Here is a 72,089-nt window from a genome sequence, read left to right on the forward strand (position 1 = left end):
TTCTCATGATATCACAGTATTGGTGGTTTATTCAATAAACCTTTGTCAATATCAAACTAAACAAAATTCTGTGAGAGATGGGGTAAAAATAATGTAGGTGACCACATAAACTGATGTCATATAAATGTAATTCAGGTGAATTAAAATGTTGACTATAAGATAATTAAATAGGCATATTCTATGCTCTGGACCCCCTGCCACACCCAGAAACAGCTTGACCTCCAGAAGGTCCATCACAACCAGAGTCACAGATGAGAGACCCACCCACCCTAATACCTGGTCTGAGTCTCCATCGAGCACAGTGGACCTAAGCCCTAACCACCTTGCTGGAGACCCATCATTCTTACAGTCCACAACTGTACCCGGGGGCAGATTAAGTGCTATAGCCACCTCCAAACCTCAAAAACCCACACCAAGAGACAGTTTTCCCCCCAGGAAGTCCCTCATAACCAGTCTCACAGACACAGTACTCCAAACTTCTTCCCACACTCAGAGATGACCTGGGTTGAAGATGTTCATCATAACCAGAGTCACAGGAGGGATAGGCTTCAATCAGATACCAAGGTCAGTTAACACCAGAGATACCCAGATGGTGAGAGGCAAGCACAAAAACTTACACAGCAGAAACCAATGCCACTTAGCACCATATGAAGATTCTAACCTAACATCCAATCTAATGAAGATGATAGAGAACCTTAATGAGGAAATAAATAACTCCCTTAAAGAGATACGGGGGAGACTCCACAGTCTAAAGGCCTCCCAGGAGGTCTTCTGCACATAAGACAACTGGTAAGGGAACCTCCAAAATAGCCACAGCTTCTGGATATCACAAGGAGCCAAGTGGTCTCAGGAGGCATCATCCCCCAAAACCTCCCACCCCTAAATTCCACGACTCTCCAAGTTTGTGCCTTTGTCTGATCCTCTGAAGGCACTACAGTCTAAAGGACTCCCAGGAGTTACTCAAAACACATGGCAATTGAAAAACTGACCCAACAGTCTAAAAGCCTCCCTGGGGTTCTGTTGTACACAGGGCAAGAGAACCCACAGTCCAAAGACCTCTCAGGAGAACAACTATATGCAGGGTAACAGCTTAACTGCTCCCTTGAAGACCCAACAGCCTTCTAAGAGATTTTCTGCAGCCAAGGAAACAGATTAGCCACTTATCTGTTCCTCTAAGCACCCCATAGTCTGAAGGCCTCCTAGAAGAACCACTGAAGCCAGGGCGACAGGTCACCAGTGTATATGACCTTCTGAAGACCCCACAGTCAGAAGGCTTCATGGGAGGTCTGCTACAGCCAGGGTCACAGGTCTACCAGGAGACCGGATACAACCTAGGAACACAAGAGGCAGGCATCAGACAAAAACACTATTACCAGTTAAGTCCACAGATAACCAGATGGAAAGAGGTAAGCACAAGACCATAACCAACAGAAGCTAATATACTTTGGCATCATCAGAATCCAGTTCTCACGCCAAAGCAAGACCTGGAAACATCAATACGCCTGAAAATCAGGATGCTGACCTAAAATGCATCATATGAAGATAATAGAGTCTATTAAGGTGGATACAAAAAGACTCACTGAAAGAAATACAGGAAAACACAGGTAAACATTCAGAAACTCTTAAAGAGAAAACAAAGAAATCCTTTGAAGAAATACAGCAAAATTCAATGAAACAGGTAAAAGAATTGAACAAAGCAGTTCAAGGCCTTAAAGTTGGAGTAAAACAATAAAGAAGACACAAAAGAAGAAAACCATTAAAATGAAAAACATAGGGAAAAAGTCAGTCAGTAAATACATATGTAATTATCACCAACAGAATATAAGAAATAGAAGAGAAAAATGCAAGTGTAGAAGATACCTTTGAAAAATATTTACACAACTGTCAAAAAATTAAAACATAAAACAAAATTCCCAACCCAAAACATTCAGGAAATCCAGAACACATGAAATAACCAAATCTAAAAATAATAGGAATATAGCTGATCAAAGATTTCCAACTAAAAGTACCCAAAGAATATCTTCAACAAAATTATAGAACAAAACTTCCTCAAACTAAAGAAAAAGATGGCTATAAATTTACAAGTAGCTTATAAAACACCAAATAGATTGGACCAGAAAAAAAAATCCTCTCTTCAAGTAATAATCAAAACAATAAATGCACAGAGCAAATAAAGAATATTAAAAGCTGATAGAGAAAAAGGCAAAATAACATATAAAGGCAAACCTATCAAAATTATACCAGATTTCTCAAAAGAAACAATAAAAGCCAGAAGGTCATGCAGACACTAAGAGAATATGAATGCTGGCCAGGCTACTATACCAAGCAAAACTTTTAATCAACATAGATGGAGAAACCAAAACATTCAAGAAAAAAATTCAAACATTATCTATCTACCAAACTAGCCCAAAAGAGGATTCTAGAAGGAAAACTAACACTAAAATGGTACCAACATCAAAGAAAAAAACAAGAAATTAATCCAAAGCCAAAAGGAGAAAATCATGTGCACATAATGCCACCTACAAAAACAAACATAACAGGAACTAGCAACCATCTGTCTTGAATGTCTCTCAATACCAATGGACTCACTTCCTTATTTTTTAAAAAAAAAGATAAAAGATAAAAGACTGGGTATGCAAACAGGATCCAGAATTTTGTTGCATACAAGAAACATACTTCAATAACAAAGACAGACACAGACACTATCTCAGAATAAAAGGCTGAGAAAATGTCGTCCAAGCAAGTGTTCCCAAGAAATAACTTGGAGTTTCCATCCTAATATCTAATAAAATAGACATACAACCAAAAGCATTCAAAAGAGATGACAAAGAACACTTCATACTCATGAATAAAAGAAAAGGAACCCACTAAGATGGTCTTTAATTCTGATTATCTGTGTACTAAATAAAATGGCACCCACATTCATAAAAGAAACTTTACTTAAGCTAAAACACACACAATCATAGTAAGCAGTCTCACTAATGGACAGGAACTAAACAAAGACACAGGGAAACAAATAGTGACTATGAACCAAATAGACTTAACAAATACCTATAGAATATTTCACCCTAAAACAAAAGAATATACCTTCTTCAAACATCATGTATTTGACCATGTAATTAGTCACATAACAAGCCTCAATCTATATAAGAAAATTAAAATAATTTGATGCATAGTATTAGATAACCATGGTCTACGGCTTGTCTTCAATAACAACAAAAACTATGCAACCCCACATATCCATGAAAACTGAGCAGCTCTCCACTGAATGATAACTTTGTCAGAGATGAAATAAAGAAAGAAATGATAGACTTCCTGGAATTCAGATAAAATAAAGACCCAGAATACCCAAACTTAAGGAAAAGCAATACTAAGAGGAAAATTCATAGCACTACATGCCCTGGTGAAGAAACTGGAAAGATCCTACACTAGGGACTTAACAGCATACCTAGAGCTCTAGAAAAAATAAACAAACACACCTAGAAGAAGTAGAGGGCAGGGAATAGTCAAACTCAGAGTCAAAATCAACCAGGTAGAAACAAAGAGTATGATAAAGAATCAGCACAACCAAAAACTGTTTTTTTTTTGTTTTGTTTTGATTTTGAGAAAATCAGAAAGATAGATAAACCTCTAGCCAAACTGAAGAGCCCAGAGACAGTATTCAAATTAACAAAATCAGAAATGAAAAGGGAGACATAACAACAGAAACTGGGGAAATCAAAAAATAAAAAGTCATCAGATCTTAATACAAAAAATTATACTAAAAATTTAAAAATATAAATAAACTTGATGGTTTTCTAGATAGATACCATATACCAAATTAAGTCAAGAGATCAAGAGCAGGCTAACTATCTAAACACACCTATATCCCCTATGGAAATAGAATATTTCATTAAAAACCTTCCAACAATAAAAACAACAACAAAAATCCAAGGGACAGATGATTTTAGTGCAGAATTAGAATTCTACCAGACCTTCCAAGAAGAGCTAATACCAATATTCTTCAAACTTTTCCATAAATCGAAAGAAAAAGAGCACTAACTCGTTCTATGAAGCCACAGTGACTCTGATACCTAAGCCATACAAGGGCCCAACAGAAAAGAGAACTTTTGACTAATTTCATTTATGAATATAAATGCAAAACTGCGCACTAAAATTCTTGCAAACCAGTTTTAAGAATAAATCCATCATTCACCATGATCAAGTCGACTTTGTCCAGGGATGTAATGTTGGTTCAATATATGAAACTCCATTAATGTAATCAACTATTTAAACAAGCTCAAAAAATCACATGATCTTCTCATTAGATGATGAAGAAGCATTTGGTAAAATATGATATTCCTTTCTGTTAAAGGTTTTAGAGAGATCAGGAATCAATGCTTATACCTAAACATAATTAAAATAATAAACACTTTACGGCAAACCTTTATCAGCTAATATCTAAAAAGCTAATATCAAATTAAATGTATAAATACTTAAGCAATCTCACTAAAATCAGGGACAAGACAAGGATGTCTACTCTCTTCATATCTATTCAGTACAGTGCTCAAAGTTCTAGCTGGAGAAATAAGACAACAAAAGGTGATAAAGGGGTTACAAATTGGCAAAGAAGAAATCAATCCATTACTATTTACAGATGATATAATAGTATATATAACCAAGCCCAAAAGTTCTACTAAAGAACTCTTCAGCAGATAAACAACTTCATCAAAGTATCTGGATATAAGATTAACTCAAATAATCAGTAGCCTCCTTTTATACAAATGATAAACAGGCTGAGAAAAAAAATCAGAGAAACAACATCCTTCTCAACAGTCACAATAATATTAAATATCATGGGGTAATTCTAATGAAATGAGTAAATGATCTGTATGACAACTACTTCAAGTCTCTTAAGAAAGAAATTAAAAAAAAAAAAAAAAAAACACAGAAAATAGAGAACTCTCCCATGCTCATGGATTAGTAGAGTTAACATACTAAAAATGCCTTTTATGAAAAGTAATTAATGGATTCAACCCAATCCCCATCAAAATTTTAACACAATTCTTGAAAGACATGACAAGATAAATTCTCAAATTCATTTGGAAGAGCAAAAAAAAAAAAATGGAATAGCAAAATTAATTCTTAACAATATTAAGAACAAAAGAACAGCTGGGGGAATCACCATCCCTGACCTTGAGTTGTACTATAAAGCAGTAGTGATTAAAATCTGCATGGTATTGGTACAGGGCAGACACATCAATCACTGAAATAGAATTGAAGACCTAGAAATAAAACCATACATTTACAGACACTTGATCTTTTACTAAGAAGCCAAAACTATACAATGGAAAAAAGAAAGCATCTTCAATTAATGATGCTGCTCTAACTGGCAGTCTGTATGTAGAAAGGTGAAAATCGACCCATATTTGATACCCTGCACAAAGCTCAAGTACACGTGGGTCAAGGACCTCAACCTAAAACCAGATACACTGAATCTAATAGAAGAAAAAGTGGGAGAGAGCCTCAAACTCATTGGCACAGGGGGAAATTTCAAAAGAAGAACATCACTTACTCAGGCTCTAACACCAGGAATTGATAAATGGGACCTCATGCACCTGGCTAGCTTCTGTAAGGCAAATGGAATAGTCAATAGGACAAATTGGCAGCCAACAGATGGGCAAAAAGTAACTTCACTAAGCCACATCTGCTAGAGGGCTAATATCCAAACTAAAGAATTCAAGAAGCTAACCACCAAAGCACAAAACAACCGAATCCAAAGAAATATATAAGGAAAAGGACAATATTTTTCTATATTTTCAATATTTCTCATAATATGACTAATATTTCTATCAATTTTCTTGCAAAAGACATAATTCAGATATTTTTCGAACTCCTGGTTTAAACCATGTGTATGTACATTGTATTCTTTAGCTATTCGTATATTTATTGACTTCTATTCTGATCAATTATTTTGAATTTGTGAAAACTTTGACGTAAAATCGGGTATACAGTTAGCATTATACTATGACAGATATGATTCCATGTCTGGTACTCCCCAGATAATATTGCTGTTCTTTCTCTAGCTTGTTGCAAAATCTCCACACTAGTTGTCAAGGGGAGGGTACTAGTTTCTATTTCCCACAGCCCTGCCATTATGAGTTGTTAATGTTTCGCTATGATAGCATCCATACGGCACAGTGTGCAATATTCATCTAGATTTGGTTTGCATTTCCCTCATGGCTGAGTTTTTTTTTTTTTTTTTTTTTGAACATTTGCACTCTTATTTTGATAACTTAGTGTGACGTTCATACCAGATTTAGAATGCAGCAAAAATCAAAATGATTGCTTTAATCCTCGAATTTATATGTAAGAGTTATCCTTCAGCTAAATACAAAACAAGCATGAGAAGCATTAAAATTATAGATGAAAAAGAGTACGTGGAATTATAAATATGGCTTTATTCTTAAGAAACCATGTCGATAGCAAAATTCGAAAGCAAACAGCTAGTTATCATGGAACGTGGTAATTATAAACTGGTCAGATATATTAAGAGCAAGTATAAAAAAATAGATAGCTTCTTATAAAATTTCTATTCACCAGCCAGTATGCATGAACACTGTCTTAACTAATATAGTCAGTGCTTTTTTCTGGAATACACAAAATTACAGGGGTCCTGGTAAGGGTGGTGTTCAGTGAGGTGGGAGAATCTGTTGCTACATAATCCGCTGGAAAGAAATTTAAAAGTTTAAATCGGAGCATTACAGAAAAGCAAACTGGACTTTTCTTCTTCATAGAGCCTCTTTAAAATATATCAAACATGGTATAGAACAGCCTGGGATGAATATTGCTAGTATCAAAAAAAGGCATCTCTACGAGAATACCTGTTCTGGATCTTGGACAAGTCACAAAGCCCAGACACAAAGCAGACTTTACTCTGTTCTCCCAAATGTATTTAAATTTAATACAACCTACATTTTCACTTATCCACCTAAAGCAATTCTGGGGATTATCAAGCAAACAGAGACTGCTTTGGATGGCTGCTTTTGTTTTGCTTTTATGACTGTTTGAGGCAGGAGAGTCTCTTTATCAGCCAATGTTAAAGCAAAAGGCTTTCTTTCTTGCCAGGAGAGTAACTTCAATAATTACCAAAGGAGCTGGAGACAGGAGTGCCTTCCAATTAACTTCTGTTACAGAGTGCTTTTGACTACTTGCCTGACAGCCACGCACAGATGGAGGGAGACAGAACACACGAGCTTTCTTTGCATTTCATAGTTCACAGATTAAAGGCAGTGTCAAGAGCAAGTCAGAATGGAGGAATTGATTTCTTTTGGCACTGAGTATGTGGCAAAGGACTGCTTCTGAGTCATTACAAACAAGGCTAAGGGACCTTAACATTGTGTTCTGAGGTACACAATTCAAACATTTTTTCGTTTCAGATTATTTCAATCTTTGAGTCTCCCTGTAGGAAATAAGGCTCAGCCCAGCATTCTTTACAAAGTCTACATTTTGTAATATCAGTGGTGGTTGTTAGAATCTCAATAACTCTGGCTTAGATGCTTGCCTTAAGATTAACATAGAGTTGAGTGCAATAAAACGCTGGAGAAGTGAGAGAACAAAGAGAAAATGGTGCAGAATGAAAAGAAAGAATTAGAGTGCTAGGTCCAAAGACATCTTGCCATAGTGTAGGAAATAATCATAGCAGCTACTAAAGTAGCATCTGTCCATCCTACATAGAGGCTTTTGGCTCCCCTTTCTCTGTGATTTTACTATATGTGTATTAAGAGGTGGAAACTGTTATTATAATCACTTAAGAAATGAAGAACTTAAAGGATAGGAAGTTATTAACTTGGTCAAATATGATGACCTTGTTCATTGGGATTGGAGAGTAAAATTAATTCCAGGTTGTGCTTATTTAAAAATCCATATGTAGCAAGAATAAGAGTATAGTTTAACTATCCACCCTTTACATTTGAAACATACTGTATATGCATATAAATAGATAGGCATGTTGATGCACATTAATATATAGTCACAAACATGCATATATACATATGTATATATGTTTATGTGCATGTACATATATATGGGGAAATGTTAACCAGCTATCCCAATATCCTGCACCTCATAAAAATTTCCCTTTGATTATCACACAGTGACACTTTCATAAAAAACCTTAACTATGGTGATCAGAAAACTTACTTTGCCAATTATTATATCTCTTCTACATTATCCAGGTGAATCTTGGAATTTTAAAATCATTAAAAGTCCTCCTATTTTCATCCCCCAAAACTGGAGTGTTAGCTTGATTTATTTGTAACTTAAAGTAGTCAAAATTACGATTCCAATTGTTCAGTGGTTGATAACTTATTGTTGTACTTAATTTTTCCAATATTCTATTGTACTAGATTTGAGCAGTGGAAATCCAATCAACTTACTTCTTGGTTTTTTGGGATAAGTCTTCTGCTTTTCAATAGCATTCTCCTAATTTCTAGCATTTCTAAACACTCCAGGTTCACCTCATACTCATCCTGTGAGACCACTGGAATCAGTTTGATCCCTGTAGCTCCCTATTTCAGGAAAGTGAGAAAGTATAGTAGGTACAGAGGAGACAGTTTGAATTCAAGTGGAAGGTCTTGTGCTATAAAAAGAAAGTAGATTATCCTGTGAAACAGTGAACAACACATTGAAAGAGTTTTACAAAAAATGAAAGTAAAACAAAGCAATTCACTAAGTAAGAAGCAGTACGTTACAAAATTTTAACTCATTCTGTTTTGGTTGGCAGTCTGTGTTTCCAATTAGCTAGTGTACTTAACAGCTTTAATGGGGATGCCCCTGAATAACATGACTGATAAGATGAAATGGGAGATTCCAACTCTCTAAGTATTATGCCATTCTTCCCTCATGATGCTCTGTATGAGACGCCAGTGCCTGGAATGGTAGAACAAATTTTCAATTTCCAAGCTAATGGTTACAGAAGAGTCTGTTTATCATAGCAGAGCAGTTGAGGATAGGCATCTTACATTAAACAGGAGGAAAAGAAGAGGGATTTGTCAACTTTCTTTCTTTTATCCTCACACTTTGTATGCAACCTTAGCTCGTGGAATGGTGACACCCCCACTGATCATATTTCTTACCCTTTGAAAATTTCAAACTGTCCACAAAGATACACTTTGTGGTATACATCAGTCTCCAACAGCATTCTAAATCCAAACAGGTTGACAATGAAGATTAGCCATCCAGAAGAATCTTTTCAAGGCATGTTAGAGCAAGAGCAAAGTAAAAAAGGACTTCCAGGCAGTGGTGGAAGACAGGTAATCACAGACCTGACACATTCCTAGACACCAAACACCCCAGTTAAGTTTCTACTTAACTGTTAAGCTAAAAGCTAAGATAAAATTTCATAGTACATTTTCTAAATATGAGAATATTTGCTTAGAAAATGTTTGTTATACTGGGGCCTGGGTGTATAACTGTAGTGGTGTGAGGATCTCAGAAGAAGGATGAGGATGAAGAATTACTTCTTAGTTGTGAGAATCATGATACTTCTGATGAAGCTGCAGGTTTATATCCCATCCAAAGTTATCTATTCTCCATTTCTATTTCCCCTCCTTTACTTTATTTATTTTTTAATATTTTATTCCTTCATGTTCCTTATTTCTTTGAATATCTCTTTCTTTCCTCTACATGTCCAAAGTAATAATGTTTAATCCCAGTTATGTTACTTGGGATAGACTCTGCTTCTAATACTGGGTTGCCTGGTCCAGCCTCGATATGAGGGCTTTCTCCTCTTATTTTACCATGTCTTGTTTTCTTTGGCTGCTGTCTTGGAGGAGACCTGCTTTTTTTGATTTTTTTAAACAGGTGTTCTTATGAAAAGGGAAGATGAGGATAAGTGAAAAAAAAAATGTAAGAATTGGATACTGTGGTTAGGATGTATTGTATGACAGAAGAAACTTGTCAATACATTTTTAAAAGTATCTAAGTTTATTATACCATAGCTGAAGTAAATTCAAACTATCTGACAGCAGAAACAGACATAAATAATACATTTACTATGTGAATAAATACACAAAGTCAAAGAAATAAAACCAATGAAATTAATTCCCCTTGTAGACATCTGCCATTTAATGATTCTCTAGTTTAACAGCATGCATGCATGTAGCACAAATTACACAAAACAAGGAACAGGTGCTATTCAGATGTCTCATGTATCTACTTAGAACCAGGCCCATAATCCACTTGTCTTCAGTCATTCCACTTGACCCTGTTCGGTGTATATGGCTCCGCTTACTTTGACAAGAAGATGCATTATTTTTTAGTGGAATTAATGTGAGAGAAACAAGCTCAATGTCGCGAGTCTCATAACATTCTTCTTTCATTGTGAAAACTTAGTGTTCTAGGTGTCTTGTTTGTAAGATGGAAGATTAATACATTCCCTCAGGAAGTTTCAACCAGAAAGAACACATGTAGCCGCTAGTACCCAGAATGTGACTGATTTTGTAGAACCATGACAGCAATTTTTCAACTGCTTTTAACGAAAGCACTAATAGTCCATATAAAGTTGTACTGAATGTTCTCTAGTAGCCCTGGGTTTTGTAACAATCTGTGTATACCCGATGCCTTCATTAAGGTAAAAGAGCAGAAGCTGTGTTCTGGCAAAAAACGTTCTCAGAGAGTTGCGTTTAGTCTATCTCAAAATCATAATTCTTGATTCAACTGTCAGAGAAAATGTTTATGTTCCTCGTTTAAAAGAATGGAAAAACTGCTTACTTATTGAAAATGTCCTAAGGAGACTGGTAAACCCCGCATTTTATAGCAAGGATATCCTCAGCCCGATAACAGTTATGTGACCTGAATGAAAAGAGAGGTTATTCTAGTAAGGACAACTTGTAGCCTTTGAAATAAATGTGTGACCCTGACTACTACTTCTGATAATGTATTCTCTAATATTTAGGGGCCATCCAGTATATGATGGGCTGACATTTGAGCCCATATTGAAAAACTCTGGTTTGGGGCAAACTTCTAAGATTTCTGTAACTTTCTTATCTGCCATACTAAAATGATCATACAGCACCTGTGCAAACCTCATGGAATATCTTTCTACTCATATCTCCATGATTGTAGGATCTGCTACAAATCTTCTCCACTTTTAAAGGGCTTTAAGATGTTCATTTTGTTTTTAACAGAGGACCCAATGCACTAGGCAGATAGGCACACTTTTAAGCACATATACTTTGCTAAAATTATGCTATTTGGGAACTACTGCACAGGTAGGATGGCTCCATTGTTTTGATTTCTTTCTCCTATAATCATGAAATGACTATATCATTTTATACCATCTTTTATTCTGTCAGTTCACTAACACATGCTAGGTGTGCCTAGTATCCTTTTCTATAATGAGAGAAATGAGAAAGATCCAAAATTGAAGACAATACAAAAGGAGAAGACAATATCCAAAAACAAAGTTTGGTAATCACAGTTTAGTGAAAAACTATGGATTTCTATCATCTCATCGTAGTCAGAAAAAAGCTGTTGATAATTCTATCAGCAAAATTAAGTGTGGCAAATCCTGATCTATCCCCCAAATATCCTCTCTTGAATCTTCCAATTGACTAAACCCAACTTGAAGCATAAAAGAAAGGTTATCGTGGTATAGCGCTATTGGGTAGCACCCCAGGAGCCAAAAAAAAAAAAAAAAAAAAAAAAAGTTTGGAATGCCAAGTATATCCAGAAGGAGAAGAAGATAACAGAAATTGTTTATGGTGAATGTGAGCAAATAAAAAATATAATATGAAGGACATATTTCTACTGTGGTTTTAATTTTAAAATATAATTACATAGATGATTAGTAATAACCTGCACATCCATGGAGCCAAACATAACAAAAAACGATAGGCACAGCAAAGCTAGTTTTATGTAAGCAGCATGAAACAACACTCCTTTTCACATTAGGCTGTTACGTCAGCTTCCATCTATGCTTTCAAGCATCCTATTGGAAAGATCAATAGCTTTTAGCTGGATATATTCAGTTGAAAACTGATTTTTGTCATGTTCTTGTTGGTTTTATATCATTGAATCTTACATTATCATTAGTCTGAAAAATAATGGGATATATGGAATTTTCAGAAATTCAACCCCCTCCTTGTTTTCTCATGATCCTCTATAGCAACTTGCAATGTGCATGGTGCATAAAAACAATTTATGAATTTTTTTACAAATTGGTAAGTATTAATTTACTAATATTACAAACAAATTACGAGAATATCAGTCAAGACCTTCAAAGATATTTGAGAAACTTCAGGTAATTACTTTCGACTTGTAAATCAATAATTCCTATTTTATTATTAGTATTGCTACTTCATTCAGAACACAATAATAAAAATCTTATTAATAAGAGTTTTAATTAAATCATCAACAATGCAATAAAAGTTTAGCAGTTAGGGAATTTGCTTCTAATCTTTTAATCATATCACTTGAAAGTCATGCAATTTAGCATAACACCACACTGTAATCAGACTCATTTACAATGCATTGTATTTTGTCCAGCATGTCATCACAACCCCCAACACATAAGACTACATGTTTCTTTATATATTATTTGATTTAAGAACTATTTTAAAAATGAAAGAGGATATATTCAAAGAGATCTTTGCCTTACTCTGAAGACATAGAATAAGATGGATGGTGATATAAAGAAATCTTAATTTATTGTGTAATTAACTAATGTTGTTCTATGAAATAAAGTACTTAAATGATTGGTACAAAAACACTCATCAAATCCCACTGAAGAGACGGTTGAGGGGTGGAGACATCATTGTGGAGACAGGGGAAATATGCATGGAATGTGAAACAGTCAGAGGGTAGACTGGGAGAGGGATAAAATCTGGAGTGTAAAAAAAAAGATTAAGTAGAAATAAATAAATAAATGAGAAAGTTGAAAGGCAGGATTCAGAAATAGATCTGGGATGTGCTAAAGGATGAATATGATCAAAATGCATTGTATGAAATCTTCAAACATTAATAAGATATTTATTCATTTATATTCTTGGATATTTATTTACATTTCAAATAAATGTTTCAACATGTTATTGCCTTTCTTAATTTTACCTCCTGAAATCCTCTATTCCATTTTCCTTCCTCGTGTTTCTATGAGGGTGTTCTTCCACCTGCCTACTCCCTCCTGTCTCTCCACCCTGGCATTCTCCTACACTGGGAAACAATCCTTCACAGGACCAAAGTCTTCTCCTCCTATTGATGCCCAACAAGACCATCCTCTGCTATGTCCTGCTGGAGCCATGGGTTCCTCCATGTGTACTCTTTGGTTGGTGGTTTAGTTCCTGGGAGCTCTGGGGGTTCTGGGTGGTTGTTGTTCTTCTTGTGAGGTTACAAACCCCATTCACTCCTTCAATTCTTTCTCTAGCTCCTCCATTGGGGACCTTGTTCTCACTCCAGAAAAAGTCAAATAATAAATGCAGGAATATAATATTTTTAGGAATGTCTTTTTTCTACAAATAGAAGCAAATTGATGGCTGTAAATGAGCAATGCTCTCATGATATCTTTTGGTATGTCAAAAGTGGATGAAACATTTCTCAAAATGCCCTCTGGACTGTCAAGTTCTCACGTTTTTTTCTAATTCTGAAGAGAGTTGGTGATACATAAATTGATTGTAGGTTATTTCCGAACTACTATTTCTGTTCTTAGATGAAAAGAGTTGGAGGACAATCAACAGAGAATTCACTTAAAATAGTTTCATTCAAAAGGGAACTTGATTAAAACAATGTTGGTATTTCACAGGGTCAGACACAGAGATGCTGGGATCAGAATTAGGAAAGTAAAGATTCATTGACACTTCCACTGTTAGTTCTTACGGAAATTCATTTCTTTCTCTTCTTCTCAAGATTTTTCCTCTCTCCTGGCATGTACATTTGTACCAGGGCTCTAGCTTCAGCTGGTTCACTTTAGAGCACATCAGACAAAAACCAGAGTCTAAGTTAGAGGCACATCTAACTTGGCAAATTCAATAAGCTCCAGCGTTTGCTGCAGCTCACCCTTCTAGTGAATGCTGAGACCACTTTATTTTAGTCCAGAAAACTATGCAAATGGCTATCTAAGATAAACCATGAACACATGCTATTAGAAAAAACCAATCAAAATGATTCACATCATATCACAGAAAATATCGAGTCTGACACCTGTGGCATGAGCAATATATGCCAATGCAAAAGCTTGCTTTACAAAGCACTGTGCCGCCAGAATTTATTCTATAATTTCAAAATTTCTATGTAAATGTCCACAAATTCTTTCTTAGGATGCACATACTATAGTTTTAGTATCATTTATGAATTTCCCTTATATCATAAATATAGCTTATCATAATATATCATAAATATAACTCAAGTACTCCTTTAGCTGTTAATTTGAAATTTTAAGACAAATGAAATAAATATTAACTATAAAATAGAGATGCAGCCTAAAACAGTTCTTGGAAACATATCCAGTGAAAACACAATGTATGTTTGTTTTTTATAATCATGCTTTGGCATTTAACTTTTCACAGAAAATGGTTCATATGTCGACCTTATACAAAGGGTTCCATTTTAAAGTACTAGTTGTAAAATAATGTTACTTTTCTAAAACATACTTTATTGTTGTTCTTGATAATCTACTTTTTATGTTTTAATGGCTGTTTTTTAAAGTTATCAGATAGTTATTTAAAAATTTTACTCATATCAATGCTGAAATATAAATTAGAGTGTAAATATGTGCATGTTTGATTATTTATATTCAATTCTTTGTGATGGAAATGCTCAAGGAAATATGAAATTTCAATAAAATACATGGTCCTGGTTATAAATAGCAATACGGAAGGCTGTGTTGATTTATGTTTCAGTTCTGTATTGGGAATGTCAGAATTTAAAAATATTTGAAAGGCAAACTGGTAAAAAGAAATAATAAAGCATTTCATCCTTTTAATATAAAGTTTTACTAATAATGCTAATACATTTAATTTGCACTGATTAGCTATACTTTAGATCCTACAGTCCCACACCACAATATGGAAGTTTCTCTGTGTTTCGGTGACAGATTTCTACAAACCAGGTTCCTCTCTAGTACAATCATTCTCAAAAGGGAATGGGCTGTGCTGTGACAGTCAGTTTGAAAGATGTCTGCAGCATGCTAAAAGCATTGCCAGTACGGTGCTCAAACAGTGCTGAATGCAGGTTCTGATGCACACACTGCGGGCTTTCCACTTAGTTCCCGTTGGGTGCATTTCCTCTACAAAATAGAGATCAGAAATCCTCCCTGACCTGAGTGAAATTCTTTCTTTTCTTAAACATGCTATACAGCATCATATGTTTGTTCTGAACTACATTTCTTTGTTCTCTTCGTTTTAGAAATATTTCACTTGGATTCCCCTTTCATTTTATTTTTAAAATGTTTAAATGCTCAAGATTACAACCAGGCTCTTTCTAGGCGTGTGAACTGCTGCTACTTTATGCTGCCAACTCACAAGACTATTTCATTCTATATAATTAATCTTCTGAATCCACCACGTTGTTTTTCATTCTCTATAGTTCTATATGACATTTTCTTTGCTTCATATGACAATGTCCCCCAACATTTTGTGTTTCATTATTCAAAATTTACATCTACATACTGTTATTTCTGAGATGCTGCACATGCTATTTAAGCTGCTTATGTTCTTGAAATTCTTCAAAATTATTGTTCTATCTGGTAATTTTTCATTTTAATGTCTTTGTTTCTTATACACTACATTCTCATAGCTAATTTTTCATTATTTCTATAGTTCTTCTTGGTTCAGTCTCAGAATATAATTTACATCATACCTAAAACCCAATAAATTTTTGAATTAATTTAAAAGCCCATGAACCAATATTTGTTTATAAATATCTTCCTTATACAATAGTTCTAGCTTAATGGGAGGTAGCTAATATAAGGCTTTTTTTGTAAGACTTGATTTCTTTTGCATTCAATTATGTAATACTAAGGTTAACTTGTGTTTATAGTTTAAATAAATTTAATAAAAATTACTCTTAATGGGCATATGTATTATATGCATATGTGTTTGTATACTAAAATATGTTTTTATATAATATATGATTGATATATGATATATATGATACATGTTATATGATATACAACATGCAATATGTGATATATGATTTAAAATTTGTATAATGTCTAGTATTTTTAATATATAATATCCAGGTAAAGCAACATGGCTTTCACATTTTTACCATTTTTGGTAGAGTGGCACTCTGTATATGAGTTTCTTTCCTTCTGTATTTGTAAGAGTCTTACCCCGTTCTTTACCTCCATCACACTCTGAAAATACTTATAACGAGTGAGCTGGGGAAGAAATGTTTCAAGCCGTTTTTACATTAAAGTATACAATTTCTTTTTGAAAACTTCCAGAAGTCTCTTTTTCCTGGTATGAGAGTGATTTTGTTCTTTGTTCCAATAATATGAATGTTGAATATTTCTTCTATCAGCATAAATTATTGAGTGCTTAACTGTATCAGGTCTCCATGAGAGTTTTGTTGCGACCCGTATTTGGACCTTTATTGATGGAGTTGGTAATTCTTGTAATTTGTTCATGGCTTCTCTGGTAATATCAGCTACAATAAAACACCCTTAGAAGTAATTTTTTAAATCACTGATGTGATTTCCAGAAATATACTAAGTGCATATATAATTTTATTGTTTATTTCGTGACCTAGCAATCGGTTTCTGGTCTCCTACCTAAAAGAATTCAAATCAGCTACTTGAACAAATATTTTCCCCACCATACTTATACTACAAGTGTTTAGGGTAGACAAAATGTAGTTACATTTCAAATGTTCATTGGTAGAGAAATGAATAAAATAAAAGTTGTCAATATGTAAGTAAAAATGTATTTGGTCTTTAAAACAAATGAAATTCTGATTTAACAACAATATTCATTAACTTTAAAATATTTTACTTGATAAGCCAGACACAAAATGACAAAGTATGACCTTTAACAAATTTATAGTGACAGAGAAGAGAAGCTGTAGGCCAAGGAATATTGAGGATTTGGTCTTTAATGGGTTTTCATATCTACTCCAATCATTAAGAAGTACTGAAAATTAATAGTGAAGCTGCTTTATTTTCTTGAACTTCACACAGTCTGTGAGTTGTTTCTGGGATGTTCAGAGATTTCTGGGGTTAGTATCCAATTATCAGTGACTGCATATTATGTCTGTTCTTTTGTGACTGGGTTATCTCACTCAGGATGATATTCTCTAGATGCATCCATTTTCTAAAGATTTTATAAGGTAATTTTTTTCTGATAGCTGAGTAGTACTCCATTGTGTAAATGTACCACAATTTTTGTATCCCTTCATCTACCAAAGGAAATCTGGGTACTTTCCAGCTTCTGGTTATTATAAATAGAGCTGCTATGAACATTGTGGTGCATGTGCCTTTGTTGTATGTTGGAGCATCTCTGGGGTAAATGCCCAAAAGTGGAATAACTGGGTCTTCAGGTAGTACTATGTCCAATTTTCTGAGCAATCACCAGACTGATTTCCAGAGGGCTTGTACTAGTTTAAAACCACACCAACATTGGAGAAGTGTTCCTCTTTCTCCACATCCTCGCCAGCATCTGCTGTCATCTGAAGTTTTCATCTTGGCCAACCTGACTGGTGTGAGGTAGAATCTCAGGGTTGTTTTGATTTGCATTTCCCTGATGGCTACTGATGTCAAGCACTTCCTTAGATGCTTCTCAGACATTCGATATTCCTCAATTGAGAATTTTTTGTTTAGCTCTGTACCCCATTTTTTAAAATAGGATTGTTTGATTCTCTGATGTCTAGCTTGTTGAGTTCTTTGTATATCTTGGATATTAGGCCTCTATCTGATGTGGGGTTGGTAAAGATCTTTTCTCACTCTGTTGGCTGCTGTTTTGTTTTCTTGACAGTGTCTTTAACAATACAGAAACTTTGCAATCTCATTAAGTACCATTTGTCAATCTTTGACCTTAGAGCATGAGCCATTTTTGTTCTGTTCAAGAAATTTTCTCATGTGCCTATGTGTTCTAGTTTCAGTGTACCTGGTTTAGTGTGGAGATCTTTGATCCACTTGCACTTTGAGCTTTGTACAAGAAGACATTAAAGGGTCTATTTTCATTGTTCTGCATGCTGAGTGCCAGTTGGACCAGCACAATTTGTTGAATAGGCTGTCCTTTTTCTAGTGAATGTTTACAGCTCCTTTGTCAAAAATCAGGTGACTATATATGTGAGGGTTCATTTCAGGATCTTCTATTCTATTCCATGGATCCAGGTGCCTATTTCTGTACCAGTACCGTGCATTTTTAAGCACAATTGCCTTGTAATATAGCTTGAGGTCAGGGATAGTGATACCCGCAGATGTTTTCTTATTGTTTAAGATGTATTTCGCTATTCTAGGTGTCTTGATATTCCAGATGAAATTACACATTGCTCTTTCCAACTCAGGGAAGAATTGGGTTGGTATTTTGATGGGGATTGCCTTGAATCTGTAGATTGCTTTTGGTAAGATGGCCATTTTTACAATGTTGATCCTTCTGATACATTAGCATGGGAGATCTTTCCATTTTCTGAGATCATAGTCGATTTCCATTTTAGAGGTTTGAAGTTCTTCTCATACAGGTCCTTCACTTGTTAGAGTCACCAAGGTATTTCATATTTTTTGTGACTATTGTAAAGGGTATCTTTTCCAGAATTTCTTTTTCCACATATTTGTCCTTTGAGTAGAGGAAGGCTACTGATTTGTGTGAGTTAATTTTATATCCACCCACTTTGCTGAACTTGTTTGTCAATTGTAGGAGTTCTCTGCTGGAATTTGTGGGGTTGCTTAAGTACACTATCATGTCATCTGCAAATAGTGCTGATTTTACTTCTTCTTTTCTAATATGTATCCATTTGATTTCCTTTTGCTGTCTAATTGCTGCAGCCAGGACTTCCAGTACTATGTTGAATAGGTAGGCAGAGAGTAGACAGCCTTGTCAAGTTCCTGATTTTAGTGGGATTGCTTCAAGTTTTTCATTGTTAAGTGTGAAGTTGGCTGTTGGTTTCTGTATATTAATTTTATTATGTTTAGGTATGGGCTTTGTATTCCTGTTCTTTCCAAGAATTTTAACATGAAGTGGTGTTGGATTTTGTCATATGCTTTCTCAGCATCTAGTGAGATAACCATGTCGTTTTTTTTTTTTCTTTGAGTTTGTTTATATGGTGAATTACATTGATGGATTTCCTTATATTAAACCATCCCTGCATCCCAGGGATGAAGCCTACTTGATCATGGTGAATGATCGTTTTGATGTGTTCTTCGATTCAGTTTGCAAGTATTTTGTTGAGTATTTTTGCACCAATGTTCATAAATGAGATTGGTCTGAAGTTCTCTTTTTTTGTAGGGTCTTTGTGTGTTTTAGGAACAAGGGTTATTGCAGCCACAAAAAATGAGTTAGGTAGTATTCCATCTGATTTTATCTTGTGGAATAGTTTGGAGAGTATTGGTGTTATGTCTGCAATAAATGTCTGATAAAATTCTGCACTGAACCCCTCTGGACCTGGGATTCTTTTTGCTTGGGACTCTTTTTATGACTGCTTCTGTTTCTTTAGGTGTTATGGGATTATTTAGATGGTTTACGTGGTCCTGGTTTAACTTTGGTATCTTGTATCTGTCTAGGAATTCATCCATTTCCTCCAGATTTTTCAACTTTGTTGAGTATAGGCTTTTGCAGTAGTATCTGATGATTTCTTGAATTTCCTATGTTTCAGTCGTTATTTCTCCACTTTCCTTTCTGATTTTGTTAATTTGTATACTCTCACTTTGCCCTCTAGTTAGTGTGTCTAAGTGTCTATCAATCTTGTTAATTTTCTCAAAGAACCAGCTCTTGGTTTTGTTGAGTCTTTGAATGGTTCTTTTTGTTTCTATTTGATCAATTTCTGCTCTGAGTTTGATTATTTCTTACTGTCTACTCCTCTTGGGTGTATCTGCTTCCTTTTCTTCTAGAGTTTTCAGCTGTGCTGTCAGGTTGTTGATGTAAGCTCTCTCCAGTTTTTTTTTGGAAGCACTTAGGGCTATGAGTTTTCCTCTTAGTACTGCTTTCATTGCATCCCATAGGTTTGGGTTTGTTGGATTTTTGTTTTCATTGAATTCTATAAAATCCTTAATTTCTTTCTTTATTTCTTCTTTGACCCTGTTATCATTTAATAGAGCTTTGTTTAGTTTCCATGTGTATATGGGCTTTTTGTTGTCTTTGTTGTTATTTAAGACCCGCCTTAGACCATTGTGATCTAAAAGGATGCATGTGAGTATTTCGATCTTCTTATATCTATTGTGGCTCATTTTGTTGCCAATTATGTGGTCAATTTCAGGAAGGTGCCATGAGGTGCTGAGAAGAAGGTGTATTCTTTTGTTTTAGGATGCTATGTTCTGTAGATATCTATAAATTCCAGATGGCTCACAACTTCTGTTAGTTTTACAGTGTCCTTGTTCAGTTTTTGTTACCACAATCTGCCCATTGGTGAGAGTGGGGTACTGAGGTCTCCCACTATTATTGTGTGGGCCACAATTTTTTTTGTGCTTTAGTAGGGTTTCTTTTATGAATATCGGTGCTTTTGTATTTGGAGCATATATGTTAAGGATTGAGAGTTCCTCCTGACAGATTTCCCCTGTAATGAGTAAAAAGTGTCCTTCCTTATCTTTTCTGATAAATTTTGGTTGAAAATCTACTTTATTCGATATTTGAATGTCCACTCCAGCTTGCTTCTTGGGGCCATTTGTTTGGAAGATTTTTTCCCACCCTTTTACTCTGAGATATTGTCTGTCTTTGTCTATAACATGAGTCTCCTGTACACAGCAAAATGCTGGGATTTTTTTTTTTTTATGTATCCAGTCTGATAGCAAATATCTTTTTATTGGGAAATTGTGTCCATTTATATTAACAGATATCAAGGAATAGTGGTTGCTGTTTCCTGCTATTTTTGCTTTTGGAATTTGAATTGTGCCTGTATGTCTTTCTTCTTTTGGTTTTCTTGCTTAGGAGTTTTCTTTTCTGTATTAGGATGTAGTTCCCCTCATTGTATTGGGTTTTCCCCCTATAATTCGTTGTAGTGCCGGGTTTGTTGTCAGATATTGTGTAAATTTAGTTTTGTCTGGAATATCTTAATCTCTCCATCAATGGTGATTGAGAGTTTTGCTGGGTATAGCAGCTTTGGCTGGCACCTGTGCTCTCTTAGGGTCTGCATGATGTCTGTCCGGGCTCTTCTAGCTTTCATAGTCTCTGTTGAGAAAACGGGTGTGATCCTGATTGGTCTGCCTTTATATGTTACATGGCCTTTTCCCCTTACTGCTTTTAATATTTTTTCTTTGCTTTGGGCACTTGGCATTTTGACTATTATGTGCCTGGAGAAATTTCTTTTCTGGTCTAACCTATTTAGAGTTCAGTAGGCTTGTTTTATGCTCATGGTCATCTCATTCTTTAGGGTAGGGAAGTTTTCTTCTACAATTTTGTGGAAGATATTTACTGTGCCTCTTAGTTGATATTCTTCTCCCTCTTCTATTCCTATTATCCTTAGACTTGGTCTTCTCATTGTGTCCTGGATCTCCTGGACATTTTGGGTTAGCAGCTTTTTGATTTTTGAATCTTCTCTGACTGTTTTGTCTATGTTTTCAATGTTGTCTTCGGCCCACGAGATTCTCTCTTCCATCTCTTGTAGTCTATTGGAAATGCTTGCATCTGTGACTCCTGATTTCTTTTTTTTCTTTTTTTTTTTTTTTTTAGCTTTTCTACCTCTAGGGTTGTTCTTTTAGTGTGTTCTTTATTGTGTCCATTTCATTTTAAATTCCTTCTTCCATTCCTTCATCTCTTTGATTCTGTTTTCCTCTAGTTCTTTGAGTTCTTTGAGTGTTTTTCTTGTTTCATCTTTAAAAGCCTCTAATTCTTTATGCTTTTCCTCCCATTCTTTTTAAGGATCTCTATCATCATCTTGAGGTATGATTTCAGGTCTGAGTCTTTTTTTTTCTGAAGTGTTTGGCTTTCTGCTGTTTGCTATGATGGAAAAGCTAGGTTCTGTGTTGCCAGGTTGTCTTGGTTTCTCCGGGGTATGTTTTCTGGCTTTCCTCTTGCCATCTTGTTGTCTCTGATTATGTGTGGTCTTGTTGTCATTGATTGGTTCTTGCCTCTCCCTTGTATGTGGCCTGTGTCCCTGGATCTCCTGATCCCAGGCTAATCGGAATACCCCCTCACCGGGCCTGTGTCCCTGGATCTCTGCTGTTCCTGGTGGTGGATGATATGATTGCCTGTTCTGCACTCAATGTCCTCCAGCTGAGAATAGACTGATGCTAGGTTACTGGTTCCCTGAACAAAGCTGAGGCTGGTGGGAGGGCGGGGGGGGGAGGGGGCACACTTTCAGCATGCTGGGCAGAGATCTCTCTGCACCCTGGGTAGTCAGAATGCTTTCTCACCAGGCCTGTGTCCCTGGATCTCAGCTGTTCCTGCTGGTGGATCTCAGGGTCTGTTTATATGTATAACATAATTTCAGCTAGAAATCAAATTGTGAAGACTTTTTTCCTAGAAATTAAATGCTGACAACAATAGATAAAATGTCCAACCATCCAAACTGAAAGAAAACTTTATCTATTTATTATTCTATTTATTTCACTGGAAGACTTTGACATGAAAATTGTATGCAAATTTGCATACAAAGATAATTAAAAATAACATTAGTTATAGTAATGCATACAGAAAAAAAATAGCTATATTATGTGTTTAAATTAACATTGCTAATTAGGAAAATATCCTCATGCAATGAGAATTAATCATACAATATTAACACAGTGAACTTTATATTAGAAGTTTGCAGTTCTCTAAGCTCTTTATGACTATAGAATAGAATCGTTGTAGAATCCTTTGTTCCCACTATTTTATACTTTCAGACATCACTAAGTAATGACTAAATATGTATTGATATCATGAATATAATGAATAAAATAAATTGATAATGAAAATTTTGTTTTAGAAGCAGTGAATGAGAAAAAAAAGCATTATTATCCATATCAACTTGACTCTTTCAACACAAGCTGAATTTCTGTTATTTAAAACACTTAAAAGCAGAAGTGCTTTGAACAAGTATTTTTTACTATAAGTATTTATATATGCATATCTTAGGAAAAGACTCAGCTTCTATACATACTCTATGTTTATATGTCCTGTGTATATTACGTTAATAACCTAAAGATTACTTTTTTCTTGCTTTTAGTAGGTCTTTACATTTACTGTAATCAATCCCAAGAGATCAGGCATGGAATTTTTTTCTAGCACCTTTGTCAATATTAAAAGTCTTAAACTTAAAAGGGCAAATATTGAGATTAGGTGTATCAATCCTGAATCTGCTACATGACTTTTTTCTAAAAAATTAGACAGAAAACATCATAAGTTTCTGAAGATAAAAATGTTTTTAAACTAATAAGTCTGAGATTGTTTACATGTTTGTCTGTGTTTGAAATCATACAATAAAAGAAAGTGTACTTTATAATTATGTATAAAATGTATCTTTTAATATTACTAATGTGTACATTACTTGAATCTTGAAACTATGACTTTAGTTTCTTTGTATAAAACCAGAATAAGTTATTTATTCTACTTTGTATAATTTCCTAAATCTTACTTCCAGATGAAAATTAGATTTTCCTTTTATTTGTTTTTCTACCTTGAGTATTAGATTTGACAAATATATTATATAGTACAAATTATATTACACATATTTCACATATATATTTAATTTTTCAAAAAATAAAACTATCACCATAAATATTTATCCTAAAGATTTACATAGGCTTAAGTAAAATTACCTAATCAATTCAAGCAAATACGACTTACTCAAAGAATATAATATTAAATGATAATCCTATTACTAATATTTTTTAATCATAAAAGCAATAACCATTATGATTCTGTGTTTGGAAGGAAGAACATGCAGTGGACGTTTATCTTACTCAATCCTTGCACAACTCTCAAATTAGCTGACAGTTACTGTTTTAAGGCAAATCTAACATAAACTATAAGTATTAAGAAATCAGCTGCTCAAGACAACCAAGTGGTAAGTCTGAGTTCTGTACTGAAATCTCTGCTTGTCTTCCAGTCACAGGCCTTTGAGAATGGGTCCTGCCCACAATGCTTTCTAGCTCAGGGTATGTTTCTTTCAAAGTCCTATCTCATTGCTGCCACATTACTTCTTGGACTGGCCTTATGTCTACTGAGCTTATTTATCTTGTTGCCTTGTAAATTTGTCTCCTGTTATAGCTGCCACTTCCATTCAAACCTGTGGCTGGATCTTGCTTTAATTAGATGGATGAAAACGAGTGAGAAAGAAAGAAAGAAAGAAAGAAAGAAAGAAAGAAAGAAAGAAAGAAAGAAAGAAAGAAAGAAAAAGGAGGAAGGGAAGGAAGGGAGGGAGGGAGGGAGGGAGGGAGGAAGGGAGGGAGGAAGGGTGGAAGGAAGGAAGAAGGAAGGAAAGAAGGAAGGAAGGAAAGGAAGGAATTAAGGAAGGAAAGAAGAAAGAAAGAAAGGAAGAAAGAAAGAAAGGAAGAAAGAAAGAAAGGAAGAAAGAAAGAAAGAAAGAAAGAAAGAAAGAAAGAAAGAAAGAAAGAAAAAAGAAAGAAAAGAAAAGAAAAAAGCAGTCTAGACACACGGACAATTGACTGGCGATTGAAATACTCACTTGATGTTTAGCATATCATTTGTCATAAATCCCTGTCTTCTAATAGAACAGATGGGGAGCAGGGCAGATGGAACATAGAAAATCAATTAGTATAAAGACAAACTGGTAAGATTTTTAAAGCATGGACAGTTATAGCTAGATATAGCAAGCTAGAAATCAGGGAGTTTCTGCCTGCTCTGTCTTCTGTAATTTTTCTAGTGAGTCAGTGTTCCTTCTGTCTGTGTGCATTATTGAACTGTCCTTTGGAATAAAAGATTGTGTAAAGAAAACAGAGAAAAATGCTTTTCATCTCTCTGGCATGGAGAAAGTGAAATAAGCTCTTTGAATAAATATCTTTGGACTGGACATTTTCCATCTCATTTGGTCATCCATGTCTTTTCCAGCATCAAAGAAGCTCCCTAGAGATTTTGAGAGCACACAGTTTTTTAATCAAATCAACACAAATACCCATGGAGAATAAAGTTTGACATGGGAAATAACCATCATTTCTTTTTGATGTAAGATATATCTTATGGATCGTTTTGGACCACATCAAACAAGTATGTTGGAAGAAGCTGATGTGTGCTTCTGTGTGCTTCAACCTGTGATCATGCAGCTCCAATTGATTCAGCTAAGCACTCTTGGACTCTTTTCACAGTCTTTCATAATTAACAAAACAAGGTACTTAACATCCATGAAAAAACCTGGACTCTGCAATTTATATAACCCATTCAATTTGTTGGAAGTCAATGCCAACCTCAAATAATGAGACAAAATGGTCTTGTGACATTCATGACACTTTGGAAAAATTCACCTGCAATATTCTTATTCAGGAAGAAACTACAACATCCATGAGATACACACTTCCCCCTTGAGTTCTTGACTGACATGCTGTAGGAACTTAAAATAACATTGGAAAGATCAAATTTATCCTTTTTCTTCGGGAATTATAGATTGACTCTTGAACATGAGCTTGTTGTAAAAAGCACAAAACATTGATTTCAAGGACATTTGTTTTCTGAATTTGATCTCCACTCTTTTCTACCTGCAGACCCTACCTGTAAATGTCAATTGTTTATTCTGAGATCCTCTTTTCTTGTGGCATTTCTTCTCCTGGCTGCTTAAATTTTCTTATGCTTAGGAATTTCCTCACCCTCCTACTTCTAACTAAACCCTCCTCCACACCACCACAACCACCTCCTTTCCTCTTCCTTCTCTGCTTCCTCCTTTTTCTGTAAAGAGTCTTCCATGTATTTTAAAATTCAGAATGACTACCACTTTTATACAACTACCATGGCATCATGTTTATCCAGTCAGTGCCTTTTCACACTCCATAAAAATTGCATTTTTTGTCTCTATTTCTAAGCATCTATAAATTTCTGAAAGGCAAAGACACTGTCTTTATACTAGCATGCTAAGCAAAAAGCATAGTAACTAATATGTTATAGACTCTCCTTGACTGGAGATAATATGATGATCATATTTATTATAGTTGTTACTTGAAAAGAACTGTTGATTTTACATACATTTGTTGTTTCTATTTTCATAGAACACACACATTATTACATGAATTTTATGGATGAAGAAACAAAAGTTTATTTGGAAGGTTTAGATAATCTCTCTGATTTCCAATCTGTTCTTATCTCAAAATTGGGATAGAATTATAGCACATACATGTTAAAGTTGTTTTGAAGGCTAAAGGTCATGGAAGCAGTCTGCAGATGTGGTCAAAAGAGTCCAAGCATCCTAATATCAACTTCTGAAACTATTTAACACAGGTAAGTCACCTTGAATTTCTCAAACCAGGATAAGAAAATTCACCAACAAAGGCGGTTATTATTTTGTAAGTAGAGAAAAAGAATGGTTTAAGTCTGGCATTGGGATACAAATTCTAAGTTTCCACGCTTAGCAACAGAACCCTCACTGTCATGAAAACCATACTTTCTAGAGAACTATACATGAGATGATGAGAACACTTTTTGAAACAGTCTACCAGATTAGTTTACACAGACCACTCTTGATTCACATGTGGCCAATAATTTCCCTAGTCTAGGCTCCACTCAAACATTTCCATCTGGTTTGGCAGCACCTGTTTTCTTTAACGATCTTTGTGAAGACAATATCTTTGCTCTTTGGCCATAAGAGTCAAACAATGCTGTCTGTAAAAGTGATATCCATCTCTTACCTCTTTGTACCTTTGTGCATCTTTTAAACCAGACACAAAATGGTTGCCCTAATTTTCCCTAGACACTTTCATGTTTCTTCCTCCTTCTCTGCTTATTGACTAAAAGCAAACTGGGAAAAATATAACTAAGTTCTCTTTCGTAATTAGTTCACTGGCATTGGCCAAGGAATAAAAGTTGGCTGAGGAAAATAATTAGCAATTCTGTTCTGTCATTAAAGCCTCATTATTTGGGGTCCAGTTAACACCATTTTATAAATTAGAAGTAAGAACAGCTGGTGGATGAGTTAGAACATGCCAAGTGCATTTGATTCTCTGTACATTCTGCCTCTCCCATTAAAGATGAAATATTACTGTTACAAAAAAACAGCAAAAGTGGTGGTGAAGTTGACATCTAGATGCATGAGCTCATACCATGCAGTATAAAGATGCAGAATCAGTAGATGGAGTTTCTGGATTTATTTGTACCTTCGTTTGCTGATTAGTCTCAATCTCAAGCAATTAACATTTAATATGTTTAAGACTAACTTTGAAACTATATCTTAATTATGTACAAGCATATATAAAATTATACTGTTTAAAGTATGTCCAAGTATTCTGAACAGTATGCCACTACTAAATGTTGATAAATTGTTATATAAGTCTACCAATTACTAAAAGCTGCAAAATGTTTATTTGCCCTATAAATGTTGCCTGAAGATCTAAGTCCACAATTGTATGCCCACACTGTTACTTTTTAAAAGGACTTTAAGTAATTATTGCTTACATAAGTTATTGGAAATAAAGAAACATCTGCACCAATCACCTAAAGTTTAAATAGTTATTCATGGCTAAACAATGACTGGCTAAACTTGAGACCCATCCCATGGGAGAGAGCCAACTCCTGACACTATGAATGATACTCTGTTATGCTTCCAGACAGAAGCCTAGCATACTTATCTTCTGAGGGTGTCATCCAGCAGCTGATGAAAAGAGAGATCCAGAGGCAAACTTTGTTTAGAACTCAGGGAATCTTGTGAATAAGTGGAGAGAACAATTGAGGGAGCTGAAGGGGTCAAAATTACCACCAGTAGACGGATAGAGTCAACTAAACTGGGCCAATGGCAGCTCACAGAGACTGAAACACAAACCAAAAGGCAAGCTAGGGCTGGACCTGGGACCCCAATATAGTTGTTGCAGATATGCAACTTGGTCTTTGTGTGGGTTCTCTAACACCTGGAGCAAGAGGGGTTTAACTCTGTTGCTTGCCTTGGGATCCCTTTCTCATAGCTTGGTTGCTGTGTCTGACCTCAGTGAAGAAGAATGGGCATAGTTCTGCTAAGACTTCATTTACTAGTGCAGGTTGGTACCCATGGAGAAGTCGTCTTCTCTGAAGCAAAATGCTTTATTGAGCAAAGTGTCCTTCAAACACTTACTTTTAGAGAGTGTGTCATTTCTAGTTAGTACAATGTACACTGTGATCATTTTAGCTAGCAATATATCCATATGCACATTTTAATAGAAGTTATATCTCAATAAAACAACAGAAATACGAAAACATACAAGTACAATTAAAAAAAAACATAGACTCAGTGAGGAATATTGCAACTGTTAAAAAGCACAATATATTTACCAACCTCATTTTGGTCACTATATCACAATATATATGTATAGCACTCTACACTTGCCTGCTGTTGATGACAACAGTTTAATTCTTACCATCCCACACAGAGTTGTGAAAAACAAATTTAGGAAAGACTTCATATTTGAAGATGCAGAATAGTAGCATTATAGTAATCCTCATATAAGATAATAAAGAAGATATCATATGATTTCCCAAATGTCTTTGCCTATAGAATTCTGACTCCTTTAAAAAACAAAGTGCTTTATTCCTTTTGGTTCTTGGATGGCCTCATGGTCAGAAAGTCATGGTGCCACTTGGTGGAAATGACCAATGCTGAGTATCTGAGGTCTCCCACTGCTCAGACAAATCTGTTTGCCTGTAAACCAAAACTGAAAGCCCTGTATGGTAAAGATCAAGAACACATAGAGACATCACAACAGAGGCCGCCGGCCTGGACATGTAAGACCTATGGAAGAGATAAGTAGCTACAAAATAAGTATCACCAACAGAATACAAAAGATGGAGGAATCTCAGGCATAGGAGATACCACTGAAGATGTCAACACATCTGTCAAAGAAAATACAAAGTTTAAAAAGTTCCTAATTCCAAACATCCAGGAAATTTGGGACACAATTAAAAGATCAAACCTAAGAATAATAATAAAAGTAGATGAAGAATCCCAGTTCAAAGGGCCAGATATCATCTTCAAAAAAATCATTGAAGATACCTTCCCTAACTTCTAGAAACAGGTTGCTATAAAAGTACAAAATGCCAGAAAAGAAAACTCTTCCATCACATAATAATTGAAACATCAAATGTAAAAAACAAAACAAAATAAGAATATTAAAAGATGTAAGTGAAAAGAACCAAGTAAAATACAGACATATCATCAGTATTTTACCAGAACCTCAGGAGAAGCACTAGAAGCCAGAAGATCATGGGAAAATGTTGTGCATGAACTAAAAGATCATAGAGGCCAGTTAAGGTTACAATTTCCAATAATATTGTCAATCATCATAGATGGAGAATCCAAGACATTTTGTGACAAAAATCTAGTTTAAATAATATATGTCTACTTATCCAACCCTACAGAGGATACTAGAAGGAAAATTCCAAAACAAGTAAGGTAACTATGCCTAAGAAAACACAAGATATTAAGCATCTCACAGCAACATCAAAAGAATACAATCTCACACACATAATACCATCTTCACAAACAAAAATAGCAGGGACTTAAGTTCATTGTTTTTTAATAAATCTCAACATCAATGGACTCAATTGCTGAATAAAATACTGGCAAACAGGCTGAATATGCAAAGAGAATACATCAATTTTCTACATAAAAGAATCACATCTCAGCAACAAAGACAGAACTAACTCAGAGGAAAGGGTTAGAAAAAAGTTTTCTAAGCAAATGGTCCTAAAAAACCAGCTGGAGTAGCTATTCTAATATCCAAAAATATAGACATTTAACCAAAAGTATTCAAAAGAGATGAGAAAGGAAACATCATTCTCATCAAATGAAAATTCACCAGGATGACCTCTCAATTTGGATCATCTATGCTCTAAATTCGATTGAAAACATGTTCATAAAATAGACTTTACTTAAGCTTAAAACACACATTGTAACCCACACTATAATAGTGGGTGACTTAATATCCCACTATGACTGGTGAACAGGTTTTGTAACAGAGACACAGTGAAAATGACAGAATTTATGAACCAAATGCATGTTATACCTGATGACCGAACTGAACTATACTACTCCTGAACATATACCCAAAATACTTTCCACCATATCATAAGAACAGGTGATCCACTGTGTTCCTATAAGCTTTATTTTTAGTATAGCCAGAGATTAGAAGTAGCCCAGTTGTCCTTCAACCAAAAAATGGTTACAGAATATGTAGTTCATTTACACAATGTAATATTTTTCAGCTTTTAAAAGCAAAGCCGTAGTTATTTTTTCAGGCAAATAAATGACACTGAAAAATATTCTGAGTGAGGTAACTCAGACCTAAAATGACATGCATGTCATATACTCAAAATATAAAATGAAGGCCCAAGTGACAATGCTTCAGTATCACTTAAAAGGGGAAAGGAAATAATCAATGGAGGTAGTGTGAAGAAAAGACCTGGATGGGAAAGGGGAGAAGGGCGTGGAGAAGAAGAGCAGAATCAGGTATGTTGGGGGAGGGGAGATAAAAGAGAACCAGAGGGCCTAGAGAATAAATGGAAATATGCATCTATCAGTGCATGGGCTGTGACCTCTTATAAGTACCAGAGTTCTAGGATGTGAGAGGGTCCTAGGACTCAATGGAGATGACCTTAGCCAAAATGTCTAACAGTAGGAACGTTGAAGCTTAAGATAGATGGACAGGGATAGACAGGGATAGATAGACAGTAGATAGAGAGGGCACTCAGTGGAGAGTTGGGGTTACCTTCAGAGTTTCTACCCAGTATTGTTTGAGACTAAAAGAAATGCAAGGAACAAAATGGAGCAGAGACTAAAAGCAAGGCCAAACAGTGACAGGCCCAACTTGGGACCCATCCCAAGGTGAGACATCAAACTCTGGCATTATTACTAGTGCCATGTTTTCTTCTAGACAGGTTGTCCTTTAAGAAGCTATACTCGCAGCTGACAGATGCAGACACACACATCCAACCATTGGACTGAGGTCCAGGACACCTATGGAAGAGGTAGGGCTGGCAATCCATAGGAAGTCCAATAGTATCAACCTACCCAGATCATTGGAGTTCCCAGAGACTAAGCCACCAACTAAAGAGCATACATGGACTGGTCTGTGGCTCCTGGCACATAGGGTGCAGAGGACTTCCCTGTCTGGCCTCAGTGGAAAAGAATATGCCTAACCCTGTAGAATCTTGATGTTCCTCGGAAGGAGGATGTGAATAGCAGATGGGGGTGACTGAAAGGGAAGGAAAGATGGGATAAAGAACTGTGGGAGTGGAGACCTAAAGAGGGCAACATTTGGAAAGTAGAGAAATGATAATTAAAAGAGAATTAGTTTGAAAACAAAGAATTTGATCCAATTAGATGTAGTTTTGTGTAAGGTGATATATGCAGCTCAAATTTAACTTTTTTAAACATATGGATGTCTACTTAGCCCAACACCATTTGTTAAAAATGCCTTCTTTTCTCCTGCTTAAGTTTTTGCTGTTTGACAAATTTTAAGTCCTAGAGTTACTTGTAAAAAGAAAACAAGGGATGAAGGACAGGAGGACAGAGAAAAAGAAGGAAGGAAAAAAAGAAGGAAAGAAGGAAGGAAGAGAGAGGGGGGGAAGGAAGGAAGGAAGGAGAGAGAGAAAGAGAGAGAGAGAAAGAAAGGAAAGAAGGAAGGAAGGAAGGAAGGAAGGAAGGAAGAAAGAAAGGAAGGAAGGAAGGAAGGAAGGAAGGAAGGAAGGAAGGAAGGAAGGAAGAAAGAAAGGTATGCTGGAGGCACTGTCATTTTCCCAGGCCACGAAGCTGTTGCTCACCCGTTGCTCCCTATCATCCACCAGGGGTCTCAAAAAACTAGAAGCTATCATCCTGAGTGAGGTAACCTAGTCACAAGAGAACACACAGAGTATGCAGTCACTGATCAGAAGACACTAGCCCACAAAGTACAGAATACTGAAGAAACAATTTACAGACCTTATGAAGCTCAAAAAGAAGTGAGTCGAGAATATGGATGCCTCAGTCTTTCTTAGAAAGGAGAACAAAACAATCATGGGACAAAATAATGGGACAAATAGAAAAGAAGGGATTGAATAAAAGATCATCCAGAGACTGTTTCACCTGAAGATCCACCCCATATGCAGTCACTAAACCCAGACAATATTGCTGATGCCAAGTAGTGATTACTGGCAGGAGTCTGATATAGATGCCTCCTCAGAGGCTCTGCCAGAGTCATACTGATACAGATGAGGATGCTTGAAGCTTACCATCAGACTGAACATGGGGCTAGAGAAAGGACTGAAAGAGCTCAAAGGATCTGCAACCCCATTCAAAGAAATTTATCAACCACCCAAACCCTCCAGAGCTCTCAGACACTAAAACACCAAACAATGAGTACACATGGAGAGACTCATGGCTCCAGTTGCATATGTAGCAGAGGATATCATTCTCTGGCATCAATGGGAGGAGAGGATTTTGGTCCAGTGAAAGTTCATTTTCTCATTGTGGAGGAATGCCAAGGTGCTGAGGTGGCACAGGGTGGTTGGGAGAGGGAGCACCTTCATGGAGGCAAGGGGAGGGGGAGGAGGAATGACAGTTGGGTTAAAGAGAATAATATTTGAAATGGAAATACAAAGAATATCCAAAAAAAGAAAGATTCAATGTCCAAGATGGCATCCCTCAAAGACCAACTGATTGTGAATCTCTTAAGGAATTGCAGGTTTCTCAGAACAAGATTTCACTTGTTGGGATTGGTGCTGTTGGCATGGCTTGTGTCATAAGTATCTTAATGAAGGACTTGGCAGACGAGCTTGTTGATGTCATGAAAGACAAGCTAAATGAAAAGATGATGAATCCTTAGCATGGTAGCCTTTTCCTTCAAACACCAAAAACTGTCTCCAGCTAAGAGTTGTGTGACTGCAAAGTCCAAGGTGGTTATTATAACAGCATGGCCCACTCAGCAAGAGGAAGACAGTTGACTCAATTTGACCCAGCATAACGTGAACATCTTTAAGTTCATCATTTACAACATTGTGAGGTACATCTTCATTGAAAACTGCTTATTTTCTCAACCCCAGTGGATATCTTGACTTACATAGCATGGAAAATCAGTGGCTGTCCCAAAAAATCTAGCTATTGGAAGTGGTTGCAATCTGGATTCAGCTTGGTTCTGGTACCTGATGGGAGAAAGGCTGGAAATTTAACCGTTCAGCTGCCATGGGTGGGTCCTGGGAGAGCATGGAGACTCCAGCGTGCGGGTGTGGAGTGTGGTTGCGATCTGGATTCAGCTTGGTTCTGGTACCTGATGGGAGAAAGGCTGGGAGTTCACCCGCTGAGCTGCCACTGTTGTGTCCTGGGAGAGCACAGCGACTCCAGTGTGCCTGTGTGGAGTGATGTGAACGTTCCTGGTGTTTTTCTCAAGTCTCTGAATGGGCACTGGTGCGGATAAGGAACAGTGGAAGGAGGTTCACAAACAGGAAGTTGACAGTGCACGAGGTGATCAAGCTAAAATGTTACACATGCTAGGCCATTGGCCTCTCTGTGGCTGACTGACCGATAGCATAATGAAGAACCTTAGGTGGATCTATCACGTTTCCGCCATGATTAAAGGTCTCTACGGAATCAACGACGATGTCTTCCTCAGTGTCCCGTGTATCCTGGGACAAATTGGAATTTCAGATGTTGTAAAAGTGACACTGCCTCTTGAGGAAGAGGCCTGCCTGAAGAAGAGTACAGATACCCTCTGGGGAATCCAGAGGAACTGCAGTCATAAAGTCTTCCCAGTGTTCCTAGCCCTTAGTTGTCCAGGCAGCAGCAGGGTTTCTATAGAGAACACACTTCTCATCTGAGCTCTGGTTAATACAGTTGTGTTAGGCGGTCTGGGGAAGATCTCAGTTCCCGCAGCTAGCCTGCTGCTAAGTAGCACTTGTGTAGTGGTAACTTGGTTAGTGTGACAAACCAAGTGTCACCAAGACACCGTGGACTGTGTGCAGGCTTTTATTATCCCGTGATCCTGCTGCATCGCTGCGCTGAGCACCCTCACCAAACATGCCTAGGCCAATGAGTTTCCAGTTATTCATAGTCTAGTTCCAGTGTGTAAAAGTTCTACAGGATAAGGTATTATGTGTTTGTAATATACATTGCAATATTATGTGAAACATAAGGTCTACATACGGATGATGGAACCAACTACTCAAGTGTCATGCCAATGAAAACATCAAATAAAACTTGAACAGTGAAAAGAACAAAATTATCAACCAACCAAACCCACCACAGCTCCCGGGAACTAAAACACCAACCAATGACTTGTGATGGAGAGACCCATGGCCCCAGGTGCATGTACAGCAGAGGATAGCATTCTCTGACATCGATAGGAGGAGAGTGCCTTGGTTCAGCAAAGGCTTGTTTTTCCAGTGTAGGGGAGTGCCAAAGTGCTGAGGTCGGAGAGGGTAGTTTGATGAGGGAGCACCTTCATGGAGGCAATGGAAGTGGGAGGATGATGGGATTGGAGGACAGGGGATAACATCTGAAATGTAAATACAGAGAATATCCAATAAAAAGGAAAAGAAAAAAAGAAAGGAATTGTATATCAAGCATTCATTTAAAAAGTTTCTTCTTGGCTTCCTCTTCATTTACATTCACTAAGCCCAGTTCTCTCTATTCAAAACTATTGGTTAATTTATTTTATTTTATGCCAAAATTCTATTTTTATGTGTAAATGAAATACTTCTTTATTATACATAAAGAATAATTTTCAACATATGCTCAGTTCTTCAGTTGTTTCTCAGGATCCAACTCTTCTCCACCCACCCCAATTTTGACTTTTCTAAAGAAATGATTTGTTAATATATATCCTTATTGTCTCTTTCTCACTTATGTCATTTTTGTATTTTATTTGCACCACCGAGCATACTATAAATAGGAATGCTACCTAATTTGTAAACTTGCTTTTTCACTTTACTTTTTTTATAATAACTTTTACATATTGTGTATATAACACACAGATTTCATCATACCATAGTTTACTAGTTTGTTTTTATATATGTACACGTTAGGCTCCTTGGGAAATCAAGGGCTTGACTTTACTTTTAGCATCCATAGTTTGTTATAGTGCTCATTATAAATAAAGAACTAAATAATATACTGTTTGATGAAATCAGGAACACAAAAACAAATCAAGAAACAAAATTTACTATTTCTTGAAATCTGACATTGAAGGCTTTTTTTTTGGTGCATGTAATGGGTTGAGGTGGTGGTGGAGGTGTGTGTGTGTGTGTGTGTGTGTGTGTGTGTGTGTGTGTGTGTGCCTGTGTTTTTGCGTGTGTGCATGTGTATGAATTTTTGGAACTAGTTGTTTACTTCTACCATGTACTTTTTACTTTTGTCCTGGGAGTCAAACCTCATCATATTGGCACCAAGAGACTGTATTCATTGAACGATTTTGTCTGCCCCATAAGCTATTGATTTTAAAATTGCTTTACTAGTAAATGATTTAGACACATTAAAGATAAGGAAACACATTGACATTTCTATTTGCTTCAGCTTTATTTCTTTGCACCTATTTCATAATGCTGTAATTTTTGTAATGGCTTCACACTAAGGACATATTGAACACTCCCACACATCAGAAACCTGAATGATTTACTAAGAGTGTTAATTATTGAAATTCATTCTACTGTTCATTAAGGCATATTGTTTTATTGAGATAAAGGTCAAAGAGAGAAAAACATCCTTCAGTAACTTGGCTAGCAAGTTAAAGAATTGGGACTCTACAAAATTTTGTTTATTGTCCTAGTAATATGAAAAGAGAATTCCTTAACAATTTGAGATAGAAGTGAAGAAAGAAGAGAAACCTAACTACAGCATAGCTCAAAACACCTGAGATTATTTATAGCTATATGCAGTCAGACAGCAAAGTAGATGGAATCTATTCTTACCTGTCTATTAAATGGCCAATTTTCCGAGCTCCATATTTTTCAGTGCTCATAATGTTCTCGGCTTGGATGATATTTCTTTTTATGCATGAGAAAGCAAATTTGATGGAAAGTAAGAGAGGAAGGACATGGTTTGATTTTAACAGAGGAAATCTGAAAATTTGTTGTGCATTCCATGCCTAGTGCTATGCTAAACATTTCATACATGTTAAATTTTCCACTCCTCCTTTATTCTTTATTTCACAGGTACAAGAAAGCTAAGACTAGACAAGGTTAAAATTGCCTACACCTCACACTAGACAGGTGCTTAGATTTAACTCTACCCAGCTGGTATCCTCACTGTTGTAAATCACCTATTCTCTTAAAATATTGTGGTGGTTCCGGTGGCTGTTTCATTTGGTAGTACAGGTTGTGCATGTGTGGCTTTCTGGAGATGAGATCATCACTCAGATATGGCTTTGGGTTTTAGGCCCAAGCGTCACTCTCATGTCTATCTCTGCTGTCTGTATGTGGTTCCAGCTGTAAACTGTCATCTCTCAGCATCCAACTCCATCCGTCGCATCAGCTGTCTGTTGCCATCCTGTCTCCAGCATTAGGTAAGCAAACCCACTGGAACTGTAAACCCCAGAATGTTCCAACTATACTTAGCCTTGGTCATGATGCTCTGTCACAACAATTTAAAAGTAACTGAAACAAAAATGAACTCATTTTTCTTTGTGTTTAAATATATGTTTCATCTACTCAGTTGTCCTCAGAAGGTGACATGTCATTGAATTGCCCCAGATTGCTACCTAATGTAGTCCTGCACAATTTTACTCTTCATATTGAGAGCATCCTGTGAGATGAGAGGTAGGAAATGTGCAAAAGGACCTTGGGAACAATCTGAGCTATTGTCCCCACAAAAACAGTTCTATTGTAGAGAAGATAAAAGTGACTATTATGCTCACATAAAATAAATTCCCTGGTGGTTCTTTACCGTTGACTATATTGGAAGCATAAAAATACCCATTGTCAAGGAATGAAACAATGGGATTATTAGAGGTGTGGGATTCTGTGTTTTCCTCTACTCCAGTTCTCCTTGCCTCTTAAATATTTTTCTCCTATTATTGCTTAATTTTCTTTCCTATTCTCTTGCAACTTATTTTAGGTTATTTTTTCACAAAGATAACAATGAATATTGTTAATACAAAGTGAATATTTCTATTTTGTAATCCTCAAATTCCAAGATGAGAAGATTACTAAGAGAATGGTGGTTAATAGAGTGTTACAAGAGGCTTAAAATGATAATAAAACATTCACAGGAGGGAAAGCAGTAGGTTTTTCTTTCTCCATACTAAGCAGTTTTCATTATAGCCTGCAATAGCCCATCTTCCAAACAGCCTTGCTCTCAAAGCTTAGTCTATACACAATGGTAATAGGAATCTAGTGTTCATAATGAAAACTATAGAAAATACAAGTGCAAATATAAATGAATTATTTGTAACCAGAGTCTAGGATTCCTGGAATCAGCCAGAAGTCAAGAAGGTATGAAATAGCTTTGCTACTGAGACTTGACATAGATGGTGTTCTAGCCCTGGAAGGAGTTGCTAGTCACCATTGCAATATAAGAAATACACAGAAAGGAGAGATTGGCAGTTTTTGTTAACTAAGAACTAAAGCCCATTTCTTATTTTTTATTATTTTATTTATCTACAGCTCAAATGTTGCCCTCTATCTAATTCCTTCTTCATGAGATTTTCACCTCCTACCCCTCTTCCCTTTGTTTATTAGAGGGTTTTGCCCACTCACCCACTTCCCACCTCACACCCTCCTAACATCCCCTTTCCTGGGGTATCAATTTTCTACAGAATTAAGCACATCTTTTTCCATTAAGGCCAGGCAAGGCAGTCCTTTCTACATATATCGCAAGACCATTTCTTATTTTTATAATATTATCTCTAGCAGTAGAGAGACCTGACCTATTATTTGTATATTCTTCCAGTAATTAATGATGACTTACTATGTATAAGATAGTGAAGTACCAACTTGCAAAAACTTATAGAATACTGAGTGTGTGTGTGTGTATGTGTATTTATATGTGTGTGTGAAAGTGAGAGGAAGGAAGGGAAGGGGGATTGGGAGGGGAAGATGGGAGGGGGAAGTGTGACTGAGAGAGCATGTGTGCATATTCTTATTTAGATTACAAATTATATCTTACAAAATACACAAACACTCAAGAGCCTTTCAAACTATGACTCACACTCTCTTTTTGATGTAATTCCCTTACCAATTACCCTACCAGTTCAATCTCTGTTACCAACATAGAGAGTCATATGTCCCTTTTGATGCCTTTCATTGATAAACCACAAATAAAAGCGATGACTTTCTGCAATAGTGGCTCATTTACTTTACTATTTTAATTGTTTATATATAAAACACATTTCTGTATGTTCCTATTGGCTTATATAACTTACAATAACATTTTTGTATTCTTAGACTGTAGCAAAATATTAAGTTTATGGTATTTTATTAATAAAGTTTGATGTAAGCATAAATCTAATATTTTTAACACACTAACAAACAGTTTTGTTTAATAAAGCAAAAAGCCAGCTTATGGAAAGAAAAACATATTTTAAAGAAGCTGTAAATGGGAAAAGAACTAGTCTCCACAAAGGATGATGGTAAGACAGAAGGGTTTTAACTGTTGTTGGTTAATTTATGTACATATACAATGAAGTACAATATAGAAATTGAGGGTCGACCTGTCATAGGTTTGAAATGAATGAATCTACTTCTAGTCTGGATCTTTAATGTATGAAAACACACATCTTTATTCTACATTTTGTGATGGGAAGATACACCTTTAATCTGGTGTGTCTTTAATCTGGGATATAACTTCTGCTGTAATTCCAAACATATAAGGATATAGAAGAGAGCTTATGCTGTTTGTCAACAAGCCCTCATGTTCCTAGAACATTCATTTCTTCACTGGGATTATAGCCAACTTCTTTGAAAATATATCATATATTGAAGACCTGGTGAGACATCCAAAATTTTGGACAGAACAACTGCTGTCCAAAGAAATTTTGGAGTTTATGCCATTGATAGATAAGGTACACTGGTTATCTAAATTAATCCCTCTCATATATAATATCACATATATGTGTGATATATTATGTAATGTATATTATATTTATTTAGATTAACATAATATTATAATTGAGACAATATCATATCTGTATTAACAAGACTATAATAAACTAAAGGGAAAGAAGCATTTGATGGTGACCTGGAAAATATAAGTAGTATACGCACTTTCCTGATGTAAACTTTTTTTCTCTTCATTCATGATAGAATTAATGAATTACATATTACATATTCTTTGCATATTTGATCATTAAGACAATGCTTTAATTTTGTTGAAATTAGTGTCTTCTGACCTTTCCTGAATCATTTGCACTTTTTTTCTTTTCCAGAATACACTTCACTTTCGGTCCTCCCAGTTCAAGGCTGTCTTTTTAATCTCCATATTTTCTTTCTTCCTCTGTGAATCTCCCTGAGAAGTCTGCCTTCTGTGTCCACACTTATCCCAGTCTACATTAATAACCCACAAGTGAAGCACCTCACCTGGGTCTTGTTTTCTCTGCACTGGCTTGTCTCCAGCCTCCTCCATTATCCAACCTCAGTGTGCAACTTCCAACTTCACAGCACAAGGTGAAAATAACCACTTATTTTGTATCCTTAACTTTCATTGGTTTCTTCCTTTCAATGACTATTCTTTCTCTGTATATAGAAATATTATAGAGTGTCTGTCATATTGGAATCGAAATTCCTATTTGTATCATTTGAGTTTCTAATTCAGTAACAAATTAAAATTGAGTTTAGAAAACAGCATACCGGATGTCTTCATCATTATAAATCATAGCTTAGACAAGTATATACTCAACATATGCTATTTTGTATCATATATGTCTTTCAGTAATGTTCATCTTTTTATACAGAACTCTAACATGAGGTATAAACAATATTATCAGTTTAATTAAGTCTGTTCTGCCAAGATAATTAAACCTCAGAGGCATTCTATAAACCATACAATCTTTCAACCACTGTTATCTTGGATTTTTGCTATGAAAATGTCTGAATGTATGGTGTGACCTTTAAAAATAAGATAATCATGTGGGAAATTGGTCTTTCATATACACACTAATAAATAATTGGAAATCTTCATTGTTGTGCAGTATCACATTTAACTGCATAATTATTTACTGCATATTTGACAAGGAAAGAAATTATCTACTTACTTTGTACTCTACTTTAGAAATTAATATATTTAATTTTATGACTGTATGTATTCTATAAAAATGTGAAAATTGCTTATAAGCCTATTTTTTCAGCTCTTCCTCTTCCTTTACTTTTAGGCAATTTAACTATTATCTCTCTTAAAATTAAGTCACTGTAATGGTGAGTATGAGCACATGTGTGCTACATATGTAGAGCTAAGGGGTAATTTTAGATAATTGGTTTTTGTCTTCTATTACATTGAGACAAGATGCCTCCTGTTTCTGAATGTGTACTGTATATTCCAAATTGATGGCCTGGGAAGTTTCAAGTGGTTTCATGTCTTTGTCCAGCATCTCAGTATACAAGTACTGGGATTAAGAAGTATGCTATCTAGAGCATCAGGTATTTATACAAATTCCTAGGGATCAAACTCAGATTGCCACACTTGCTTGGCTAATGCTTTACACACTTTCCTGACTTCCTGGGTTTTGAGCACAGTCTTATCATGTAGCTAAGTCTGGCCTCATTTTGTAACTTTCCTCCCTCAGGTACTAGTGTGACATCATAACAAGCTCTTCTTTGCACTTTTAAAGTTAATTCCAATTTTTCTTTTATATATGACCTATTTTTACATACTTTTGACAGATTTGTTGTAAAGTGGATGGGAACACACTTTGCCTTGACTCTGATACATATTCTCATGGAATTCCACACTTAATTGCATATCCAGGAAGTATGAAGTCTCACTGTGGGTCTATGTTCTCCAAAATCACTTAGGAATTCTCTCAGATACTCAGAATTGTAGTAAAATCACAGTGGGTTGTGCTCTTATAACAGTTTTTCTTAGAGAAAGGCCATTAACAAGATAGTAAGTATACTAGGCACATTTTTCTAAGTAGCTGCACTCCTCCTCATTTCCTCTTTTCTGAACATGAACAAAACTCTAGCAGGAGTACTTGTTGGTGTTCCCAGAAGCAAAGAAGACTGAGGATTTGTACTCCAGGAATGTCTTCCCAACCCTTTGCCACTTGGGCCCTAATGTGCCATTGTATCCCTGGAGGCTTCTCATCCTCTTCTGAGAAGTGTGGGTCTCTATCTATCTATTTCACATTTCTTCACATGCTAATCCACAGTCTACCTTGAATATCTGTTCTCTGGTGGACTTACAAAGAATTGTACAGTATATCTTGTTCTTTTTGTTTTTTTCTTTTAACTGATGAGACTAATGACTCTTGAGACCTCTAGGAACCAATAGAAAAGCCAAAAAATGAAAAGTCTGACATCCAGGTTCGGGAGGCTCCTGCTTGACTTCATTCATGACTGTTTCTATGTGTTTTTCTTCTACCTCAATGACTCAGCTTGTGGAGAGCATTTTTTGGTGCCTCTGGACAGTTGGTGGCAGGAATTTTTTTTTCCTCTCTTACAACTTTATTTTTAAAAAAGAGGGGTACAAATACAGATTTTAAAAGGCATTTTGACATAACACTATATGCATATTTTTGTCAGTATTTAATTATTTTAGAGGTTTTATAGCATGCATTGAGATCCCACCAGTTACCATAAGCATAAAGTACATGTAGAATAGAACATAACATGGAAACAGATTTTTTGGTGAGTATAGATTAAGTATAATGATCTTAGAATACCAAAAATTTTCACCAGGACAATCAGAAACTGGTCAAGGCAGGAATCTAACTCTGGTTCCATACTTTGGAAACTAGCCCAGATTAAAAACATTTGCATTTGATGCTCAGGTCAGAACACTTAGAATTGAAGATCTTGGCAGTACATTTGCATTTGAAGCTCTGGGCAAGTTCAGTGGACATAGCTGTGGCAGTTTCTCATCTCTTGGGATCTCCTTTTGTCCTTGATCTTTACACATGGCCTTCAGAAATATGTTACAGAATTTTTGATTATTAACTTGTTTGTTCCCTGACTCATAACTTTCTGCATGTAATTAAAGTGGTGTAAAAGAGGACTGAATAAAGAAGGCTTCATTTTAGCCTCATGACTGGCCAAAGTCCTATTACAAGTTTGACTGTCTCTTTTTTTCTCTCAATCCTTGCTCCTGCCCTGGGGAACCTGTTGATTGACCTGGCTGGTCTCAGACAACAGTTCTCATTTCAACCACTGTGTGGGGGTCAAAATCTTAAGTTTTAATCTTTTTTGTTTCCTCTACTTTCTGGGATACATGGGATGTAGAAGGAAAATTTTAAATCTTGAAGAAACAGAGTATTTATCTATTTTGACCCCTGAAATCCAAGATCTATTGAGGTCTCTTCTTCCCTGTAGATCTTATGAAAATTTGTCTGACCATTTACATTAACTATTATAAAGGTACCTTTTTTTTCTTGATTTTAATGATAACCTGCAATTTGTATTCTACTGGTTATCTTAATCTAGATAATCTTTGATGCTAGGCAGGTGATTGTAACATGTGAATTTCTGTCTTTTCCCCCCAGTTTCTTTAAAAACTACTACATGGAAATAGATTCTTTGCTACATATGGATTCAGAATTCTCAATGCCTTCTTTACCTTCATCTTTTGCTGACTCTTAAACCATGTAGCACACCATTTTATTATATTATTGTTATATATATATATATATATATATATATATATATATATATATATATTGTTTTTTATATATATTGGAACCATAATATTCAAATGTTCGCTTTCTGGGATGGGAGGATATTCCATATATGGCACATTAATGTAATTTTGACTCACTTATGTCACAAATTATATATGAAATGTTCTAAAATAATTAAGTTCTACAACTTGGTTTCCTTTTGCTCTCTTTTAGAATTTCCTTATTTTGTAGAATGTGCAGTACAGTCAATTTTATTTGCCTTGTATCTTCCCACTCTCCCACAAGGATAGAGGCTTTATCTTTTATTTATCATTGATCCCTTAGTATCTAGCATAGTGTCAGTCACACAAAATGCATGTGATGAATATTTATAATGAGTTACAGGAAAATGCCATATGGGATTACATAAAACATGAAATGAAGTTCTATTTCTATATTCTTAACCTGCTTGCTGAACTTACATGCTTATGCTCCTACTGTAAACTGTAAGCTATTAGGCTCAGCAGAATTTGTAAACAGCCAGCCTGCAGGCTGAATGTTATGTACAATATTGCTTTCTTTTTGTTTTTGGCACTCTTCATACTTGGGAGGAAATGTTGCCAACATTTAAGAAGCATAAAACCCAACTCCGCATTTCTACTTCATCTTAAATGCCCTTAAACCTAAGCGCACAAACCTCAGTTGAGCTTTGTGGCTAGTCAGATTAAAATTACATAGAGGGATATTATAGTGCTATTGTCTAACTTGCTGCTGAAAGGCAGTATTTTTTACCACCTTAAAACTCTATGTTCTATAAAACAGATAATATTTCTAAAATTCCTGTGACTGACATGTTAACTAATTAGATAGGATATGAAAAGATATTAATTAAACAAAATACCTGTAAGTTCTGGCACAGGTCAAACATTCCATCAACAAATAAATTGCAAATTTCCTGTCTTTGAAATCATCCAAGAGCTTCTATAATTACGTTTGGATGTGTTTGTAATTTCCCCTAATGGGTGAATTGCTTTACAAATTACTATAATGAATTTTGTGTTTTAACCAAAGAATTCTATGAGTTATTGAGTATTTTATTCTTTGTTGTTGCCTCCCTATTACCCATGAAGTCATTTCTAATAAAACTCAGGTATCTAGGCTATATATTCTTTTTCACTAACAAAACCATCCGCATCTCTAATGATTTCTCTAACTTCTCTCCTTTCCTTTATAAAAGCTCAGAAGATTTCTTACTGGTGCTTTAGAGCCTGAAACAATATTTTTTTAGTCATATGTATATATTTGTTTAGTCATATATGTGTGTGTGTGTGTGTGTGTGTGTGTGTATACATACACACATACACATGATCAAGGGCTCACAAAAATGGACCTCATCTCTTACTTTTGATCTTCACCTAGTCAATAGTCCATATTAATCCAAAAATTTATTGTATACTTTCATGTATTTTCCCAATCTTTTTAACTGTCAGTATACATGTGTATGTATATAAATACAAAAGTAGCATATTTGTCTCAGGAAAAATCAGCTATTTTAACGTATCATCTTTTCTTTTTTTTTTTTTTTAACTGCTATGTAGCTTTATCTTAAGCTACTGAACTGGTTTTAGGATTTTTAAGCCAAATATGCTATTAATATTCATTATTTAACTATTCAGTTAAATGGTGGTTATTCCATGAATGTGTGGAAAGAAAGAAACTGGCAAAACTAAAAATTAAATACCTAAGATACATGTGCAGATTCTCAAAGAAATCAGAACTATCTGTGACAAAAAGACAGTAGGTTACTATATTTAATGAAACTGGGATTGGAAGAAGAACAGGAGAGAAAATGGGTAATATCTTTGAGAGTCTCTGGATAAGGGTAGTTGTCCTCTTGCAAGCTAGTTGGTAGGTAATGAATGCATACTTCACAGAGAAACCTGGTCTTAAGGCTTTCAAACCTGCTTTATCCAGCTTTACTGTCATAGCTTGGTGCTACTCTATATCGTTATTCTAATCCATGCAATAAACCAACCTGTCGGCCAATTTGAGGTGGGGGCGTTGTTTATTTTGTGTAAGAGGAAATTGCACAGACACAGAACCCATCTTTTTTTCAGTTGTATATTGAACTTGATCACACTAGTTACCTAGCATTCTGACCTTGTTTCTAGATAAGAACATTCAAATCTAAATTCTAACACTGAACTAGGAGGGTTTGGTTTAAAAAATAATGTGAATTTTTTACACTACTTAACTCTGAGGCTAGCCAAGTATGAAAAATTCAGCAAGGATTACAAAGGGGGAAGATAAGATAAATTAAATATTTTCTAATGAATCTCTGAATACTTCAGCATGGGGCTATTTGCAGAAATACTGTAAGCTAAGACAGCTCTGAAACCCCGTATTAGCTATAAATCCATGTCACTTTATTATCTGTTTAAAGATTATAATACACAATGGATGAAATATGCCTAAGTATAAGAACAGAAAAAAACTATGGTTCTCAGACGTTTCTATGTTGAGTGCCCTGGATTACCAATATATTTAGATCAAATAGGAAAGTAACACCTTGTCATGGTGTGATGGTTTGTATATACTTAGCCTAGGGAATGACACTATTAGAAGGTATGGTCTATCAGATGAAAGACTGATAAAGATATTTTCCCAATCTGTTGGTTGCCATTGTGTCCTATAAACTGTGTCCTTTGATGTACAGAAGATTTGGGGTTTTATTAGGTTCCATCTATCTATTCTTTATCTTATAGCATAAGCCACTGGTGTTATGTTCAGAAAATTTTTCCCTGTGCCCTTGTATTCAAGGGTCTTCAAAATTTTCTCTTCTATTACTTTCACTGTATCTAGTTTTATGTGGAGGTTTTTGAACTACTTGGACTTGAGCTTTGTACAAGGCAATAGGAATGGATCGATTTGAAATCTTCTGAATGCTGATCACCAGTTAAACCAGCACTATTTGTTAAAAATGCTGTCTTTCTCCCAATCAAATGATTTTTAGCTCCTTTGTCAAAGAACATGTGACCCTAGGTGTGTGGGTTTAATTCTAGGTCTTCAGTACTGTTCCAGGGATCTCCTTCGTGTCTCTGTACCAATAGCATACAGTTTTCATCACTGTTGCTCTGTAATACAACTTAAGGTCAGGGATGGTGATTCCCACATTTCTTTTATTGTTGAGAATAGTTTTCACTATTCTGTTTCTTTTGAAATTCCAAATAAATTTGCAAATTGCTCCTTCTAACTCTATGACAAATTGAGTTTGAATTTTGAGGGGATTGCATTGAATCTGTAGATTGCTTTCGACAAGATGGTCATTTTTACTATATTTTACTATATTAATTCTGCCAACCCAGGAGCATGGGAGATCTGTCTATCCTCTGAGATTTTTGATTTATTTCTTCAAAGACTTTAAGTTCTTTTCATATAGATCCTTCACTTGCTTGTTTAGAGTCATACTGAGGTATTTTACATTATTTATGAATATTGTGAATGGTGTAATTTTCTTGATTTCTTCCTCAGCCTATTTATTCTTTGAATAGAGGAAGGTTACTGATTTGTTTGAGTTAATTTTATATCCAATCACTTTGTTGAAGTTGGTTATCAGTTTTAGGAGTTCTCTGGTACAATTTTTGGGGTCACTTAAATATTCTATCATATTATCTGCAAATAGTGGTATTTAGAATTCTTCCTTTTTAATTTGCATCCCTTTGACCTCCTTTTGTGTTAAAATTGCTTTGCCCAGGACTTCCAATACCATATTGAATGCATACGGAGAAATAGGCAGCCTTGTCCATTCCCTGAATTTTGTGGAATTGCTTCAAATTTTTCTCCATTTAGTTTGATGCTAGCTATTTGTTTTCTGTATATTGCTTTACTATGTTTAGGTATGGGCCTTGAATATCTGATCTTATAAATATTTCTACCATTAAAGGATGTTGAATTTTGTCAAATGCTTTCTCAGCCTCTAATTAGATGACCATGTTTTTTGTTTGTTTGGTTTTTTTATTGGTTTTTTTGTTTGTTTTTTTACTTGGTTCATATAGTGGATTACATTGATGGATTTCTACACATTGAACCATTCCTGCATCCCTGGGATAAAACCTATCTGATCACGATGGTTGATCATTTTTGATATGTTCTTGGATTCTGTTTGTAAAAACTTTATTGAGTATTTTTGCATCTATATTCATAAGTGAAATTTGTCTGAAGTTCTCTATCTTTGTTGCATCTTCATGTGGTTTAAATCTGAGCATAATTGTTGCTTCATTGAATGATTTGGTTGGTGTTCCTTCTGTTTGTATTTTGTACAATAGTGTGAAGAGTATTAGTGTTAGGTCTTCTTTGAAGGTCTGATAGAATTCTGCACTAAACCCAACTGGTCCCAGGCTCTTTTAGTTTTGGAGGCTTTTAATAACTGCGTCTCTTTCTTTAGGAGACAGGGGGCTGTTTAGATGGTTTATCTCATTCTAATTTAACTTTGTTATATTGTATCTGACTAGAAAACTGTCAGTTTCATCTAGATTTTCCAGTTTTGTTTTATATAAGCTTTTGTAGTAGTATATGATGAATTTTTGGAATTTCTACAGTTTCTGTTATGGTCACTTTTAATTTCTGAATTTCTTAATGTCGATATTGTTTCTGTGTCTTGTGGTTAGTCTGGCTAGTTAAGGGTTCATATATCTCGATTTTCTCAAGAACCAGCTCCTGGTTTTGTTGATTCTTTGTATACTTCTTTTTGTTTTAACCTGCTTTATTTCTCCCCTGTGTTTTATTATCTCCTGCCATCTACTTCTCTTGGGTGTGTTTGATTCTCTTTGTTCATGAGCGTCCAGGTGTCTCCCACATGTTAGTGTTTGCCTCTTAGTTCTGCTTTCATTGTCTCCAATACGTTTTAATATGTTTTGACTTCATTTTCATTAAGTCCTAATAAAGTCTTTAATTTCTTTCTATATTTCTTTCCTGACCTAGTTATCATCCAGTAAAGTGATGTTCAGTCTCCATGTGTATGTGGGTTTTCTGTTGGTTTGTTTTCATTGAAAACCAGCCTCTGTCCACGGTGATCTGATAGACTGTATAGGATTATTTCAGTTTCCTTGTATCTGTTGAGGCCAGTTTTGTGACCAATTATTTGGTCAGTTTTGGAGAAGGTGCCATGATGTTCTGAGAAGAAGGCATATTCGTTCATCTTAGGAGAAAATGACTTATAGATATGTTTAAAACCTTTAGAAATGCAGAGAATTCTTCCCTTAATCATGGATTTCTCTACAACATATTTTATACTTAACAGTATCAGTCATGACAAAGTCAGCCTTTATCTATCTATCTATCTATCTATCTATCTATCTATCTATCTATCATCTATGTATCATCTATATATCTATAAATCTGTCTATCCATTTATTGATTATCATCTATTTTCCTGTTCCCATGGAAAATGGTAGAAAATAATACTATGCATTTTACAATCACTGTTATTCTTGGCTTGAAATCTCTCCCTCTTTTCTGGAAGAAATTTTACTGTTCTGAATTTTGTAGACATTTATTGAGTCTGTGATAGGCAATATGAATGTACCTGGGGAAACAATATTTCCTGTGGCACAAAACATAATAGTTTTTCTAGAAACATATATTATATACAAAAGTTTGAAAAGCTGTTCTTTCTTCAGTCAATCAACACATTTCCACAAAATTTAAATGAGATGTAAGCAAAAGATGATTGTCAGCAAGTTTTGTCATGAAATATTTTATCCTTTACATATCCTATATATTTATGTTTTAAATAAATAATCTGCCTTCACTCTCATATCTGAAATCTTATCAGGAACAGAAAATATCAGCCTGTTTATTCCCCTGTGGTATTTCAAAATACAATATAGTTCAGTGTGCTTGTTTGATTATTAAAAATCCTACAAATGAAATATTTAGAGTATGGATAAACTGAATTTATAATAAATGAAAAAGGTAAATTATATATGATGGAATTTTTTTCTCTTTGACAGTGACTTTCAGTGTTAGACATAACTTGACACCTATTCTGAATTTGATAAAAGGAACACAACTGACACATGGTGTATGCTGGCTAAGGGTACATTAGTCTCACTTTTCTAATTCTGTTTTCTCAAAGGATAGATGCATCCAGATGCCTCTTTAGTTGGACGTCAGATCCAGTCTTACCTTATTTTGAGAAATATTTTAATCTCCATGACACAGAGATTTCATCTATAAAGAAGTATAAAACTATTACCTATGTAGTAGGTAAGAACAGTTAATCAATTAGTTATAGAAAATGGCTAAGTCATATTAATCTTAAACACTACTATTTGAGAGTAATGTGGACATATTGCTGAACTTTACCTAATGAGAAACGGGTGATAATTTCTGTTTATCAGGCCTGCAGTATGTAAAGGAAAAAGCTTACTAATTTATGAGCTTTAAATTGTTAGATTGAAGTTAACCACCACAGAAGCCAAACACGTCAGTTAAAGTGAATAATGCATATTCTTGATCATATTGGTTGGCACGTTATAGCTCATAATTTTTATTCAAGTGTGTGTGAAATCATAAAATATGAACATCCTGAAAAAGTGGCACAATGGCAGAAATCTTTGCTTTTGAAGTTATCAAAGGCAGATATAACAAGCACTTAGAAATAAAGTTTAAACTACTATTTCTAAAACAAAATGAATTCAGAAAGGTATCTTTCAGGAGGCAATATAAATAATCTTTTGGTTAATTAATATACTATATGTATGTATATATAATGTGGTATTACTAGTATAAACTAATGAGACATCTAATTATTGTAACTTTTACAAACAGGTGACTGGTTATCTGCATTCAAATCTTTACAAATATCCAAACCCTTAGTTTTAATAATCTGACTAAAACAAACAAACTACAATAATAGTAAGAACAATAAGAAGTTAAATAATTGTTATGCATAGCATTTTTGTGCATACCTTAAATTTTAATGGTAATATGAAGAGAGAAATAAAGTTTCACAACATTACTGAATGAAAACTGCTATCTAAAATGAATTTATTAATATATTTAATAGGAGATGTATGTTTATTTTTTAAATATTGTAATATTTATTCAAAAATACTTAATAGCAATGTTTGGTATCTTTCTTTATTTTACAACTGTATTTAAAAAAACAGAGATACATATACAGATTATTAAAAGCAATTTTGGTGTAAATATATAATAATATATATTTCACAGTACTTGAGTCTTTAAAGGTTTGATAATATGAATTAAAATGTTACTATTTACAAAGAACATAAAGTATATGTAAAACAAAACATAACATGGAAATAGTCAAAGTTTTTGGTATGTTAAAAATAAACATAATGATTTTTAACTAGCAAAAATTGCCACAAGGCTATCTTCTTAGCACTTGAGTTATTAATGGTTTGTGGTCTAGCTGTACCCCCAACTGAGAGGGTGCTATACACTTCTTTTATTTTTCTAAGAAGGACTGAGGCTTCCACTTTTTGGCCTTTTTTTTTTTTTTCTCTTTTTTTCTTAAGCTTAATAGAATCTGTGAGTTGTTTTCTTAGGTACTCAGAGCTTTCTGAGGCTAGTATCCAATTATCAGTGACTGCATATTGTGTCTGCTCTTTTGTGACTGGGTTACCTCACTCAGGATGATATTTTCTTGATACATCCATATTCTTAGGAATTTAATAAAGGCATTGTTTCTAATAGCTGAGTAGTACTCCATTGTGTAAATATACCCCAATTTCTGTATCCTTTCATAGATTGAAGGATATCTACGTTCTTTCCAGGTTCTGGCTATTATAAATATGACTGCTATGAACATGGTGGAGCGTGTGTTCTTATTGCATGTTATAGCATCTTTGAGCTATATGCCCAGAAGTGGAGTAACTGGATCTTCAGGTAGTACTATGTCCAATTTCCTGAAGAACTGCCAGACTGATTTCCAGAATGGATGTACCAGCTTACAACACGAACCAACAGTGGCGGAGTGTTCTTCTTTCTTGTCATCCTCTACAGAATGTGCTGTAATCTGAGTTTTTTATCTTAGCCATTCTGACAGGTTTGAGGTAGAATCTCAGAGTTGTTTTGATTTGCATTTCCCTGATGACTAGGGATGTCGAGCATTTTCTTAACTGAACCTCAGCCATTCAATATTCCTCAATTGAGAATTCTTTGTTTAGCTCTGTACCCCATTTTTTAATAGGATTGTTTGAGTCTCTGGAGTCTAACTTCTTGAGTTCTTTGTATATATTGGATATTAGACCTTTATTAGATGTGGAATTATTAAAGAACTTTTTCAATCTGTTGGTTGTTATTTTATTTTCTCAACAATGTCCTTACCCTTACATAAATTTTGCAATCTCACTACGTCTCTTTTTTTTTTTTTTTTTTGGTATTGACATTTTTTTTTTACAGATTTTAAGCATTTTTGCATAAAAGTATGCGAATATATTTTTGTTAGTACTTGATTTTTTTAAAGGTTTGATAGTATGCATTAAAATCTTATTAGTTACAATGAGGATAAAGTACATGTAAAACAAGATGTAACCTGGAAATAGTCAAAGTTTTATTGGTGCGTAAAGATTAAGCATAATGTTTTTTTCTTTCTTTCTTTTTCTTGAAAGTCATATAGCCTGTGAACTGTTTCTGGGTTTTGAGAGCTTTCTGGGGTTACTATCCAATTACCAGTGACTGCATATTATGTCTGTTCTTTTGTGACTGGGTTATCTCACTCAAGATGATATTCTCTAGATGCATCTATTTTCCTAAGAATTTCATGAAGCCTTGTTTCTGAGAGCTGAGTAGTACTCCATCGTGTAAGTAGTACTCCACAATTTTTGTATCCATTCATTTACTGAAGGACATCTAGGTTCTTTCCAGCTTCTGGCTATTATAAATAGGGCTGCTATTAACATTGTGGTGCATTTGTCCTTGTTGTATGTTGGAGTTTCTTTGGTGTATATGCCCAGAAGTGGAATAACTGGGTCTTCAGGTAGTACTATGTCCAATTTTCTGAAGAACCGCCAGACTGATTTCCAGAGTGGTTGTACCAGTTTACAACTCTACCAACAGTGGAGAAGTGTTCCTCTTTCTCTACATTCTAGTCAGCATCTGCTGTCATCTGAATTTTTGACCTTAGCCATTCTGGTTAATATGATGTGGAATCTCAGGGTTGTTTTGATTTGCATTTCCCTGATGGCTAATGATGTTGAGCACTTCCTTAGATGCTTTTCAGCCATTCAGAATTCCTCAATTGAGAACTTTTGTTTAGCACTGTACCGATTTTTTAATAGGGTTCTGTCTATCTTCTTGAGTTCTTTGTATGCCTTGGATATTAGGCCTCTATCAGATGTTGGGTTGGCAAAGATATATTCCCAATCTGTTGGCTGCCGTTTTGTTTTCTTGACAGTGTCCATAGCTGTACAGAAACTTTGCAATATCATTAAGTCCCATTTGTCGATATTTGACCTTAGAGCATGAGCCATTGGTGTTCTGTTCAAGAAATTTTCTCCTGTGTACTAAGGTTTTTCCTAATTTCTCTTCTAATAATTTCAGTGTACCTCGTTTAATGTGGAGATCTTTGATCCACTGGCACTTGAGCTTTATACAAAGAGATAGTAAAGGGTCTATTTTCATTCTTCTGCATGCTGAGTTCCAGTTGGACCAACACAATTTGTTGTGTCCTTTTTCCATTTAATGTTTACAGGTCCTTTTTCAAAAATCAGGTGAACATATATGTGAGGACTCATTTCTGGTTCTTCTATTCTATTCCATTGATCCATGTGCCTATCTCTGTACCAGTATCATGCAGTTTTTTGCAAGATTGCCTTGTAATATAGCTTGAGGTCAGGGATAGTGATTCCTGCAGATGTTTTCTTGTTGTTGAGGATGGATTTCACTATTCTAGGTCTTTTTTTATACCAGCAATGTGTTATACCAGCAATGTTGCACATTGTTTTATCCAACTCTATGAAGGGTGGGTTGGAATTTTGATGGGGATTACATTGAATCTCTAGATTTCTTTTGGTAAGATGGCCATTTTTACAATGTTGATCCTTCCAATCAATGAGCATGGGAGATCTTTCCATTTTCTGAGATTTTCCTTGATATCCTTCTTTAGAGGTTTGAAGTTCTTGTCGTACAGGTCCTTCACTTGCTTAGTTAGAGTCACACCAAGGTATTTCATAGTTTTTGTGACTATTGTTAAGGGGATCTTTTCCCTAATTTCTTTCTCTGCATGTTTTTCCTTGAGTAGAGGAAGGCTACAGATTTGTTTGAGTTAATTTTATATCGAGCCACTTTGCTGAACTTGTTTATCAGCTGTAGAAATTTTCTGGTCAAAATTATGGGGTCCTTCCAGGTATACTCTTTGGGTGATATTTTAGTTCTCTCGAGCTCTGGTTGTTTGTATTGTTGTTCTTATGAGGTTGCAAACCCCTTCAGCTCCTTCAATCCTTTCTCTAACTCTCCCATTGAGAACCTCATTCTCAGTTCATTGGTTGACTATGAGCATTTGTCTCTGTATTTGTCATTATTTGGCAAAGCCTCTCAGGCTACAGCTTTATCAGGTTCCTAACATCATGCACTTGTGGGCATCAGCAATATTGGCTGGGTTTGGTGGCTACATTTGGGGTGGATCTCTAGGAGGGGATCTTTCTGAATGGCTTTTGTTTCAGTCTCGACTTCAAACATTGTATCCATGTTTCAGATGCTTCGGTCCTTTTTAGATCAGTATGACAAGAACTTCAAGTTGCTAATAAAAGAAATTAAAGAAGATCTCAGAATAGAAAAGATCTCCCATGCTCATGAATTGGAAAGGTCAACCTTGTAAAAATGGCCACTTTACCAAAAGCAATCTACAGATTCAATGCAATCCTCATCAAAATTCTTACTTAGTTCTTTATTTAGTTAAAAAAATGCAATTTTCAAATTAATCTGCCATAACAAAAAACCTAGGAAAGCAAAATCTATTTTTAACAACACCGTACACACACACACAGGCATGCACACACACACACACATACACACACACAGACAGACAAAACAAAACTTCTACAACTATCATCATTCCTGACCTCAAGCTATATTACAAAATAATTGTGATAAAAACTGTGTGATATTGTTACTGAGATAGGCATGTAGGTAAATAGAACAGAATTGAAGACCCAGAAATGAACCCTCACACCTCTGGTCACTTGATCTTTGACAAAGAAGTTGAAAACATTCAATCAAAAAAGGACAGCCTTTTCAACAAATGGTTTGGTTCAAAGGGCAGTCAGCCTGCAGAAGAATGCAAATTGACCCTTTTTTATGTCCTTGTCAAAGCTCAAGTCCACGTGGATCAGACACTCTACATAAAATCAGGTATACTGAAAGTATTAGAAGAGAAAGTGGTGAAGAATTTAGAACACATAGGCACAGAAGAAAATGTCCTAACCAGGACACCAATGGCCTATGCTCTAAGATCAATAAATGAGACCTCTTGAAATTGTAAAGTTTCTGTAAGGCTAAGGACACAAGAGAACAAAATGGCAGGCAACAGACTGGGAAACTATCTTTACCAATCCCACATCTGATAGAGGGCTAATATCCAATATACACAAGTAACTCAATAAATTAGACTCCAGAGACTCAAATAATCCTATTAAAAATGCGGTACAGAGCTAAACAAAGAATTCTCAAATGAAGAATACCTAAAGGCCGAAAGAAGCCTGTAAAGAAATGCTCAATATCCTTAGTCATCAGGGAAATGCAAATCAAAACAATCCTGAGATTCCACCTCACACCAGTCAGAATGGCTAAGATCAAACACTCAGGTGGCAGCAGATGCTGTCATGGATGTGGAGAAAGAGGAACTCTTCTCCACTGTTGGTGGGGCCTCAGAAAATTGGACATAGTACTACCTGAAGACCAAGCTATTCCACTCCTGGACATATAAACCAAAGAAGTTTCAAAATATAAGGACACATGCTCCAACATTTTTATAGCAGCCTTATTTATAATAACTAGAAGCTGGAAAGAATCCAGATGTCCTTCAGCAGAAGAATGGATACAGAAAATGTGGTATATTTACACAATGGAGTACTACTAAGCTATTAGAAACAATGACTTTATTAAATTCCTAGGCAAATGCATGGAACCTGAGACTATAATCTTGAGTGAGGTAACCCAGTCACAAAAGGACATGCATGCTATGCAGTCACTGATAACTGGATACTAACCTCAGGAAGCTCTGAATCCCCAAGAAACAACTCACAGACCTTATGAAGAACAAAAAGAAGGGAGGTCAAAATGTGGAAGCCTCGGTTGTTTTTATAAGGTAGAACAAGACACTCATGGGAGAAGTTACAGGATCAAGTGGAAGATCTGAGATTGAAGAGGGGATCTTCTGGGAATCCACCCCATTGGCAGCCACTAAGCCCAGATATTGTTTATGCTGGGAGTTGCTTGCTGGCAGGATCCATATAGGAGTGTCTCCTCAGGTGTTCTGCCAGAACCATGCAGCTGAGTAGGCTTGCATTTAACCATCAGACTGAGTAAAGAGACCCTGGGGAGGGTACAAGGGTCAGAGGAGAATAAAGGGGCTTAATGGGGTTGTGTTGTCATGCAGAAAACAACATTGTCAACCAACCAAATCCTCCACAACTCCCATGGACTAGATCACCAACCATTGAGCATGCATTGAGAGGCCCATGGCTCCAATTGCATATGTAGCAGAGAATAGCAGTGTCTGGCATCAATGTGAGAAGAGACCTTGTGTTCAGTGAGGGCACATTTTCCCAATGTAGAGGAAGCCAAAGCACTGAGATGGAGAGAGTGATTGGAAGCTAGTGCTTTGTGAAAACAAGTAGAGCAGGAAGAAGGAGGGGAGTCAGGTGGGCAAAAGGGACAACATTTAAAATGTAAATACAGAGAGTATATAATTAAAAAAAAAAAGAGCTGAAGACTCAGAAATAAAACCACACATTTATGCACAGCTGATCTTTGACAAAGAATCCAAAAATTCACAATAAAAAAAAGAGAGCATTTTCACTAAATAGTGCCGGTCTAACTAGCTATCCATATGTAGAAAAAGAAAAATAGACCCAATTTCTCACCTTATACAAAGATCAAGTCCAAGTGAATAAAGGACTTCAAATTAAATCAGATACACTAAATTTAATAGAAGAAAAATTGGGAAAGAACCTTGAACTCAAAGGGAAAATTTCCTAAGCAGAAGTCCAATGGCTAATACTTTAAGATCAAGAGATCTTATAAATGGGACCTCATGAAACTAGAAAGGTTCTGTAAGACTTCTGTAAGACACGAGACATAGTCAATAGGACAAATCAGAAACTTACAGATTGGTAATTTTCTTTTTTTTTTTTTTACTAACCTTACATCTGATAGAGAACTAATATTCAAAATATACAAAAAACTCAAGAAGCCAACCACCAAAAATGCCAAACAACACAATAAAAAATGTGGTATAGAACTAAATCAAGAATGCACAACAGAGGAATCTCAAATGGCTGAGAAGCACATAAAGAATTGTTCAAAGTCCTTAGTGATCAGAGAAATGCAAATAAAAATGACCCTGAGATTCCACCTTATAGCAATAAGAATGGCTAAGATCCAAACCTGAGGAGAAAAGACTTGTTGGCAAGGATGTAGAGAAAAGGGAACAATCTTTCATTGCTGGTGGAATTGCAAACTACAACCACTCTGAAAATCAATCTGGAGGTTCCTCAGAAAATTGGAAAAAACACAGCTACCTGAAGACCCAGTAATACCACTCTTGGAAATAAACACAAAAGATGCTCCACCATGTAACAGGGGCACATATTCCACCATGTCCATAGTGGCCTTGTTTCTAACAGCAAGAATCTGGCAACAACGCAGATGTCCACAAGAGAAGAAGGAATACATAAAATGTGGTTCATTTTCACAATGGAATATTACTCAGCTATTTAGAAAGAGAACTTCCTGAATTTAGCTGCCAAATAGACAGAACTAGAAAATATCATCCCGAGTGAGGTAACTTACCCCAAAAGGACATGCATGATAGGAACTCAATAGTTGGAGGATATTAGCCAAAACAAAAGTACAGAATACTCAAGATACAGTCCATAGTACTCAAAAAGTTCAACAAGTTGAATGGCCCTAGTGAGGACATCTCAGTCCAACTTGGGAGGGAGATGAAGGCAATCACAAGTAGGGAGAGAGGGAGGCACCTGGGAGAGAAAGGGAATAGGGGAAAAAGAGAACATGATCTCTTATTGGGTGGGGGGCGGGAAGAACTGAATGACAACAGAAACAATAGAAACAGGAAACCTTAGGAAGGTAAAGGTTGGGGAGACCCTCCAGAATGTATCAGAGGCATGGGAGATGAGAGAGTCTCAGGACTCAAAGGGAATAACCTTAGATGAAATGTCCTACAGTGGGGAGAGGCAACTTATAGAGCACACCTCCAGCAGAAAGACAGGGTATCAAGTGAGGGGTGGGCATGCTATCCTACAGTCAAATCTCTGACCCCCTATTTGTTCCTGTCTGAAAGAACTGCAAGGATGGAAACTGAGAGGAGGCTGAGAAGAAGGTCTAGTGACAGACCCATAGTGGGATCCAGCTCAAGGGGAAGCCACAAGGCTATTACAGAAGCTTACAAAAAGGAACCTACCATGACTGCCCGAATTCAATATAGTTGAATTAGTGAAAAGCTGGAAGAAGCTGAGGAGGAGCGCCAGCCACCTTGTAGGAAGACTATCAATCTCAATAAACTTGTACCACCCCCACCCTGAACTTCTCAGATACTGGACCACCAACCAGAGAGCATCCATTAGCTAATATAAGGCTCCAAATACATATACAGCAGAGGATTATGGGATCTGGGTTCCGAGAAGGTGCACCTAATGCTCAAGAGACTAGAGGCCCCAGGGAGCTTAGAGGTCTGAAGGGGTGGGGTCTAGGGGGTGGGGATAGCCTCATGGAGACTAGGGGTATCGAGGACATATGGGATGTGGAATAGTCAGAGGATGGACTGGGAGAGAAATAAAATCAGAAGTGTACAAAAAAAAAAAAAAAGAATGAAAAAAGAAATAGAAACATTTTCTTCTGCCAGAGTAACAAACTCCATTGTCATGGGAATGCAGGAAATCCTCTGTGTTTTCTCACTAATATGTTTTGCAAACCTAAAACCACATAACAAATAATATTAAAGCTTGTAAAAAGTTAAAATGTCAAGGATAGTTGGCATTATATAATTAAGATATATCACATTATTTATATTTGGGGTATTTGCCATTTATATTAAAATAAATAAAAATAGGTAATACATATTAATTTATATCTGTATACATACATATAAATTTGTACAGACTAGTATTGCATATCTCATCCAAAGCTTATTTTTGTTTCACAAAGGGTGACTTAATTATTACAGCTTGCAAAGTCTGCCTCGTATTGAGATTAACAAGGTAGAGTGCTATAGCCACACACTGAATCCCTGGCTGGCTTGGCTCTAACAAGTACCAGTTGCTTCATTCAATTTCTTTCTTCCTCCAAAATGCAATTAACAGAGTGTGATTAGTTGAACAAATTCCAAATCATATTCAAATGAAAGCAATTTACTCAGAGTCTAGGTCCAACAGGTGATCGTTTTCAAAGCTCCTAGAAGAATTGGATGGTTTTATCTAATTGTTCTCAGGAAGAAATGGATTTTAATACTCAGTTCCAATAGGCCCCACCATGCACAGTCCATATGGTGGATCGGTGTTAGCCTTTCAGCTTCGCTAGCCCAAAGGGCAGCCTGGATAATTACATCTTGCTTCCAAAATATTTTAATGGTGGATTAAAATGTTTCAGTTGAGCACAGAGTAATTGCTAAAACTTCTTAGCTATCAAGCAAAAAAAGTTGTAAGTGTATACTAGGGCCAGTGGTATCCATATTGAATGGGAGCAGTAGATCAGATAGTCAAGGAGAGTAGCAAAACAAAGCACTAATTATAGAAACTGTGTTAAATGAGAAAATTGGCAGATACTTCACAGTGTTTTGATCTTGGACAGTAAAATGACAAATCTTACTTCCAAAATAAAAATATGAGTTATGTGTTACTTTTCCAGTTGTTCAAGGAAAAAAAAACAAGAATAGAAAAATTAACACCAGTGGCAGAGACTACATGTCCTTATATAGTCTAAACCTAAGGAAGCTGGAGATTTCAAATGAAATGTAAATATATTATAAAAAAAATAACAAAAGGTTAGGCAACTTACACAGGGCATTTTTTTAAACATTTACCCAGGTAATTTTTGTAAATTTGTTGTTTCTTAAAAGAGTCTTAGTTTTATGTGCTGCAAAAATTTAACAGGCATTTTTTTTAAATTTAGTTAACCTAAATAACCAATTCTAATTAAAATTACACATATAAGGGTTTAGCCAATTATATCAAACTTACTATAAATGATATTGTTCATGGAACATGGTTGAGTGTTTTCGTCCATCATTTGAGGTTGTTTTGAGTTACTCATAGGAATTTCATTAAAGCTTCAGAATCCATAGTCTTGTGTGTGCAGGGTAGAATCTGGTATTGGAGTACAATGGAAAACAACCTAATCCGAGAAACACAGTCACACACATCATTCATTTCTATATCACTAATTTCCTTGATTTGTAGTAAATGGTTGTCTCAATTTTATTCTCAGCCTGCAGTGACTTTGGCAATAAACTGTTGCTTTAAAATTTACTAAAATCTACTCACAATAAGCTTAGAAACTAAGGAAGGGATTATTCTATAGCATGACTCATTTTGCCTATCGCTTGTAAGGCATTATCACAGCTTCTTGGTCCATCTCCCTCACTACACTGTGAGATGCTCAAAGATTCAGTTCCTGCTGAATTTCAGTTGCCAAAGCCTGGCATAGAGTAGCTTCCAAAACTTTTACTGCAACAGCCAGAGCATCAAAAGATCACATGTTTGTGCTTACAAATCAGCTCTCCCTCCCTCCCCCCTCCTCTCTGTCCTCTCCAAATCAGTATATCCTTTGCATATTTTCATTTCCTTCATCATGGCAGCTACAGAACAGATTTGTTTTCATCTCTTCGAGAAGAGCATCTACTACCAGTCTAGCACTAGCAAGTCTTAGGGCTTTCCGATGGGCCCCCTTGATTGTCAATCTGATTGCATTTAGAGTCAATGAAAAATGAGGCTCTGAGTACATCTGTGAGGGAGTGTCTACAGTGAATACGTTGGGTCGGGAAGATTCACACTCATGGCAGGTGGCAATATACCACGTGCTAGGCCCCTGATCTGAATAGGAGGAAGAAAAGAAGCTGAATGCCAGCACTCATCCTAGGTTTCCAGGCTGAGGACACAGCATAAATACCTGCATCATATTCCTGGTGTCATAATATAGCTACCTCATCTTTAAAAACCCTGACCCTTAATGCACTTTTCTTTCCTTGAGTAGCTTTTGTCTGTTATTTTGCCATATCGGTGTGGAAAGTAACTGTACCTGAGTATTTAACCAAAAGACATCAAGCTAACATAGCACAGAAATAACTATCCATCAGTTTTCATTTCAGTGTTGTACATAAGTTACTTATAGAGGGAACCTAAATCTATAGTAACAGGAAAATGGTTATGAAAAATTTCATAGATTCAAAAGTGAACGTTTTCAATCCAAATGAATGATGTCACAAATTTTGAAGGAAAGTAGACAGAATTAGAAATAATCCCAATCAGTGAGTAAATCTAGAATCTGAAATATTAATACCAACTTTTCTGTTATTTCCTCCTAGATCTTAGTCACATAAAATCATAAATTCATGCACACTTACACACACATTATGTATATATGAAGTACAATTATATAAAGGTACAAAAAGAATTGGCTGAAAGAAGAAACAAAAGAGTGCATGAGGGAAAGAGGAGGCATCATGTACGTTCAACATAAATGTGAACCAGAAATATCTAAATTTTAAAAATCAAATATGCCCTCTCACAGGCAGTTACAGGAATTATATAATGAAAATACAAGCGTGTTTGGCTTCTACTGCACTTTCAGGATAGACCAAGAGACTGATTATTTATACAGAAACGGAGCACATTCTTTCCTCCCTGACACACCTCTTCTCTACGCATTTAATGTACTGCTCTTCACTTATCCTGCTTATCTCTTCCTTTTCCCTCCACCCCTGTTTGTCATGTCTCATATTTTTAATTCACGCAGACATATCTGATAAAGGCCCATCAAAACGGCAACAATTCATCCATTGTCTTCCAGTTCGCATCAGACATTTGTGACACATTAAGATATGTCTTGACTAGTTTGCTCTCTCTTTGAAACTCCACATATTTTACAGCTCACAAAGAGATGAGAGACAAAGGCCCATCAGAGACATCATTAGGCTACATTTATCTACTTTGAACTCCCTTTGTCTCCCATTAGTTTTTAAAAATAGTCCCAGTCTTTACACAGCTAGGTAGAAGTATTTCTTTCCATTTATTCTTTTACCTCTGCTTCTGAAATAACAGAGATACTTGGTGATTTTGTTTGTTTGTTTGTTTGTCTGTCTGTCTTGGATTTCTACTGAACTATCTCTAAACAATCTTTTCCAGGCTTGGATTCAAAGGAAAATTGTTTTAATTAAAATGTAAAGCACAGCGTGCCTTTCTGTGTATTGTGTGTGAAACATTCACTTTTTATACCGATTCACTGGCAGTTTGAGAACATTGTTATGCAATGATTATCCCCAGTGCCCGCTATCAACTGGAGAATTTGAGATAAACAACATGCTCACAAAGGCAACTGTGGTAGTGCTTTTGTTTTGAAAGATGTTGGAATTTCTATTACTATTGTAGTCTGGGCTAAGCCAGTCTTTCTCTGCCTATTGGAGAATTGCAATAATTTTCTCAGTGATTGCCCATAGAATTGGTCCTCTTCTCAGAGCCCTTACCAAATGAGGCATTGTCACCCAATAATTCTTGATGACCCTTCCTATTTTATGTATCTTTTTATTCATTCAACTAGTAATGTAGTAATCCATAAGACAAGAACTTCAAATGTAATCTAAGACAGAGAAATCTTACATAATCTTCACAACAAATGGTTATAATTATACATGCATACACATACACAAACACACACAAGAGAAAATATATATGATAACCTGTCAAAATGACTTTATGAGATCAAAATTAGATATTTGCATCTTCCTCTCTTTCTGATATTCAAAGAGTGATGTGTTTAACTTTAATAAAACAAATAAGAAAAACTATAATCTATTTCAAAAGATCATCTCAAAAATAATGGATAAAAGGTAGGGGTAATGGCCATACAGGAAGTTAACAGTGATAGTTTTGAGTAAACAATTATTTAGTTTTGTAAACTATCTCCATTCAAATCCATGGAGTGACAATATAAATGGGAGGTAGTGGAGTCAAAGAGTTATAGTTGCTGTGGAGGAAAGTTTAGACAATCTAGGAAACCGAGCTAGCAGGATATTCTTCTTAATTTGTGTTATGAGTTTGACTACACCAGAGTCAATTTCAAAGAATGAGCTTTAGTGAAAAATTAGCCTGATCAAATTGGTCTGTACCTGTGTCTGGAGGGTAATGGGATTGCACTGATTGCTGCTTGATAGGAGAAGGCTAAGATACCTGGGGCGCATGCCACACTTGGGCAAAGAGTCCTGAGTTGTATAAGAGAGCTGACTGAATTTGGAAAACAAAAAATCCAGTAAATGGTTTTGCTACATGTATTCTTCTTCCATTCCTGCCATCTTCTCTCAGTGATGGACTGGATCTCAGAATGTAAGTCAACTAAATAAATTGCTTTTAATCACAGTACTTACAGAACTAGAATGCTGAGCATGTCAAGTGACTTCTCATTGCAAAAAGTAGCTTTGGCTAGTTGGAAATGTGCTTAATAAGCACTGCCAAGCAAAATACTATATTACACCCTGTCTGTTATCAATCAAAAGTATAATACCCAGGAAAAAAATCTATGAATTTTGTGACTATATCAAATTTCTGGTAACAACTTAATTTTTCATATGCTTTTTTGAATGCTACATTTTGAAAGGTGGCAATATCCAGAATTTGTAATAATTACCATTCCTAATTCTGTTTTATAATTGCCCACAAGTCTTTGTATACATATAAAACTTATGGCAAGTTTAGACACTGCTAAAAATTTCAGTTAATATTATATTTCTGTTAATGAATGATATTTAAACATAGGTTTCACAAATGCTTTAGTTCTTCCAGTAGTCTAATAGTAGAGGTGAAGAAAGGGATAGAAAAAGCATGATGCTTCTTGGACTCAATCTTGCACAATATAGGGTTGTTATTTTGCTGAATATTTGAGGATAACTCATACATACTTTCACAGAGAATTCCACTGACATTGCTTGGCAGTTTTATGGACATTATGAGAGTCAGTGTGGTAATAGAAATTCTAAAATTTCCCCTCTAAACAACAAGGCATCTGGACATCGATTATTTTACAAATTGATTTCCCTCTTTAGGGCCTCCTATAGAATCTGTCTTATAAAAAAAAGACATAACAGTGAAAAAACTAATCTTGATTAGAATCTATTCTGTGACATTGAACAACTTACTTAGCTTACTCAGTCTTATCAGAAAACAGAGGAAATAGCTTCTTGACTCTTATTAGGAACTGAAATCACTTACTGTCAGTTCTCAAAAAAATAAATAAAAAATAAAACACTCAATTGGCTATCTGTGGCAGAATTAGCATATCAAAAGGCAAGCCACAACTAAGTCTGGATCCTCTTAGCTCTTCTCCAGCCCCATCCCCTACAGAAAACTTCTTCAGCTTACAGACATTCTGTTTTCCAGCTTTTCAATTCTCATATAACACCAGGATCTTGGCTCTATACTCTCATGATTCCCTCTCTCTAGGACCTCTCTTTCTTGACCATTTCTCTCTGTCTCCTTCTCCTTCACGTTTTGTCTTCCTTTCTCTGTCCATATCCCTTTCTCATCTCATGGCCGAACTCCAATCTGCTGGCCACACTCTTTCATCTCCGGACTCTTCCAGATACGTCTGGCTGAACTCTCCCTTCTATCTACAATAAGAATCTTCTCCTCCAACCATAACATGAAATAATCATATTCTCAGCTTATATACTTATAGTAAACTTCTATAATGTTTACAAAATTTTATTTCCTTAACTCAGCAATTAACTCCACTACACCGATGTATGCATACACATATACAAACATTAGATATTTTACTGAAGGCTTTATGGTACCAGTCAATTATTAGCTTAAAATAATTTGAAAAGTCATTTCTGGTTTTGCTCAAGAGACTCAGGAAAAGCAGTCTATAGTACAGTAAATTTTCCACAAAATGAACAAGTAATCCATTCACAACATGTACAAGTTATTCATTCAAAAAATGAACAAGGTTCCTTTTTGGACCTTGATCTGGAAAGAGTAATTTTAATGATATTAAATAGCTTGTATCACTGTGACATTTTTTCATAGGACATTTTCTGTGTATTTCCTTGGAGTCTCTGTCAGGCTAGACTCCCCAGTCTCTTTTGTAATGGCAAGTTTCCATGAGAAACTCTTCCTCAGCTTGCTCCACAAAAGCATCTGTCCTCTGCAGCCCAGGCTCCACCACAGTATTGTTGTTGTTTAAAAAGAGAAGATCTCTGGCGAAGTTTTAGGAATCACAAATTGCAGATGGAAGATATCCCTAATTTTAGATGTATGGGTCCCTGTTCAATGCTTTGAGAACAGATGCATATTCAAGAATACCCATCACCTGGACAGTGAATAAAGCCCCCCAGTTCTTAGTCCTATAATACCATCTTTATCACAAGCATTCTTTGTGCAAAGTAAGCATAAAGTTATTCTCCTTTCTGAACAGTCAACAAATACTTAATACATGATCTAGAACTTAGGTCTTCTCCATGATTGATCTCTGAAACAGCCTAAATGAAATGAGACCATTTTACTCTAAATCCTGATTGTGATGTGTGGTTTAGGTATGAGCATAATTGTGGCTTCGTAGAAGAAATTGGGTAGTGTTTCTTCTGTTTCTGGAGTAGTCTGGAGAGTATTGGTATTGGATCTTCTATGAATGTCTGATAGAATTCTGCACTAAACCCATCTATCTGGTTCTACACTTTTTTTTTTAAATTGGGAGATTTTGATAATTGCTTCTGTTTCTTTATGGGTTATGGGACCACTTAGATGGTTTATCTGATCCTGATTTAACCTTGGTACCTGGTATCTCTCTAGAAAATTTTCTATTTTATCCAGATTTTCCAGTTTTGTTAAGTATAGGATTTTGTAGTAGGATCTGACAATTTCTTGAATTTCCTCAACTTCTATAGATATGTCTCCCTCTTTTTTTTTTTTTTTCCTGATTTTGCTAATTTGAAAACAGTCTCTATGCCCTCTGGTTAGTTTGGCTAAGGATTTATCTATCTTACTGATTTTTCAAAGAACCAGCTCCTGGTTTTGTTGATTCTTTCTGTAGTTCTTATTGTTTCAACTTGATTGATTTCAGCCCTGAGTTTTTCCTGCTGTCTGCTCCTTTTGGGTGCATTCACTTCTCTTTGCTCTAGGTGAGCTGTCAACCTGCTTTTGTATGCTCTGTCCAGTTTCTTTTTGGAGTCACTCAGAGCTATGAGTTTTCCTCTTAGCATTCCTTTAATTTTGTCCCATAAATTTCTGTATGTTGTGCCTTTATTTTCATTAAATTATAAAACATCTTCAATTTATTACTATATTTTTTCTTGACCATATTATCATTGAGTAGAGAGCATGGTTCAGGCTCCATGTGCATATTATATTGTCTTTCTGTCATTTTTGGTGTTATTAAAGACCAATTTTAGTCCATGGTGAGCTGATAAGATGGATGAGATTACTTCAAACTTTTTGTATCTGTTGAGTCCTGTTTTGTGACCAATTTTATAGTCAGTGTTGGAGAACTTACCATGACATGCTGAGAAAAATTGTATTCTTTTGTTTTAGGATGAAATGTTCTATAGATATCTGTTAAATCCATTTGGTTCATAACTTATGTTAAATTCACTGTGTCTCTCTTTAGTTTCTGTCTCCGTGATTTGTCCATTGATGAGAGTGGAGTGTTGAAGTTTCCCCCAATATTATTATGTGAGGTGGAATGTGTGCTTTGAGCTTAATATTCTTTCATGAATATAGGTGCCCTTGCATTTGGAGTGAGATATTCAGAATTGAGATTTCATCCTGGTAGATATTTCCTGGGAGGATTTTGAAGTGTCCTTTCTTATCTTATTTGGATACTCTAGCTTTTTTACAAAAAAAAAAAAAAAAAAAAAAAAAAAAAATGTTTTGCAGCCTTTTACTCCAAGGTATTCTCTGTCTTTTTCCCTGAGGTGTGTTTCCTGTAGGCAGCAAAATGTTGGGTACTCCTTATGTATCCAGTCTGTTAGTCTGTGTCTTTTTATTAGATAATTGAGTCCACTGATGTTGAGAGATACTAGGTAACAATGGTTATTGTTTCCTTTTATTTTTGTTGTTAGAGGTGGAATTATGTATGTGTAACTGTCTTCTTTTGGGTTAGTTGAAAGATTACTTTTTTGCTTTTTCTAGGGTTTGGTTTCCCTTCTTGTGTTGGAGTTTTCCAATAATTATCCTTTGTAGGGATGGATTTGTGAAAAGATACTGTGTACATTTGGTTTTGCCATGAAATATCTTGATTTCTTCATCTGTATTAATTGAAAGTTTTGCTGGATATAGTAGCCTGGGCTAGCATTTGTGGTCTCTTAGGATCTGAATGATGTCTTCCCAGAATCTTCCAACTTTCACAGTCTCTGTTGAGAAGTCTTCTTTGATTCTGATAAGTCCGCCTTTGTATGTTATTTGATCTTTTCCCTTACTATTTTAAATATTCTTTCTCTGTTTCCTGCATTTGCTGCTTTGACTCTTATGTGATGTGACTAATCTCTTTTCTGGTCCAATCTATTTAGAGTTCTGTGGGCATCTTGTATGTTTATGGGTATCATTTTTGTTTGGTTAGAGACATTTTCTTTTATAATTTTATTGAAAATATTTACTTGGTTTTTAAGTTGGGCATCTTCACTCTCTTCTATACCTATTTTCCTCAGGTTTGATCTTCTCATTGTGTCCTGGATTACCTGGATGTTTTGAGTTGGGAGTTTTTCTCATTTTGCACTTTCTTTGATTGTCGTGTCAATATATTCTATGTCATATTTTGCCCCTGAGATTCTCTCTCCCTTCTCTTTTATGCTGTTGGTGGTGCTTGCTTCTATGACTCCTGATGTCTTTTCAAGGTTTTATATCTCCTGCATTGTCCTCCTTTGTGATTTTTTTATTGTTTCTATTTTCATTATAGATGCAGGATGGTTTTGTGCAATTGCTTCACATGTTTGGTTGTGTTTTCCTGTAATTCTCTTAAGAGCTTCTACCTTTTTACCCATTTTTTTCTATATTTCTTTAACGAGTAACTTTTGACCTTCTTAAAGTCCTCTAACATCATCATGAATTGTGATTTTTAAATAAGAATCTTGCTTTTCTGGTGTGTTGGTGTATTCGGGACTGCCTGTGAGGGAAAACTAGGTTCCTATTTTAATGAGTTACTTTTGACCTTCTTAAAGTCCTCTAACATCATCATGAATTGTTATTTTTAAATAATAATCTTGCTTTTCTGGTGTGTTGGTGTATTCGGGACTGCCTGTGAGGGAAAACTAGGTTCCTATGATGCCATGTGGCCTTGGTTTCTGTCAGTTAGGTTCTTAGATTTGACTCTTACCATCTGCTTATTTCTGATGTAAGCAGGTGTTGCTGACTCTGACAGTGGCTTCACCCTCTTATAAACCTGTGTGTCATCTTTATCCAGGGACCAGTTCTCTTCCAGCAGAATCTAGGTAGAGATCGGTGCTGCACAGGGTCATCACAGGGTGCAGACCCAAACCTGAAGCATCCTGCCTCTGACTGCTCCTCTGTTCCTGTCTCCTGAGTGCTCTGGGCCAGACTCACAGAGCATAAGTGGTGGTCTTACCCATGCTTTCAGGTGTTTGAGCACTTCTGTGGGATCAGCTCACTTTCAAAGGGGTCTGGATATAGAGAGCTTTAGCACAGGGTCAGCTCCAGGTACAAGTGGAAACCAGAAAAATCCTGTTCCAGACTGTTCCTCAGTTCTAGTGTCCTGAGTCCTCTGGGCAGATTTCTTGGGGACAGAAATTTGAGCAAGGGTGGTGTTCTCAGTTGTTTCAGTACTTCAGAGGGACAAGCATTCTCCCAGCAGATTCTGGGTATAGAGAGCTATAGCAAGGGTCCCAAAAAAGTCTTTTAGTGATATTGTACTATGCTCATAAATAGAAGACTAGCACAATCATAATCAGAGAAGCTCCATCCAGTTCCTTAAATAAAAAGAAAAAATATTGAGCAGACCGAGGCCTGGAATCACAATAACGGAATGTACTCTAATCAGGTCAAGCTGTAGCACTGCTCAAATGCAGTTATTTAAAAGTTTAAATTTTGTTGTTAGAAACATAATGAACTTCGACAAGTGAGGTCACCTTATTTCTTTGAATTTCTCCGCAGTAACCAGGGAGACAATCCTACCTGTAGTTAGGTATTGCCATTGGACAAACACTTTTGTTATTGTCTGGAGAAGATGTGTGCCTATGGAGGCCCAGAAAGGTAGGTGCATGTATCCGCTTTGGTCTTTTGTGAAGGTGGGTTAAGCAGGCAACAAAAACATGAAGACCAACATTCCTGTAGAAAGCTGGACACTGCGTACAAGCTTATAATCCCAGTACTGTCAGGCAGAATATGTAGATTTGAAGAGCTTGCTGGAAAAAATAGCTTAATAAAAACAATGAGTAGCTTAGTGTGAGTTCCTGGCTTAATGCAAGAAGGCAGGCAGAGAACAACGAATAAAGACACGTGGCACGCTGCTCCGGCTTGATTATGCATGTAAAGCTGTGCACAAAACCACACATTCATATGCTTGTTCCACACAGTCCTTCACACGCAGACTGTGAAACATGAGTCTGGACCCCCAATATAATGGAAAAATTAATATGAGTATGATCTTATGTTTTTCTAATCCTAGCACTAGAAGGTAGGTGACTGAAGGGCTAGGGAGTCCAGCTTACTGTATATATTACAGGTATGTAAGATGCTCAACATCCCTAGTCATCAGGGAAATGCAAATCAAAACAACCCTGAGAATCCACCTCATACCAGTCAGAATGGCTAAGATCAAAAACTTAGATGACAGCAGATGCCGGCAAGGATGAGGAAAAAGAGGAATACTCTGCACTGTTGCTGGGGTTGTAAGCTGGTACACCCATGTTGAAAATCTGTCTGGTGGTTCCTCAGAAAATTGAACATAGTCCTACCTGAAGACCTAGCTATTCCACTCCTGGGCATATTCCCCAAATATGCTCCAGCATATAATAAAGATACATACTGCACCATTTTCATAGTAGCCTTACTTATAATAGCCATAATCTAGAAAGACCCCAGATGCCCTTCAACAGAGGTATGAATATAGAAATTGAGGTACATATACACAATGGAGTACTATTCAGCTATTAGAAACAACGAGTTCATGAAGTTCCTGGGCAAATGGATGGAACTAAAGAATATCATCCTGAGTGAGGTAACACAGTCACAAAAGAACACATATAAGATACAGTCACAGATAATTGGATACTAGCCCCAGAAAGCTCTGAATACCCAAAAAACAACTCACAGACCATATGAAGCTCAAAAAGAATAAAGGCCAAAATGTGGAAGCCTCACTCCTTCTTAGAAAAAAAAAAGTAAAAGGAAAAAATAGTGTATTCATCATATATTATTATGTAAAAAATTTGTGAGCTGTAATAATAGTTTATAAAATAATAAATTAATTTAAAAAATGAAAAAAGATGCCCTGTTTCAAAAAATAATGTGGATTTTACTTGACGAATAGCAAACTGTGTTGTTTTCTAGCATCTACATATATCCATATATGCATGTGCACCAGTATACACATGTATATGTGAATCACATGAACCATATGATTATGCATACTTTAGCATGTTTCCCATGGTCTATAGTTTGTTTAGAATAAATAATACAATACCCTTATAATCAAAAAGAACTTTTCTAAGCAATTACTCAGCCACAGTCATAAACAACTTTTGTTAATATCAGAGTTGCTGTTATATGTCTAGTATATAGCTTTGCTTGTGAAATGAAACTCATGCCTAGAACATAAAAAAAACAAATAAAGGATACACACACACACACACACACGTTCATACAAATGAAATGAGAGACAGGTTTTCACTAAATCAGAATAAAATAGGTGTTCATGCTGTAAAATTAACCTTGGTGATGGTAGTATAATTTGACATCCAAATAAAGATATTGAAACTGAAAAAAAAAAAAAAAAAAAAAACCTGATGCTTCAGAAGAGTGAACTGTGTGATTAAACAGTGTAAGTGTTGCTAAAATATTAGCCTCCAAAATCAATTAGAAAGCATTTAGCACATGAAATATAAAAAGACTGAAAACAAGAAATGCTCCAAGAAAAGAAAACAGAGCTGATTTTAGACAGAAAAACTGCTCAGGGAAAATAGAAAAGGCACAGCCACAGCCATTGTCTCTGTTTGTCTCACTTTCTGTCCCTGTCTTTTCTCATGAAAGGTAAGAAAAAATAAAGCAGCACCATTTTCAAGCCAAGGTATAAAGCCAGCAATGCTACTCAGCATGCACTCTAGGTTTCCCCCTCCTCTGAATTCGAAAAGATGCTAAGAATTCTAGATTATAATCAGAGAAGCATCTACCCTTCAGAAACATTTAAAACAAAAGGCCAGTTTAAACGGCTGAATGTCAAAGCTAAACAAATCTCTTCAGCTAAACAGAAGTGATGTGAAATGCCATTTATGTGACAACAAGCAATGCCTTACTTAATTTGACTGAGCCTCAGTTTCCCTATTCATGAGAGATAATAATATAGAGTAGTTATGATTTTCCACATTTGACAATTTTGGCTTAGCTCTATAATCCTGAAAGACATCCCTTACCTTTGGCCCAAGGTGAACAGCAGGTTCATAAGGTCACATCTGTGTAAATAGGTCATCAGTGGTGTTTGAGTCTATTATTCATTTGTGTTTGATTTCTCTTTTGTGTTCTCTTCACTTAGTTCCTTTTCTATGCTAATTGTCACATGGATATAGTGGGGCTTTTTGTTTGGTTGGTTGGTTTGGTTTGGTTTGGTTTTGATTGTTTCTCTGGTATCATATGCTAAACATTAACAAGTAAGCTTCCCAATACATCTGAACCACACACACACACACACACACACACACACACACACACACACACACACACGGTTTATTTACATTCCATATATATTTTCCCTTCCTGGTTTCTCCTTCTCAAAACCCCATATTCAATCCCACCCTCCCCCTGTTTCTATGAGGGTATTTTCCCACCCAATTCTGCCTCATTGCTCTAGGATTCTCCTTTACAGGACCAATGGCCTCTCCTCCCATTGATTCCAGATAAGTCTATTCTCTGCTACATATGCAGCTGGAGCCATTGCCCCCTAGCCCATGTGTATTCTTTGGTTGGTGACTTAGTCCCTGGCAGCTCTGGGGGTTCTGCTTAGTTGATATTGTTGTTTTTCTTATGGAGTTTCTTTTTCAGTTCTTCCCATAACTCCTCCATTGTGATCCCAGTGTTCATTCTGATGGTTGGCTGCAAGTCTCTGCATCTGTATTGGTATGGCAGAGCCTCTCAAGAGACTCCTATGAGGCTCCTGTCAGCAAGCACTTCTTGGCATCAGCAAGAGTGTCTGGGTTTGGTGGCTGCATAAGAGGTGGATCCACAGGTGGGAGAGTGCCCAGGTAGCCTTTCCTTCAGTTTTTGCTCTGTTCTTTTTTACTGTATTTCCTTTAGAGATGGGAAATTCTGGGTTAAAATTTTTTGAGATGGGCGGGTAGTTCCATTCCTCAATCCAGGGTTGTTCATAACCTGTGAATATTATTTCTACAGTTTCTTTCTCTCATTTGTTGGGTACTTCAGCTAATGTCACACCAACTGGGTTCTCATAAAACCAGAGAGTTAATTAACCATGCAGTGTGTGTTATAATGAGGTAATCTCAAATCCAAGGTAA

At 35.8% G+C, this 72,089-nt stretch overlaps 1 pseudogene across 1 annotated transcript; it reads left to right on the forward strand.

Annotated features, from left to right (window-relative positions):
- Positions 1-32,840: 32,840 nt before the first annotated feature.
- LOC308417784 (L-lactate dehydrogenase A chain-like) lies at positions 32,841-34,019 on the forward strand (annotated as a pseudogene). The gene is made up of 2 exons: positions 32,841-33,078; positions 33,249-34,019. The product of its transcript is annotated as an L-lactate dehydrogenase A chain-like (transcript).
- The last annotated feature ends 38,070 nt before the right edge of the window (positions 34,020-72,089 follow it).

The sequence above is a fragment of the Micromys minutus genome (assembly GCF_963924665.1).
Source record: "Micromys minutus genome assembly, chromosome: 2".
NCBI classification, from domain to species: domain Eukaryota; kingdom Metazoa; phylum Chordata; class Mammalia; order Rodentia; family Muridae; genus Micromys; species Micromys minutus.